The 70,137-nt window shown below is 43.0% G+C and overlaps 6 protein-coding genes across 7 annotated transcripts in view; 3 read left to right on the top strand and 3 right to left on the bottom strand.

The window, feature by feature from the left end:
* Positions 1–17,795: 17,795 nt before the first annotated feature.
* On the bottom strand, positions 17,796–20,794 carry LOC140544449 (large ribosomal subunit protein eL19). Its single transcript, XM_072667969.1, has 6 exons — positions 20,755–20,794; positions 19,584–19,690; positions 19,309–19,431; positions 18,909–19,029; positions 18,586–18,696; positions 17,796–17,968 (listed from the first exon to the last, which is right to left on the bottom strand). The coding sequence occupies exons 1-6, from the start codon at positions 20,757–20,759 to the stop codon at positions 17,845–17,847; spliced, it is 591 nt and encodes a 196-aa protein (XP_072524070.1). The 5' UTR covers positions 20,760–20,794; the 3' UTR covers positions 17,796–17,844.
* Positions 20,795–24,324: 3,530 nt separating this feature from the next.
* LOC140544019 (uncharacterized) lies at positions 24,325–27,137 on the bottom strand. Its single transcript, XM_072667368.1, has 3 exons — positions 26,862–27,137; positions 25,601–25,789; positions 24,325–25,499 (listed from the first exon to the last, which is right to left on the bottom strand). The coding sequence occupies exons 2-3, from the start codon at positions 25,785–25,787 to the stop codon at positions 24,559–24,561; spliced, it is 1,128 nt and encodes a 375-aa protein (XP_072523469.1). The 5' UTR covers positions 25,788–25,789; positions 26,862–27,137; the 3' UTR covers positions 24,325–24,558.
* Positions 27,138–28,667: 1,530 nt separating this feature from the next.
* On the bottom strand, positions 28,668–32,958 carry pkmyt1 (protein kinase, membrane associated tyrosine/threonine 1). The gene is made up of 8 exons (XM_072667502.1): positions 32,874–32,958; positions 32,009–32,411; positions 31,030–31,267; positions 30,616–30,922; positions 30,398–30,504; positions 30,079–30,251; positions 29,640–29,869; positions 28,668–29,112 (listed from the first exon to the last, which is right to left on the bottom strand). The coding sequence occupies exons 2-8, from the start codon at positions 32,402–32,404 to the stop codon at positions 28,761–28,763; spliced, it is 1,803 nt and encodes a 600-aa protein (XP_072523603.1). The 5' UTR covers positions 32,405–32,411; positions 32,874–32,958; the 3' UTR covers positions 28,668–28,760.
* Positions 32,959–34,930: 1,972 nt separating this feature from the next.
* LOC140544336 (elongin-B-like) lies at positions 34,931–39,926 on the top strand. The gene is made up of 4 exons (XM_072667840.1): positions 34,931–35,216; positions 37,433–37,567; positions 38,491–38,599; positions 39,025–39,926. The coding sequence occupies exons 1-4, from the start codon at positions 35,214–35,216 to the stop codon at positions 39,135–39,137; spliced, it is 360 nt and encodes a 119-aa protein (XP_072523941.1). The 5' UTR covers positions 34,931–35,213; the 3' UTR covers positions 39,138–39,926.
* A 5,475-nt stretch (positions 39,927–45,401) lies between these two features.
* LOC140544057 (transforming growth factor beta-1-induced transcript 1 protein-like) lies at positions 45,402–64,921 on the top strand. Of its 2 annotated transcripts, XM_072667417.1 has the most exons (13): positions 45,402–45,540; positions 51,048–51,098; positions 54,389–54,418; positions 54,526–54,683; positions 55,262–55,329; positions 55,831–55,964; positions 56,795–56,870; positions 57,755–57,839; positions 58,414–58,596; positions 59,798–59,971; positions 60,275–60,356; positions 61,186–61,334; positions 61,732–64,921. In XM_072667417.1, exons 1-13 carry the CDS (start codon positions 45,528–45,530, stop codon positions 61,996–61,998), a joined length of 1,470 nt encoding a protein of 489 aa, XP_072523518.1. In that variant the 5' UTR covers positions 45,402–45,527; the 3' UTR covers positions 61,999–64,921. The 2 variants fall into 2 exon arrangements, with proteins under 2 accessions (XP_072523518.1, XP_072523519.1); XM_072667418.1 differs by lacking the exons at positions 51,048–51,098; positions 54,389–54,418.
* A 1,176-nt stretch (positions 64,922–66,097) lies between these two features.
* The window catches only part of patl2 (PAT1 homolog 2), an 8,679-nt gene continuing 4,639 nt past the window's right edge, over positions 66,098–70,137 (top strand). The window contains exons 1-7 of the mRNA XM_072667699.1: positions 66,098–66,118; positions 66,517–66,676; positions 67,878–68,134; positions 68,265–68,330; positions 68,821–68,877; positions 69,012–69,122; positions 69,555–69,632. Of these exons, the coding sequence (XP_072523800.1) occupies positions 66,098–66,118; positions 66,517–66,676; positions 67,878–68,134; positions 68,265–68,330; positions 68,821–68,877; positions 69,012–69,122; positions 69,555–69,632 (750 nt within the window). The remainder of the gene's footprint in view (positions 66,119–66,516; positions 66,677–67,877; positions 68,135–68,264; positions 68,331–68,820; positions 68,878–69,011; positions 69,123–69,554; positions 69,633–70,137) is intronic.

Raw genomic sequence — 70,137 nt, 5'->3', positions numbered from 1 at the left:
CAACCATGAGATTGGTAACGTAGTGGAACCTTCACACCAGGTCTGCTGTGCTCTGAAAAGCAGGGCTAGAACCTCCATAGCTCTCAGATTTCCACTTTTCTTTCCATGTTTTTTTCTCTGCTCTCTTCCAACTTTTGCTCTCTTAAATTTCCCTTGTCCTCATGAGTGCTCATTAGCGAGGGACAGACGTGACAAGTAATGGTACTTTTCACTTTTTGCTACTTTTTTAGAACAGGCTCTGTACTAATATTTAATTTGACTTTTTTATCAAACAGTTTCTAATCAGGCAGCTAAACGCTCACTCTGCTGTTAGTGAATCTGCATCTGTGAAACTTAGCTGAGCTTTGGTTCTTTAATCTGAATTGAATCAGATTCCAATTCCACTTTAGCTTTCAACATATGTGAACGCAGCAGTTACTGAGGTGGAGGTGGAGGTGTAATACACAGTATTGAAACAATTCACCAGATTAAATGGTTAATCTCAGTATTTCAATTACGGTAGTTTTATGGACATAAAAAGCAGAGATTAAAATGGGGTGTATGATTTTGCATATGATGCTTCATTGAGTCATAAATCATTATTTATACGCAGTGTCAGGGTTGTGTTCATCTGTAACTCCAAAAAAACAGTTTAAGAAATGTTTCAAAATGTAGAATCTTTTTTTTTTTAAAGAAATACTTTGTACTGTAAGTAAATTCAGGACTGTGTACTTGAGCAAACGTAAGTGTGGGACTTTGTACTTCTGCCACCTCTGATTAGAATGCAGACCCCCAAGATCTTGATTACTTAAATGATCTTGTCAGAAATGACTGTGTGGGAAGTATGATCTTATGTAACTCAATTCTGGGAAAAATTGTAGCTAGAATACACATTTGTGTTTCTATGCTTTCTCTATACATCCAATAAATTGATATTGTTTTAATAAAACCCCCTCAAGAAATCACAGTATTAGTAGAGATGACTGCATGTGAGAATAACCATTTTTTCATTCAGCAATAAGGCCTTTTGGACTTTTGTTGCATCTTCAGAACTCCAGAGAGGTGAAAAATCTCGGGGTCATTTTATGCCTCACCCATTCATCTTTCCAATAGTTAGCAGTCAGAGAAACAGCCTAATGTGACGTTGTTTTGCAGCCTCCTCTGATGGATTGGGACGAGGAGTCAGGGCCTCATGTAGAATATAAAAATCCCTCTTTATTCCTCATCTCTCTGAAAGGCTTCTTCAGCTCTGGCTGGAATGCTGATAGTGCTAATATGCTTTCACTACCAGTCGTTAGCCTGTAGCAGCTGCAGAGGTCTGCCCTGGTTTAAAGGAGCGTTCCACGGCAAATCTTTTCATTTAATGAGCTACAGTGCCATGAATCCAGTTCAGAGGGATTAGGTCCACAATCCCCCGGCAAACTGGAAGCTGAACGAGAATGCAGTGAATTAATAATCACACCATCGCAAGCTGTTTTCATGGTTAACGATCACATATTAAATTAGCAGAGGTTGCATGATACGCTTCGCTAACTGACGAGATATCTCCCAGGAGTGTTGCGGCGGTCTTAGGCAGCCTGGCTCTCCTCAGAGGAAGGAACTTGAGGTTGTGCTGGTTTAATTAGTTCAGCCTTTCTTCCAATTAACCTTCGGATTAATCCCTATCACTGCGCCCCACAGAACCGAGCTAATTAAGTGAGACTGCTCTGGTTCCAAGGGCTCTTGACCTTTTCATCCCTTTTCCATTGCTGCGAATGCACTTTGAAGGCAATTTGCTGGTTCGGGTTATTCGTTGAACTGCTGTAGAAACAGATCCCGACTACAGGCTATTCTTCATGCCCCAGTTAGGACTTATCAGCACTGTATTAGCAATGCTTTCTGTTAGCACACTTCTGGCCTCATAAACGTTCATTAAAGTCATTAAAAGAGTCATCTTTCATCTGACAAAGGCCATGTACGCCAAACATCATGACCATTTGAATGTACACTATATATCCAAAAGTTTGTGGACACCTTTACTAAGATACTTTAAGTTGCACCCGTTGTTGACACAGATATGCAAATGCACACACAGATTGTCTAATCCTTGTGGAGAAGTCCTGCCAATAGAGTAGGACTCTCTGTCATACATAATCCTATTGTATTGGTACCATGCCTAATGCCAGGCATGGGCTAGAAGGGTTTAAAGCTCCCCTGCATTGAGCTGTGGAACAGTGGAAAAACTGTGTTCTCTAGAATGATGGTTGGTGCTCCATCCAATACTTTTTGGGATGAGTAGGGGATGATGTGGTGGGGTGGTGATCATCCAACATCCTGACCTCACTAACGCTCTTGTGGCTGAATGGAATCAAATCCTAACAGCTTTGCTGCTCCTCAATGTAGTAGAAAGCCTTTCCTGGACAGTAGAGACAGTTACTCCTTTGATTTTAGAAACAACAATGGAGCAGGTGTCCCTATACTTTGGTCCACATAGTACGTTTAGTGAATAAAAACCTTTTTGGCATTTTTTTGGCATCTGGCAGTGGGGACCAACATGAAGCCCATGCGTTGGCGTCCAGTGATGGTGTGAAAGCCATGCGTTGGCGTCTTGCAGAGTAAGAACTGTTTGTCCTTTTGAAAGAAGCCTAAAACGAAGAGCAGCAATTATGTTGCCTGGCTGAACTTGAGGAGGGGAAGCTTGTAACCAACGACTTGTACATCGCAACCAACCAGGTCAATGCTGAACAACTCTCACACCTTAGTCTTACACCCAGTTGTGGCCAAGGGTCACCCTGCTGTGATAAAGCCACATCTCCATCAGGATCACCCACAGAGATTATAGCATGCCCTGTTGCTAGCAGGAACTCTAGCAGATCTTTGTACATAAATAATAAATATAAGTAGGTTGATTCTGACCTTGAGCTCCACAGTTTTCTGACTGAGGCACATACAGGTGTCGCAGCCGGATGAGGAGATGAACTGAGGCATGTTAGAAATTCTCTGACAGTGGGTGGAGAATATTGGAGTAAAAACAGACCAGAGAAGAGATAGCATAGCCTATCCGAGGCTGGGAAAACGCTGGGAAACGTCTCCAGCTCCACTGCACCATCTCCCACCCAGAGACAGCATGGCCAATTGTGTCAGCCGCTGACTCTCGAGTCTTTCTAGTAAAACTAAAGTGTTCTGAGCTCTGAGTTGACGTGATTAGTAGCATGTGGAGAATGGAGGGGTGGGAAGTTTGCATGACTTTGGTAGATGATGCTAGATGCAGTTTAGGTGAGCTTAGGTGAGACCCCCAACTCAAGTTTTGCCGAGGGCCCCTCGAAGGCTAGGGCTAGCACTAGCGCAGATCATCACAGTTTGAAGAACCCATTTCAGTACTATATAGAACCCTTCTTGCTTGGATTGTACACCCAGGTCTCTAGTTAGGAAAGGGCTTTAACGGTTTGCTTTGTCCTCTTTGGTCTAACCAGTGGCTGGTAGTGTTTCTAGACCTGTATCAGCTGCACATTGCCACTTTTACTGAGTGCCTCTGCTAAGGACGTGATTGCTTCTTTCTTCGGGTTGACTGTTTTCCCCCCTCTCTGTGCTGCGCTCCAACCTCTCTTCCATAAATCCATTAGAATTCAGTGTGGCTATAAAAATCTTGCAAGCGGAGTTGGAATCCATTAGAGTGGCAGAGGGAAGGATCTTAAATCCACAGGACAAGTTCTTTTGGCTTTCTGCAGCTCATGTCACGCTAGATTTGAGCATCCCGGCATATTAATTTTTCAGCTGCCATCAGCGCTCCTTTCAGCTTTACCTCTCCAGCTTTACCCACACATCTCTCTCTCTCCCAATCCCTGCTTCTGTGACTTTATGTACAGTGTACTGATGTCAGTAATCTGTACTTTTTTTGTACTGTTCCTTACTGACAGGCAGTAAAAAGGGTGTTTGAGAAGACAGGACAGTGAAGGTCAAGGTTTCTACCCTTTAAAAGACTGTAAGCGTTGCCCATGTGGATTAGACGGAAGAGATTCCACTGTTCAGAGGCTGCACTGGCCTTCAGGTGAGACATACTTACAATATATGGACAAAAGTGTTGGGACACCTGCTCAATCATTGTTTCTTCTGAAACAAAGGTTATTAAAAAAATCTTACTTTGTTGAAGTAACCGTCTCTACTGTACAGAGAGAAAAGCTTTCTGCTAGATTATGAAGCATTGTTTGAGGGTTTAAAGGCATTCAGCAACAAGAACATTAGAACATCACCAGTCTACCTCATCCCCAACTCCTTTACTCATCCCAAACGTACTGGATGGAGCACCATCATTCCAGAGAGCATACAATTTCGCTGCTCCACAATACAAGGGGTCTTTGTACACCTCTAGCCCACACCTAGCATTAGGTATGCTGCCTATTCTATTGCCAATACTTCTCTACAGGGACAAGACAAGCTGTGTGTGTGGGCGCACTTGCATCTGTGTCAGCATCTTGACCTAGTTAAACTGCACCCCGTCCACAAACTTTTGAACATATAGTGCATGCTGCGTTCAAGTTGTGGCAAGAAAAATCGTACTTATGAGATATAAGTTGCAGATATGACCTTAATTGTAAGACAGGGGGAGCGGGCAGCTGTGATGTAAGTGTGGTATCAGACCACTGAACAGGTGACTCCAAATTGAGCAATCCCACTAGCACACTACTTCACCAGCTGTGCTTGGGTTGTAATTAACTCTAATGCTACACTAACTAAACTCCACTCCAGAGACGTCCCGTCCACCATTGCGTCCAAATCCAGCCCCTGCTTCTGAGCAATATTTGGAAATTACCATCTTACTCTGTTTAAAGGCTCACGAGAGAGAGAGAGAGAGAGAGAGAGAGAGAGAGAGAGAGAGACGTGCAACGGCTGGCAGTTGGAAATGTGCTGACCTTCAGGAAGCGTCAGTGAGGCAGTGCAATTTCAGAACTCTGTGTGCAAATGCCTTTTCCTCTGCCGTGGATTTTTTTTAACCATGAACAAGATCACTCGATATACAGGCAGAAAGGCTGGATGAGAGATGATCTTTCTCTGTTGTCTATTCTTTCTTTTCTGAGTCTGATGGCTTATAATTTTAAATCTTAATCTTTTAATAGAGCACTCAACATTATAAAAGCACAACATTTCAAACTAAGGGCGTAAAAGCTTTATAATGTCCTGAAATAATGCTCCACATCAAGGCTTTTTACCCCTCTTTCCCAGTCTCTTAGTGCTGGCTATCGGCCGAGTCCAGTCCGATCTTTGTATTTCTAACAAATACAGCCCCACAACTTGGCTAAGATGAGCTGAATTACAGTAAACCGCAGAACGCCAGTTTCTAAAGCCAGACTGAATTCTAAGCTGATTTACTTTGTTTGGACGACTGTTTTAAACTCTACAGTGTCTAATATCTTACAGTCCAGTCTGACTGACCTACCCGACCATTTAGCTCCCAGTTCCTTTAGCTACAACTCTGCAGTCAGATCACTTAGTGTGTGTGCATTAGCATTAGCCTCCTCTTCAGGTCTAAATGCGCCGTTTAGAGCTGGTTTAGAACCAAAGAAAGAAGTGTGGTTCTCTCTCTGGTAGGACAGAGCATTTCCACCATAGTTTGGTTTCTAAATCCAGAGTTAGATCTTCCCAAATGGAAATAAAGAAATAAAATATCTTTGTCGTTGTAAAGCTACAACCAAACTGGGTGGTTTTGGCAGCAGTATTCAGTGATTAAGATGATTGAGATGTGTCCCAATACGTTTGGACATATTGTACGTGACTTACATCTGGAGTTACGAGGCTGTGAAGACGGGTCAAGATACTCGTCTCTGCCTCTCGCCGTGTCTAACTGGTAGATATGTGTGTCAACTGCCTCTCACCTGTAATTGCTGGATTTGTGCATCTGTCCATGGTTTTGTGTGAAATGGACCAGTGGACACTCCCATGGAAACCCGTCTTCTGTCTCTCGCCGTTTATATACCATGTAATTCAAACATTGCACTGCTTTTATAAAGCTGAGACTCTGCTGAATCCATTTCAAGCACCAACACAGTCAGCCCACATGAGTAAAGCTACGTTTTTACAGAAAATGTGAAGAATTCCTGAAATCTGACTTCAGTTTTTCAGGTTTAGAGACAGAGCGTCTCTTCACACAGAGCTCTAGGTCACATAGGGTCTCATTATAGAGGGAGCTGAGCTGTTCTGAACATTGTGCCTTTAAAGGTGAATTTAAGAAGATATGAAAACTGATCAAATGCCCTTATAGGCTTTTATGCCCCCTCTGCTCTGTCCCTTTCTTCATTCATGAGTCATGAACACTGACCTTAGAAGTGACTTGAAAGACTTTAGAGAATGAGAGATCTATCCAACTCACCCAGAGAGAGCTTGATCAGTTATGCTGTCTGGGATTCCCTAACTACGGATGGCTGTGGCATCACTAGTGATCGAACCTGCGAGCTTCCAGTCACAGGGCCTTATGCTTACACGGCAGAGAGACAGGGCCTTGCTGTAGGATAAACAGAGCGTTGCAAACATGAAAAGAATTATACACTCTGGTACCTCTCTTTATCGCTCACTCGCTCGCTCGCTCTCTCTTTCACACTCTCTGTCTCTCCCTCATCCTTTGCAGTGCATTAAACCCGCAGCAACACCACCCTTCGTCTCCATTAGGAGCTTAGGGCTCGAAAATGAATTCTCTCCTCCTCATCATCATCTCTTTCTCCCGACACCAAGGAGACCCCTTGGTATGATCAGCGCTGTGTGAGCAAACTCCATTACGTTTTTAATAGATATTGATTCAGCCTGACTTCTCTGATCACCTACAGTACCTATCAGTCAGTGCTCATCTGGTTACAGTGATTAAAGGAGAACTTCAGTGGTTGTCAGCATACTCTGTATTTCTACAGTAATGCACTGTACGTGAGCCAGTCTGGCACCTCAGATGTGAGACCCCAGTGTTTTTTACAGCGTTGTACAGCCTTTTGTGCTGATTTCATTCGAATCTACTGTATCAGATAACCTGAAGGAAATACTGACGGGGGATTGTGCTGCATATGCAAATTCCCAGGTGGTTGTTAGGTGGCTGCTATGGAGTTCCAAGTGGTTGCTGCTACTCTGTTACTCCTCTGTTAAGTTGTTGTGGCATCTCCGGTGGTTGCTATTGAGTTGCTGTGCAGTTGCTAGGGTGCTGCTTTGCCGTTCCAAGTGGTTGCTATGCAATTGCTAATCCACTGCTATGCCGTCTCATAGTTGCCGTTGTGTTGCTAAGCAGTTTGCCATGCTGTCCCAGCTTCTTGCCAGTTGGATTTGCAGAGGGTTAGTAGACTAGTCAGTTTGCCATGTCTGACAGTTGCTAGGCCATTGCAAGGTGGTTGCTATGCTCTCCAATTTATAGGCTCAAAATCAGACAAACAGTTAATGTGTATTTAGGCAGCTTTGACCTATCGCATGGACAGGCATGGACTCCACAAGACCTCTGAAAGTGTCCTCTGGTATCTGGCACCAAGATGTTTGCAGCAGATCCTTAAACCAAGTCCTGAAAGTTGAGGTGAGGTGGGACCTTCATGAGCATCAGTGAGAGCCTTGGGCACCAAAGGCCCTGTCGCTGGTTCACCAGCTGTCCTTGGAGCACTTTTGATAAGTACTGACCACTGTATAGTGGTAGGTCACTAGAGTAAATCTAGGGGTTTTGCTAGATGGTTGCTGTTCTATCCTAAGTGGATGCTATAGCATTGCTAGGTGCTTGCTATGAAGTTGCTTGGTTGTTATGGTATCCCAGGTGGTTGCAATGGTTTTGCTAGGTGGTTGTTAGGTATGTGATATGGTGTTGCCATATCACAAGGGGCGCTAGACAGATGCTAAGCCCAAACAGTCAGGAGTTGGAACTTTTTGATTTTCTGAGCTGACATATAAATAAACTTGTAAACTTTGAAAGGTCAAACTGACCTCTATGGGAATTGAAGTACTTTCTAAACTCCGGCCTTTTAAGTGTTTAAAGCTTCAACAGAAGCAAGCAGTTGCCACTCTCCTTCATTCTCGGCCTGGGATGTAAGGCTTTTTCACTTTTGTAAGTGTACTCAAACCCTAAGAGCCGCGAGAAAATAGCTAATGGAAAAGATATGCCGTTACATAACGCCTAAGAGCCAGTCTGTGTAGATACAAGCCTTAAAATCTGATGCGACATTTGATATGATTGTTATTCAATCACTCTCCACTCCCAAAAAGACAGTAGCAGAGACAGATGGAGGACTAGATTACTCTTTTAAAGAGCAATATTGAGGACATTTGGAAAGCTATGGGACTTCAAGTAAGTTAGCACAAAGCGGGGCCAGGGGGGCTTTTAAACTCACCTCACTGCAGATAAACAAACAGAGCGAAGCAAAACAGCTGGAGGTAGATTACAAACAGAGGGGAACATGGTCAATGAAGCAGCAAGACTGAAGTCCTTTTATGTACTTATCTTGATCACTGAACTGCTGAATTCTTCTGTGTTACCGTTGCTGAGTCTGTTCCCCCTAAAATCTGTCTCTGGGTTGTTCAGTTCAATTCAGTCTGATCCAACTTTGTTCTCATAGCAGTACCGGGTTGTTGTTAGCCAGCACTGGTCAGAATTAAATAGCATGAGTTCATGGACCTAACCTGCCTTGTGTCAGCAGTCCAGGCTGGTGGAGGAGGTGGTGTAATGGTGCAGGGAATCTTTTCTTGGCACTCTTTGGGCCAATCGGTCATCGCTTGAACGCCACAGACTATTTGAGTATTGTTCCTGATCATGTCCATCCCTTCATGGCCACAATTTACCCATCTTTTAACGGCTACTACCAGCATGATGATGCAAAGTCACAAAGCAAAAATCATCTCAAGTTGGTTTCTTCTCGAACAAGCTCCTCAGTGACCTTCCCAGCCAGCGTATCTGAATCCAATCAAACACCTTCGAGATGTGGTAGAATGGGAGATTCGTAGCATCTGAAAGTGCACCTGAAAAATCCACAGGAATTCTGCATGACGCACACATGTCAACATGAACCAGACTCTGAAAGCAATGTTTCTGACATCTTGTGGAATCCATGCTAACACCTCTCAAAGAATGGCTGACCAGAAGAAGCGCCACTGCAGGTATCCATGTGAAGGCTGGGGGAGAGCTGTGGAGAAGAGAAAGCCAGGTCGGGAGGGCATGGCATTGCTTCGAGTGGAGGTCAAAGGTTAAATAGGATTACGGTAAAGATGCAAGCTTGACAAGCAAGAGTTCACACCCACACACTCGCGCCAGCCACACCAAACAGGTTGAGGGCGTACACCTTTCATCCTAAAGCAATCCTATTAGCGAAGGCTTACACCGCACAGAGCAAGTCAAAGGGCCAAGATTAGAGGGCTGTTTAATTAATTCCGTAACACAGCGAAGGCCCAGGGCCATCCTTGCTCCTTGCTGACGTCTTCCTGTGCTTGGTGAAGCATTCCCCGGCTTTGCTTTGCGCTGATGTTGGTTCATCTTCCAACCCACTCAAAGTCCCTGAGTCAAGACACTGAAGCTGATCGCCTTTTTGAACAAAACCAGAGAGTGTTTATGGGATGCTGCTCACAGCAATCAGCGAGTTGCCTAGGCATGCTTAGGGATATCCAATCACGTTTTTTTGCTCCCCTATCCAATCCGGGCACCTTAATGCTGTCTGTTGGCCAAAACCTCTCTTGATCTCGTCCGATCAACTTAGACCTGCTGTTAATTAACACTAGCAGACTAACACCATGTCATGCTTCCTGGTCTCCATCCTGCCTCCATCCTGAGTCCAACAACTACAACTCCCAGGATTCTCTTCCGCTTGAGGACTCACATGTCAGCTCTCATCCAATCATGAACAGTTTTTTCATTAATCGTCACCAGAATGCTAATGCCTTTCACCTGTGTTCTAGTTTAAACCTGGGTGTGTAGGCCTGCCTGTTCCAACCACCTGGCCTTGGCTTCTAGTTTCACGCGAGCCAAAGCTTTCACAGATTCAGACTCACTGACAAAATCTGCAAAGTGTGTGATTGTCTGATTTATAAACTGTGCGATTTAAAAAATGTTAAAGTAATAAGTCTGTTTGGAAAAAGTAGTGGGTAAAGAGTGCAGATTTGTCTTGTGAAATGTGGGGAGTAGCAGTAAAAAAAAAGAAGTCTTAAATGAGAGAAATACTCAAGTAAAGTACAGGTAGTTAAAAAATCTATGGAAGGTTAAGATCTTATAACCCAGTCTGACTGACCTACCTGACCATTCAGCGTCCAGTTCCTTTACCACTCTGCGCTTTAGTGTTATTTATTTATTGTAATCTTTATTTACCCAGAGCATCACGCTGAGATTTTACAGCGGTTTCAACAGCAGCAAACAATAAAAATGTTGGCCTTTGGAACCTGTCCACTGTTTCTACAAGGGGCATTAGACAAGTAGTGTGTAATGACTGTTCAAGTCAAGCACTGGGGGTAAGACAGTCAAGGACTTCTCTGCTACAGGTTAGAAACACAACAAAACAATAGAAGCAAAAGTCCCTGCTGACTAAAGTTGTTCAGTAAATTATCCTGTGAGTTAAAGCACAAAGCAGGTGTTTTTATTAAAGTGTCCGGTGAGCGGAGGTACAAGGTAGGGGTTTCTAATAAAGTGGCCAGTGAGTGGAAGCACAAGGTAGGGGGTTCTTGATTGTCTTATGTACAGTCTTAAACAGCCCCATGCTATCTACTGGGTTCTTCATAAGGTTGTAAGAGTTCCCAGTATAATTGACTCAGCGCCTCAGAATACCTCAATATAGCCCTTTCAATCCTGATGCATAAGACAATAGCGTGTCTATAAGCTAAAAGAGAGCTGGTACTGCTATGCATAAAAGATCCTGAGGTCTGCTGAAATGATCACGGCCTAATAAATCAGCGCTGTCCAACAGGCCTCCAGAGTTCTTCCATGAGACTGGAACAGAAGACAGGCATACATTGTGAAGCATGTCCGTAGTGCTGAGAGTGGAGCTGACAGGAGAATGATGCTTCTACAGGAGCTCTGTGGCTCCATGCAGCCGCCCGGACGTCAGAGCCTGCCTCATCCCATTAGAGAAACTACTGGAAAAATTAAGCTGAGGTGGCTTGAGCTGGACCAACATGGATCGTCATGACAACGGCATCCAAAATCAAAGGCTGTGGTGGTGAGAATTTCACAGTCATTTCAAAGCGGCCCACAAAAACATGGCTAATGTATGACAGGAGAATGTGCTTTCAATCCAGGTGGACCTGGACAGTATTTTGGACAATTTCCCTTTTCACTTTATTAGAAACACCTGCCACTCACTGGCCACTTTATTAGAAACCCCTCACCTTGTGCTTCCACTCACTGGCCACTTTATTAGAAACCCCTCACTTTGTGCTTCCACTCACTGGCCACTTTATTGGAACCCCCTGCCTTGAGCTTCCACTCACTGGCCACTTTATTGGAAACCCCTGCCTTGTGCTTCCACTTACTTGCCACTTTATTAGAAACACCAGCCTTGTGCTTCCACTCACTGGCCACTTTATTGGAAACCCCTGCCTTGAGTTTTTACTTACTGGTCGCTTTATTGGAAACCCCTGCCTTGTGCTTCCACTCACTGGCCACTTTATTGGAAACCCCTGTCATGTGCTTCCACTCACTGGCCACTTTATTAGAAACACCAGCCTTGTGCGTCCACTCACTGGCCACTTTATTAGAAACCCCTGCCTTGAGCTTTCACTCACTGGCCACTTTATTGGAAACCCCTGCTTTGAGCGTTCACTTACTGGCTGCTTTATTAGAAACACCTTCCTTGTGCTTCCACTCACTGGCCACTTTATTGGAAACACATACTTTGTACTACTTCAAGCAGCTTGAATCCTGTCAAACCAAAGATGTGGGGTGAGTAATTGTAGAAGGACAGCTCGGCTCTTTTGAATTCGACTCCTTTGTCAGGAAATATTTTCTCTCGTTTCCATCGAGCTGCTGCCATAAAACAAAGAGCTATGAATACATTTATATGATCGCTGCTCCGGCGATGACGCTGCTGGACACACCTGTGGCCACGCAGGCTGAATAGATTATGAGCTTGTGGCAACATGCCTTTTTCTTTCCCTTCAACACACATCAGAGGCAGATTAGAACTGTCAGCAGCTGGCAGACGACCGCTCAGCCAAAAGGCGAATGAATTGATTAGTCCTCAGCGAGGGACGGCCTGTACGTGCTCAAGTTCACCCGCGTGTTGTTGCCTTCGTACCAAATCATCCTGAAATGGTAAACATTCAAGACTGAAGAACTTAAAAAACCCTCTCCTACATTTAATATAGAACATTTAATGAGGTGGATTTCTATTGGTCATCAGTGTTCATGCATTAAGGGGAAGCTGGTTTTGACAGTGCAAAGGTTATGTAGAACGGATATGTCCACAGAAACCAAGAGAATGACTGCTATGATTACCGACAATTGTGCAAAAGTGTCAACACAGTAACTACCTTTTCCATACTGTCTTTCTGACAGAATGCAGTACGCTACAGGACAAGTAGGGGGCAGTATGGCTTATATTGTTTCACTGCATCAAACTAGAAGAAATTTAGTAGATTTCATTCACTGGCCACTTTATTAGAAACCCTCACTGTGTGCTTCCTTTCACTGGCCACTTTATTAGAAACCCCTAAATTGTGCGTCCACTCACTTGACACTTTATTAGAAACACCTACCTTATGCTTGCATTCACTGGCCACTTTATTAGAAACGCCTACCTTGTGGGTCCACTCACTGGCCACTTTATTAAAACCCCTACCTTATGCTTGCATTCACTGGCCACTTTATTAGAAACCTCTACTTTGTGCTTTTACTCTCTGGCCACTTTATTAGAAACCCTACCTTGTGCTTCCACTCACTGGCCACTTTATTAGAAACCCCTACCTTGTGCTTTCATTCACTGGCCACTTTATTAGAAATACCTACGCTGTCCATCCACTCATTTGCCACTTTATTAGAAACACCCACACTCAATCAAACTAGAAGAAATTTAGTAGATGTCATTCCCTGGCCACTTCATTAGAAACCCTCACTGTGTGCTTCCTTTCACTGGCCACTTCATTAGACACATCTACCTTGTGCTTCCACTAACTGGCCACTTTATTAGAAACCTTTACCTTGTGCTTTCTCTCACTGGCCACTTTATTAGAAACCCCTACCTTGTGCTTCCACTCATTTGCTACTTTATTAGAAACACCTACACTCTGTGTCCACTTACCGGACACTTTTTAAATACCACAGGGTAGCTGTTGACTGAACATGACTACTGACAAGGAAAATAACATTGAAGACACAACACAGCAAAGCCACTGCTTCATGATGAAGAGACTTCTGTCTGTTTCTGTTCACTTCGACACTGCTGTTGGTACGAGAGATCCCCAGGCGATGCACAGCAGTCCGAGCTCCCTGTTATGTCTCTGTTTATAAAACATGCCACATCGCAAAGTGTAATCCATGACCGTCCTTCAAAAATCCCACCTGCAGGCTACATGTGGCTGCTTCTTTTAAAAGAACAGCCAGCGGAAATCTCACCTAAACGGCCCTGAATCTAACTTTTGGACTTAACAACTCAGTGTTCCAGCCTAGCGGATGCAGAAGAGATTTTCTCCCTCTATTCTTCATGTGGTATTACGCAAGGAAGCTGACTCATGCCGGTGACTTCAGAGCCCGTTTCTGCTTTGCTTGAAAGTCAAGGTCACTGCGAGCAGTGGGTTTGTTACTTTGTGTCCCCGAGATGAATTCAGTGCTCTTCAAGCCTAGTTTTGGTTTCAAAAGTGGAGGTTGTGGAGCACTTTATAATAAAGTATGTAGCAATAATAATATGAAGAGGTTGAATTCATATAATGTCTCATACCCAAGATTTTTTCTCCACAATTTAGTCATTTCCGATTTTCACCAAGTAGCTAGGACTCCCCGTATTACACAGCGCTACCTGAAGATTAGCATGTGCTTCCTCAGAGTGACCTGAAGCTCAACGCAGTGTCACTGAACAGCTGAACACGCTTGGAGGAGAACACTAACTGCCACTTGTGTTACACTGAGTGATGGGAGAGGGAGGATCATCCACTCAGCAAGAGCCAGGCAAGTTCTGCGCTCTTGGACTCTCAATCACAGATGGTTGTGGCACCTCAGACCTACCTCAAAGCCGCCCTGAACTCCAGCCCAAAAGCCTTCAATTGGCCTTTCTGTTCCAGCTCCCCTGGGTGTGGTCCATACCAGCAAATTCTGTATTATGTTTTCCTGTGACCTGAACCTGAACCTGTAACCTGGCATAAACAAGAAAACGCATGAAGTGAAACCATGTAGTGTAGTGTAAGAATAGTAATGAATCTTGCGTAACCATGGAAATGGGTGTAGTGTAACAATGGCAACGGTGGAGAAGAGTGTAGTGTAACAATAGGAACTTATCTAGCGTAACCATGGAAATGGGTGTAGTGTAACAACGGGAATGAATCTAGCATAACCATGGGAATGGGTGTAGAGTAACAATGGCAACGGTGGAGAAGAGTGTAGTGTAACAATAGGAACTTATCTAGCGTAACCATGGAAATGGGTGTAGTGTAACAACGGGAATGAATCTAGCATAACCATGGGATTGGGTGTAGAGTAACAATAGCAATGGTGGAGAAGAGTGTAGTGTAACAAAAGGAATTGATCTAGCGTAGCCATAGAAATGGGTGTAGTGTAACAACAGAAATGAATCTAGCGTAACCATGGAAATGGGTGTAGTGTAACAACAAGAATGAATCTAGTGTAATCATGGAAACGGTTGTAGAGTAACAATGGCAATGGTGGGGAAGGGTGTAGTCTAACAATTGGAATTGATCTAGAGTAACCATGGAAATGGGTGTAGTGTAACAGTGGGAATTAATCTAGTGTAACCATGGGGATGGGTGTAGTGTAACAACAGGAATAAATCTAGCGTAACCTTGGAAACGGTTGTAGGGTAATAATGGGAATTGATTTAGTGTAACAACAGTAAAGAATCTAGCGTAACCATGGAAATGAGAAATATGGGTCTAATAGCTAGCACTCAGTATACTTCCCTCAGTTGTCCACCCATCATGTCTAACAGGAACATCCTGATCCATATCTGTCTGTGTCTTTTCTTTAATTGCCAATATTATCATTCACATGATCACAGATCTCAAATACAGCCTGTATATATATTTATATAGCATATGCATATGGACCCTAGGATTTCTAGCCAAATCTTGCTAGGTTAGTGCTGCTATTCCAAGGCTGTGCTTCATTTGATCTAAAAATTGAAGCGACTTTATTATTAGCAGCAAATGCGAAGTCATGCTGGAAGGCGGGTTGGAAGAGGAAGGCTTAGGCTTTTTTTTTTTTTTTGCAACGGCAGCAGAAACTCAGGCTGCTGCTGCAGAACCAAACCGGTGCAGCTTAAACGAAACCAGCTTCACAATTGGTGTAAAGATCGCATGAGCGTAAGGTTTAAGGTCAGGGCCTTTTATTGGAGAAGTGATGAGATGGTGGCCTCGGGAGCGAGGGAGCAGCCTTATCTTCAGCCCACAGGCCCTGCTTGACGGAGGACTGACCCGTAACACACACACACTCTACTACTGGCTTAGACATACTGATTTATTACACCTCACTTAAAGCCTCAATCAGCATGGTCTCGCTGCAGAAATTACTGACCGCTATCAGACCTCTCCGTTTGTTAAAGGCCGGTTAATAACAGCACAAATAAAATGAAGAAAGGAATCGACTTGAAAGGCTGTTCTACAGATTGGTTCAGGAAAAAAATGCTAATGCTGTTATTCCTTCCATGAATCACACTGGAGCCCTCATGCAGGCTCCTACTTCAGCAGTTCCTCCAACACCACACATATTGGATTGCTGTAATCCAGAACCTCACATGTAAATTATGCTAGTTGGAGGAGTGCCATACCTTGAAGGCCTAAGTTCCTGCTGAAACATACATCCAGCCCAAGACCAGCTTTTCCTGCTGTTCACAGGTGGTCTAAGCAGTGCTTGGATGGTCAGGGTGGTTAAAAGGTTCCTAGTGTGCTAGTGAACAATTTGTTGACCAGCAGGACCTGCTGCAAACATATGAAGTTGGAACCATAATATTCCACCAACCAGTCTGATGTATTGCCATTTACGCACATTTATACACTATATGGACATAAGTAAAAGGACACCTGCTCATTCATTGTTTCTCCATGAATCAAGGGTATTATAATACTTTATCTTGTCTTTGTTGGAGTAACTGATTATACCGTCCGGTGAAGACGGTGAAGATTTACTACTGGATTTTGAAGGATCATGGCTGTAGGGATTTGATTGCATTCCGCACCAAGAGCGTTTCTGAGTTCAGGATGGTGGATCATCACCACACCACCTCATCCCAAAGGTATCACTCCAGAGAACACATCTACACTGCTCTACAGCAAAATGCTGGGGGGGGACATATATATAAATGTGTGTGTGTATTAATATTTTCAAATTAGCTGGCAAATACGGTACATTTATTTTACAATTCCATATCTTCTAATAGTTTATATATTTGAGACATGTATGCCATATATGAGGCTGCCACCAGTTCTCACAGTGTACTTTTACACCATCTTTCTTTTACCATGTGAAAAATACTACAAAAAACACATGACAATACATAAAACTATTTTTAAGTGATGTATTTTAGGTGATGATGCAATTCCTGTGTGCAGTCACAGTCACACACGTATGAACCAATGACTGTAGGCTATATAATCGTAACTGGGCTGAATGTTTGTGATGTGGCACCATCTAGCGTTTACATCGTGTAACTGCAGAAAAGTTTGTCGTCGCCATACACTTTAAACATTTGCTCATTTTCTCAGGTTCAATCTCTTTCAGAGTGGTTTTGATAGGCCATGCTCTGTTCTGGTAAAACTCACTCCACCTCCATTAAGAAGGTAGTCTAGGACTAGGCTTAATCCCAGTTCAGGCAACCAACCAAGTCAGAGTTCTCAAATTTGAGTGTGATGTGTATAGCTCAATAAACCTGGTCATTATGAAGTTACACTGGGTCATCTTTTACTCCACATATTACTCAGTACAGCAGTGACAGTCAGCCAAATACAAAAGGTTCTACCAAACTAGGCAATGGAAATTAAGGTAACTCTGGTAATTAGGCTCTTAAAGAGGATAGCACACATTTGCCTGAAATGTAATTTATTCTACTGATAAATTAAATTTGTGGGAGTTAATGTATATATTTTTTTGTGTATCCAGGCTATATGAAGTTTGAGAATCCTTGGTTTAGGAGTATTGGAAAGCAATACTGTTTTATAGATAACTGAAGTTACATCAAAATAAGAAATAAGACATAATACACAAAATAGAGCATGTGACTCCTGGCCCCTCTCAGCAGTGCTAGTGTCTTTTTTTTATTTAAATAATTAAACCCTTGTGTGGTGCGTTCAACCCTTTAACACAGCCCAGCAACTCTGAAAGGGCTTGTTAATTAGTTGATTTATTTAATCAGGTGCGTTGGGAGCCAGAACACCAAAATATGCAGAGGTACCTCCAGGATCAGGGTTTAGAAACACTGCTTTCGGAGTAATGTATTGGAACCAGTTGTGGTTTACTATTAAGTTTTTCTAATATAATATAAATATACCAGGTTTTGGATTAATGCCCAAAGAGCGGTTTGGGAAGCTTTTAGAAATGCTGTGTTTATCAAGTGCCATTAAGGAAAGTTGGCTTTAGTTTCCATGTCCACTGTTAATCCTCCATTTCTGCTTTTGTTCAAATAAGAGGTAGTTTGTAGTTGTTGGTTTAGTAAAGTGATCAGTTATAAGTTAAACAAAACAAGACCAGAATGTTGCCTTTTGTCTGTTTTATTAGAACTGAAAGAGGGGCATGTTAAAGGCTCATTTTTTGGTCTCCTCCTCCTTCGACAGATTTTTGCTGATTTCTTCCTTCTTGGCCTGCAGACGCTCCTCGCGGCGCTTACGGGCCTCGCGGGTCTTGCAACGGCGAGCTTCAGCCTGGTCACTGCAGAGAAAGAGGAAATGGCTTTGAATTACTCCAATATCACTGTAGCACAAAATAGCACAACTACTAGTACAAAAGTAAGTGTAAGAACAGTGATTTTAACTGTCTAACTGTCTAATTGTCCGTCAAGAGTCCCTGGGGATTGGGCTAATGAGCTTACAATATTTAGGTGTTCTTAATTAGACAAGTTTGAAGCCAGGTGTACTTATTAAAATGAACCAGCCAAACAGAAGGGGGGCAGCTTCTGAAATTGCTTAAAATGTGTCCCAATGCATATAATGTACTTTAGATTTTTAGATGCTGCAAGCTGCAAAATCTCTCATTTTTGTTATTAAGGTCTACAATGGAACCAAGTCTGAGACATCAGCAGAGCATTGTTCAAGAGCGAAGAGCTGCTTTAAAACTCCACTCATTAATTACGAGGTCATTTCTAGATATACTTCTAGATCTACTACAGGAATGCTTCTCTGGGAGACTGTGCATGGATTCAGGTAACTCCTCATACAACTGAAAGCTAGATTCAAGTCTGAGCAGTTATAAATAACTAGCTTAGAATAACTATAGCTATAGATTCTAGCCATCTTCACATGTTAAGATATAACAGCTTTATGACTTACGAAAGGAGCTTCTTGCGAGCCCTGTCAGCCTTCAGCTTGTGGATGTGCTCAATGAGGATGCGCTTGTTCTTGAACATGTTACCCTTGGCCCTGAGGTACAGGCTGTGGTACCTGAGAGAACAAAATCCAATGTTAGCCACACCAAACTAATTACATGACCCTTATGTGGGCAAAACAAACATTTCCAGGATTACTGAAGTGGATAACTGGACATACTCATGCTAATACTTATTCCTAATCATGACAAAGTGCTTTATCAAAAAAGTTTTTCTGCCAATTCACACCATAAAAGCAAAACCCTTAAAGTGAAACTCTGTTCTTACATGTGCCTGTCGATCTTCTTGGCCTCCCTGTAACGCCGGAGCAGACGGCGCAGAATTCTCATGCGGCGCATCCAGCAAAGCTTTACTGGCATACGGGAGTTAGCCGTACCCTTCCTCTTACCTGCACAGGGACAGAAACAGAAAAGTTAGGAGACTCAAATCATAAATTGGTCAACAATCAAACATGCCTCCCGTGCCAGATGATGCTCGCCATTACTTTCAAGTCCCAAAATGAGTAAACAGCAATGGGCAGCAAACAGGTTACCTATTGGCTTGATTCCCACCACCGTCTTAAAAGTTTTACAATGGTAGCTGCAACACTTCCCATCTCTACGGGAACCTTAGTTAAAATGCATCACCTTCACCCTGCAACAAATTAAGCAATGTTTACATTACACACCAGTGCCCATGTGGCGACCCTTGCGGCGTGCCATCATGTTTTTGCGGCAGCGGGCGCGGGAGTGCACCGTGACGGGCTTCTTGATGATCAGACCATCCTTCACCAGTTTGCGGATCTGCTGGCCTGGAACACAAAAGTACACAAGACTGAACAACTCCACACAAACCCATTCTACAGCCAAAAAGCAGTTCTTTCACAAGGGCCAACTCCTCTGGTGACCCGTATGAGGGCCACACAGTTAAGAGGTGAATCAAACAGACAAGGAGGCATCTTACGGGAGTTGGCGTTGGCAATCTCATTGGTTTCATTGGGGTCCAGCCAGACCTTCTTCTTGCCACAGCGCAAGACGCTGGACGCCAAGCGCTTCTGGAGCCTGAGCATGCTGAACACAGAGAAGACCAGAGTTAATATGCATGTCATTACAAGAAGCAATTAGGTGAATAGGCATCTCATGCTTATAATACTGGTATGAACAGATCACTACTGTAGGCTGAGGTTCATTTCACTTAAAACTGAGACTGCCCAGATTCAGAAATATTCGCAGTGGCGAATCACCAGACATTGTAATTTACTCCTCCAGGAGTAACTTGGTCAGTTACACAGTACAACTAGCAGGGAAATACTTTGATCATATAAAATATTGTTAAAAAATGAAAAATACACATAAATAGAGCTTTAATGTGAGCAGATCTAGGTAGGACGTGTGGTAGGATGTTGAGTGAAGTGCGGCTGTGCGGTCAGTCCAGGGTGTTAGAGAGTCAGGACAGTGTTATTCCCATTGCTCTGAATAGGATTAATAATTTTACTCCCAATTCTGAAAGTTAGCCCAATACCCAGTGATGCTCTACAGAAAGTCCCCAACTGGCAACAGACCAGCTCTGGGACGACTCGGGACACCAGATTCAGGGAGTACAGGAGTTTTCCACCTCACCAACTACACAACTTAAAGGAAAGTTAATGTAAATTAGTAAGTCAGATGTTTATGATATTAAATCCTGATGTGTTGTAAACACGCGCGTTCACGCGAGGAGGTGGACGGACAGCCAGCCAGCTAACGCTACCATTAGCCAACGTGCTAGACAGCAGAGCAGCGAGGTGACGAGCCAAACTGAGAAGTACATTTCACAGACTTCACACGCAAAATATACATCATTATAAACCCTGGTGTAACACCCTGCGATTAAAGAAACCGGATTAAATCGGGTCGGCTCGTATTAAACCGGTTTATTCCGCCATTCTGTGACGCTCCAAACACGGCGTGTCCGCCTGAGGCCTCCGACACATTTCCTCAGATTTCCTCGGGTTTGAACTTTTTCAGACCCACGGAAGGACCGTTCTGGTCGAGTGTAATGTCACATAGCGAATATAAGCAGCAGAACTGCAGAATTTGTGCATTTTTGCCGTGTTTTTTCGGGGTTTATGTCCGTTACGGGCTCCAGCTCTTACCTCATGGCTGCGGGTCTTAGAGAGAAAAGAACGAGACGGGAGGAGCCTACCAATATATGGACATGCGCACTGGGCACCCGTCACAACTGCACGGCGGTGTTCCAATAAACGTGCTTGGAGCGAGCAGAGGTGTAATATGCGTTACAGTGTAGCTTCAGTGGCTTAATATCAAGTGTGTTTCTGCTTATATAGTAGATTAAACATTCAAAAGTATAAATATGCTTAAAACTAGACCCCCCCCCCGACGTAATTCTGATGGTACGGTCCGACAAGGACGGTAAATGTGTTATTTGCAGTCCGAGCCATTAGAGGGCGCAGTGTAACACACCGTCTGCCTTTGATCTGATCTGTAATTTACAGATTTACAACAGTCATCGTAATTTTACACAAAAAAAGATTTTGTTTCAGTGTTTAATTAGAAAAAAAAAACATCTGGATAAATATATATAATTGTTTTCCAATAATTCATTTTTGGAAATACTGTTTACTAGTTCTGTAATTCCAGACTGTATCCATCTGTTTCTCTGCATACTTTGTTAGTTAGCCTCCTTTCACCCTGTTCTTCAATGGTCAGGACCACCACAGGACTGACCGCCACAGAGCAGACTGTAGTATTTGGGTGGTGACTCATTCTCAGCACTGCAGTGACACTGACTGACATGGTGGTGGCGAGTGTGTTAGTAGTGTGTGTTGCGCTGATGGTACGAGTGGATCAGACACAGCAGTGCTGCTGCAGTGTTTAAACACCGTGTCCACTCACTGTCCACTCTATCAGACACGCCTACATAGTTGGTCCAGATTGTAGATGAAGGTAAAGTCGGACACAGAAGCTCTCTGATCTGTTGCTGCACAGTTTGTTTGTGTTGGTCATCCTCTAGTCCTTCATCAGTGCTCACAGGACACTACTGCTCACAGGACGCTGTTGGATTAATGTTTCTGGTTGGTGGGCTATTCTCAGTCCAGCAGCGACGCTGAGGTGTTTAAAAACTCCAGCAGCACTGCCGTGTCTGATCCACTCGTACCAGCGCAACACTCAGACATCACCCCACTTGAAAAGCAGCAGAAAAGTGTGACTGTGATTCTCAAATGAACCACTAGAGGCGTACTGGATAGTGCAGGTCTGACAGCGAGGGGCCTTCAGTTAGACACTGCTGGAAAGATACTGAGGCGCTTAATGTGACTGAGCACATGCTAGCCTTCACCCTCTCAGTGCTGGTAGCATTGGGTGATAAGAACTAGTGAGTGGGAACAGGAAATTGTGTGTGTCGGGGGGGGGGGGGGGGGGGATGGGGAAAGACAACGGGTGGTTGGTCCTTATGAGGTCAGTATAAAAAAAAAGCAATTAGAGGACACTTCAGCTTGGGTCACTTACTCGGTTGATAGTGAATTCCTGTCTTCACTGTCTTCTTTTTATACTTTTTTTGGAAACTCCTCACATTTCATTTGTCATCACATGCGAATTACGGGTCCTGCCCGATTTATGCCGAGCATGTGCGCCCATGCACCATTCGCCAATGCAAATTGGCTAAGGAACGTGGATGGGGGAGCGACAGTGTCGAGTCCTCGCCTGCTAACTCGACCTCCCCACAAGTGTGTGACTTTGGATGGACCGCGCTAAGACATCCTGAGCTTTATTATATATATTGTGTACAGCTATAACAGAGTTAGCGGAGCAGGTGTCTGGCTGGCTAATATGCTAGTGATAGGATGATAAACTCCATTGCTGTATAGTGGGCAGTGTATATGGGCAGTGGTGGCTCAGCGGTTAGAGCGATAACAGGGTTGTGGGTTCGATTCCTGGGCTCGGCAAGCTGCCACTGTTGGGCCCTTGAGCAAGGCCCTTTACCCTCTCTGCTCCCCGGGCGCTGGAGTTGGCTGCCCACCACTCTGGGTGTGTGTGTACTCACTGCCCCTAACACGTGTGTGTGTGAGTGTGTGTTCACTACCAGACGGGTTAAATGACAGGGAGTGACAGGGAGTCCAGCAGTTTTCTAATTTCCCAATTCTAAGAAACCAACTAAAGCTGGATAATAATGAAATTCAAAGCAGGAATAAAGGCAACAATTAAACAAAACTGAATTAAGAAAAAACATGTAGCATCAAGCCATACAAGATGAAAATGTGAGTGAGAATGATAACGTCCATGCAGGTAAACAGACAGAAGCCCCAGAGCAGGAGGGTGGTGCAGAGCCAGGTCAGGTGGAACCAGGATAGAACAGTTGGACAGTTGGATTCTCCTAAAGCGAGGAAATGTCAGCGTCCTGCGAACAAAGTGTACGCAGTGGATTGTATGGTTTAAGCAGTTCCCCAAGATACCGTGGGGCCAAACTGTTTAGTGACTTTTACGTCAGAAGTAGTATTTTATAATCAATGCGGAATTTAACTGGTAACCAGTGCAGGGCCACGAGAATGAGACCAATATGGTCAAATGTCCGAGCCCTAGTGAGCACTCTAGCAGCTGCATTTTGAACTAGTTGGAGCTTTTTTAATGATTTACATGATTTTCCAATCCATTCTTCTGTATCATGTAAGGAGAGTACATTACGCAGATGGGCAAGATTATGTAGGTGGAGGAAGGCCGTTTTAACTATGTAACAGATGTGTGCATCAAAAGAGAGGACAGAGTCAAAAACAACTCCTAGGTTGTTTACAGTGCTCCTGGGTATGACTGAGAATCCATCTAAATCTACAGCAATATTTGCAGTTTTGGATTCATCCATATTTGGATCAAGGAGTAAGACCTCTGTTTTTTCTGGATTTCGCAAAAGAAAGTTGAGAGTCATCCAGTTCTTTTTGTCTTTAAGAAAGTCTGTTGTTTTATTAAGACAAATGTCCTCATTTGGGTTGGCAGATAAGTAGAGCTGGGTGTCATCAGCATAGCAATGAAAATCTATGTCATGTTTACGGATTATTTTGCCCAGCAGCAGCAAATAAAGAGTAAACAGTAGCGGACCCAAGATTGATCCCTGATGAACAACATAGCTTACTGTTGAGTAGTAAGAATATTCATTATTTAAGTAAACACATTGGCGCCGATCCGTTAGATGCGATCTGTACCAAGTAAAGGCTTATCCTTTAATTCCTACACTATTTTTAAGCCTGTCCAAGCAGAATTGCAAGATCTATGGCGTCAAAGGTAGCACTAAGGTCAAGCAGCACAAGAATAGTAGTGCAGCCCCTATCAAATGAAATGAGTAAGTCATTTGTGACTCCTAGTAACGCTGTTTCAGTGCTATGGTTGGGTCTAAACCCAGACTGAAAGATCTCATATGTAGGAGAGTGGAATCAAGTGTGCTTGAACAGTAAAAGCACAAAACCATGCAGGAATTCACTCCTCCAGGACTGGAGTTCCCCGCCCTTGGCCTAGATGAATGGAAAAATTTGGCAGGCTTTCAGCCCTGTGGACTTCCTCTGTAACATAAGTCCATGGAAGGCTGGTGACTTAGATTAGGCATTAGTGTATTGTGTAGCCTTGCGCACTCTGTTTTTTTTCACCAAGCCATAAGTGTGAACTCCGGGACAGTAAGGGGCAAGATCTCTGCTAATGTCCAAAAAAGAAAACCACTGAGGTGAACAAAGTGTAAGCTTTATTAGATAAAACTGGGAGTGTTTTTCTTTCAGCGGCGGAATTGACAGTCAAGTGTCAAATTCCAACATACTGCAATGTCACATCACCACACTTCTTTAACTTGTTAAAAATCTCTATGGAATCATGTCCGATGAATCCTGCCGATCTGAGCCCGCAGGTCCATGAGGTACTTGACATCTAAAAAGCACCACAGCCTCCCGATTAGTTCACCAGTCCTAAACGTTCTGACCGATATGAGTCTGTTGATGCTTTCGGAAGTTGCTGGAGTGGCTGAAGCGCTTTCCGCAGAGGCCGCAGCCGTACGGCCTTTCCCCCGTGTGGTACCTCTGATGGATCTTCAGGTAGCCGGACTGGCTGAAGCGTTTGCCGCACACGGTACACAAATACGGCTTTTCTCCCGTGTGAACCCTCTTGTGCTTCTTGAAGTCTCCTGCGTGGCTGAAGCTCCGGCCGCAGAAGGGGCAGCAGAAGCGTTTTTCGTGGACGTTTCTGAACGAAAAGCCGTTGAGGAGTTCGTTGTGCCTCTGGTTCCTCGCGTCTAGAGTGGCGTTAATGTCATTCATGTCCTCAGCCGTCAGCCTGTCCAGAGGTCCGTTTAGGTCAAACTGGAGTCCAGAGGCGCCGGGCTGTTCGGCTTGTTCACCGTTTGTTCGAAACGCTATGGCCTCGTAAAACAATCCTTGAGGCGCGTACGCCGCATACTCGTCCGTTTCCTCTTCCGTTTTGATTTCGTGAACTGACAAAGTGGGCTGGCCGTCGGTTATGACATTATCAGCGTTTGTCCCTGTACTGAAACGTTGTCTGTCTGTCCTTTTGGGCGATGTGGCATTATGAGAAATGTAGTCTGATGCTTTGCAGAGCTCTGGCACCAAGACTTGACGCTCTGTTTCTGCTTTGACGTCGAACACTGATGTAGACGGTTGTGCATCCGTCTCCAAATCGTAAGAAAACACTGGTGGACTTTGATGAGAAGGCTCAGGATATGTAGGACTTGTGCCTTGTTCGCCGAGTCCATCTGCACATTCAGCGTTAAGGCGCTCTGCTGTCTGTTTAATCTTTCCGTTCTTCTGAGGGCTGCTCACGTAGATGATTGATGAAGAATCAATTTCCGTCCTTTTCACCAAATCGTGGCTTGGACTAACAGGATGGTCCCCTCCTGTGGAACACAATGAAACTGAGACTGGTTCTGAACGTGACTCAAGACAGCCCACGTGATTTTAATTTGGCTATAGGGTGGAATATAGTAGAATGCCTCACCATCGTTTTTGGTGGATTTGGCCTGGAGCTCCTGCAACTTCTTGCGCAGCCTCTCGTTCTCTCTCTGTGTCCTGGCAGTCTTCTCCTGATATTCAGAGACCGTCTCCCTCACTGCCTCCAGGACTTCCTGCACGGCGGCTGTGAGCAGCTTGGCAACGCGGTTATTCAGGCGTTCCACTTTCGACATGGCTAATAATGGAGATCAACATATTCAAGAGGTAGCATAGCCATATACACGTCATTAAAGATGGCGTGTAATAATTGTGGTTAGTAAATACACTCACTTCCAGCACTGTACACTCATTTCCGCCTTAGGCCACACCCATTTTTGGTCAGTAACTGACCTATTGCACCCTATGCTAAATGAAAAATCTGCTGTGTTTATGCCTTGTACAATCTGCTCCCAAATGACGAGGCTACTCATCTTAGCTCTTGCCCAGAACAGGGTATGTGTTTTGTTTGAGGTTGATGGTTTAGTTGGTCTACCTTAAACAGACCTTGATCAGGCTAGTCAACCAGTATAACCAAGCTTGCTGACCAGCCTGACCTCGCTGGGCAAACTGGTTAAGCCGACTGACCAGCATAGGGTATGTTTTCATTTCAGTTTGGCGGTTTAGCCTGTCTACCAGCTTGACTAAACTGCTCACCAGTAGTATGACCAGTCTGACAACCAGCTTGATTAAGTTGGTTTATGCTGACAGACCAGCCAGTCCTTCAGGTCAAAATGACAACTGGTGGTTTAGCCTGTGGTCAAGCAGCACGACCAGCTTGACTAAACAGGTCAGCCAGTAAGATCAAGCTGGTTATGCTGACAGACCAGCCAGTCCTTGAAATGAAAACATACCAGCTATGCTGGTCAAGATCTTAAGATGGTCCATCGGTTTCCGACCATCTAGGGTATGTTTCCCCTGGATGACCAGCATTTCAACCACCTTGACCATCAAAGACCAGCTTAGACCACCTACAACCAGAAAGCAGCAAAAGCTGGTCTTGGGCTGGATTTCTGAGCTGCTGAAGAAGATGTAGATCAGTTCTAGAAGAAAGTCTTGTCTTGTGAATTCAATGACCAGCTAATCTCTGCAGGACTGCAGGACTGCATCTTCTGGAGGGTCCGCACTCACCCACCAATAAAGCCTTCTCGGTATGAGGGAGTAACGCTTCGCTGGGACACTGGGAGCATGTTTGAGAGGAACCGATGTTTGTTAGAATAAAAGACATGTGTTTAGATGATTTTAGGAGCCGTAACTCGCCATAAACCCACCTACTAGTCCCGACTGTGCCTCGTCTCTCGATTCGCTGTGATTTCTGAAGCAGGGAGCAGAAGTAGCGGTTCAGCTAACGAGCCCGAGATTCCGCTACTGGACCAAATTCATAGTTTATCACTGAACTAAAACCCTTCAGCAAACATCACGGCTCACAATTAACGCTTAATTTGTTCACCTTACTTAATAATTCTGTTTCTGAACAGGCTAACGCAGACAGCATGCTAATCCCTCAGGCTAACGTCAACAAAGCTGGTGGACGCCAAGTATGGAGCTCCAGCTTGGGTTGCCAGACATGTGTTTCCTCGAATCCCCCCTTACTGGATTATCAAAAAGAGCAGGCCTGCTGCTCCTCACACTGTCGCCCTCTCTTTATTTCATTTATTTAATGAACAACCTTCTCAGTAGACATTCTTATATTTAGCTTATCTTTATTACATTTATATTTCTTAAATAATTGATAGGTATATTTATATTAACATTCAGTGCATGTGCATTCACCTCCTCTCCCCTATATGTCTTCTTTTTATTGCTTTTAACAATGAAATATTTAAATAATAAAAATGTGTTATTTTTTTTTACAAGAATTTACAAACACATCTTTAATTCCAGTGTAAAAAAAAATGGTCTGTGACCATTGATGAAGTAACCAATCGTCCAAGTTTGTTTTATAGGATTACTGACATTTTAGCATTTTCTAAATCATTAACAGCTACTTGCCTCTAAAGAGACCTTTGGCTTGTCTATGAGTGTCGTAGTACTTGCTGTTTGCTTTGGAAAGAGGTCTGGTGTACATCCATCCATGGTCAGGGGCGTGGTAGATCTGGGGCCTACCTGGCGCAAGGCAGGAATAGCCCCTGGCCAGGGCACCAGTCCATCACCAGCTACCACACGCAACTATTTATTCAAATACTCCCACTTAGAAAGCTATTCTGCATTTGTGGACCCACAAAATTAGTTTTGGGGTCATGGAGGAGTATTGGTATCCCTGATCACGCCTGCTTTACATGTTTACTCTTACGTTATTTAGAGAAGCCGAGAAATGCTTGTAAACATTTGAAGATGCAGTACCTGAGTTTAGGAAGAGGTCCACTACAGACTTACTGACCATGACCGTAAGACACATGCACAAAGTCATATTAAATACAAGGGTACTAAGAGGCTGAGTCTCTTGAAAATGGGGGATTTATACCCAATATGGCAACAGTGAAGCCAAGCTTAAAAGGAATAGAACCTTAACACTGCTACACTTAGTGATGGGGTTGAATGTCACTTCTAGAGGTAACACTAGAAAAGGGTGGCTTCTCTAAATAGAACAAGCTTAATTGTCCCATTTATCCCACATTTTACTGCCAAGAATGATGGAGCCAATTGGAAACTGGACAGAGAAGTACTGGTCCTGAAGGTTGTTTTCCCCCAGAAATATAATAACCTATGACTAATTTCATGCCGGCACCTTCAACCAAGAATAATATACAATTGAGCACAAAACAGCATAAATTTGATTTTTAGTCATTAACAGACAAATAGTACATTCAGAAATGATCAATACGTTCTGACGTATGTTCATATAAGCTCACATAAGAAAATAAAATCACAGCAAAACAGTTATTTCATTTTAACATGCACTGCAAAACAAACGTTAAATTGGAAAAATTAAAAAACAAAAAACAAACAAACCCAAAAACACACAAAATCTTATTCACAAAATTAAAGCGAGTGTAAAAGTCCTCAACAAGGAATCAAAGATTTACAACACACATTTCTGTTTAAAGTAACTAAGTACAGCACATTGCGGCCTTTTCTTTCCCCCCCCTTTCCCTCTTGTCCAGTATTTCCAGTCCAAGTCAAGTTTGTTCACTTTATAAAGTGATAAGCACGCGATCAGCCCTTGTCTCTCAGGGTTCGCTCTCCAAAGTGGTCTCATCAAAGAGGCTGAGCAGGTTTTTAGGCTCAAAGCCGCTCTTCTGCTCGTTTTCGGCCCAGCTGCGGAGCAAACGACTGGAAGCCGGGGAGTCCGAGAGGAGAGGCTGGAGGTCTGAAGATCGATTCAGTCTGGCTGGGGATCCTAACCGGATTGGGCTGAGGCTGGGCGTGCCCACGAGTGTGCGTCTGGAGCTGCTGGTGCGAATGCTGGAGGGAGTGTGTATGAGGCTGCGAGTCGGAGTGTGGGTGAGACTGTCATGAGCGAGGGCGCTTGAGTTTTGCAGTGGGGTGGAGGTGCTTCCAACAGATAACCTGGCCTGGACTCTGATGGGAAGACAGACAGACAGACAGACAGACATGAAATCGGTGTCATGTGAGAACTGCCGATTGCGTCTTTTAGCCTGTACGTATTCGCCTAATACTAACTAATTAATGAGGCTTGTAATGTAAACATAAAGCTAACAAGTATCTCTGCTGGTGAGAGGAGCTGTAATCTTAGGTTGGGTCTTCTGGCGGGAAATAGTATTGTAAAGGAAAGGTGTGCAAAGACATAATGTGGTATTAATGTGTGTGGCAAAGTCTGTTGCGGTAGAATGTCGACTCAGCATCACTAACACGGCATCAGGAGTGTTAGTGCAACCCTAAATCTTAATACACCTCTCTAATGGTGTTTCTAATAGTTTTTTTGTGTTTTCCGTCACTGCATATTAAAAATGGTGAACAAAATAGCATTAAACCACATAGGCAAGTGCAGTGCTGTGGGTCAACAGGAGAAGGTTTAAAGACAGCAGCTTATTCTACAGACAGGGTTAGTGCTGGCCTCAAAACCACTCCCAACATGTGTGACGTACCTGTGTGTAAATGTAGGAGAGTGTTGTAGGCCGTGTGTGTCTGGCAAAAACACAGGCTCATCTGTAGGCGTGTCAGAGTCTGAGAGAATTGCGCTGTGCTGTAGAGCACTAATGTCACCCTCCTTCTCCCAGCTCTCTCTGGGGGGTGTGCAGGGAGCAGGGGGAGGACAGCGAGGAACGAAGGGCAAATTCAAGGAGGACAAGAAACTCCAGCCTGCAGACAAGATGAACTGTGGAAAGAAATGGGAATAACTGTTTATAGTTGAATTTTTCCACAATGCTTCCAGCCCATGCTATTTCACCTATGTCCACTGGAAGCTGGGCTGGTGAACTGAAAGCTTCACAGTAAACCCTCATATTTATGATTTTCACACAACACAGGAAGCATCATTCTTGTAACTAGAAAAGGAACCCAGCAGAAATGCACTACTGCCTCTACCTGTGTGAGAGTGAGTACGGACAGCCAGCTCTCCCGGACCCGCAGTGAAAGCTGTCGTCTCCATCTGTGTTTCTGCACTGAGGGCAGAGCTAGGAGCTGCTGTACTGTAGCTCTGTCTCTGGGCTCTGGGGCCAGCATCAGCCTCAGAACATCCTGCAGCTCTGAAGACAGTGCTAAAACATGTACACAGGGAATTATACACAAGGATCTTTAAAATCAATTGAACTGATTACCAGCATCAGCAAAACTCACATTTTTAAGCTGCCAAAGATGTCCAGATAACGCATATTGTGAGACAATAAACATGACTGATTGTTACCATTAGTAAATTCTGAAGGTAAGCAACCCTTCCTGAGCTGCTGCCATCCTTCTCCTCCTTTAGGCACTTCAATATTACAGGACAACTCCAGGATGGACACTCCCAGACTACAGAAAAGCACAACACATCTGGTTACGTAACACAATCACAAAATACAGCACTTGGTGCATCACTAGTATTTGAGAAAGCTTGAAGGGAACGAAAGTGACAGTGCTAACCTGAAAACGTCCGCAGCAGCTCCGTACTCTCCCCTCAGCAGTTCAGGAGCCATGTATCGTGGGTCTCCCTCCTGTGCATCATCTTTCTCCCTCTTCTTTTTCTCTGTGCTGTTTTCTCCTGCAGTCTCTCCATCCTCGCTTTCCCTGGGCAGCTCCAGCAGAAGGCCAAAATCGCCCAGCTTGAGGCGTCCAGAGCGTGTGAGGAACACGTTGGCCGGTTTGAGGTCCATGTGAGCAAAGCCCTGAGAGTGCAAGTGAGCAAGAGCCGAGAGCAAATCACACAGGTAATCCCAGGCACACGCCTCACCTAGAAGAAGATTGATAACAAGGGTTGGATTTTCTCCTCAACTGTAATTTCAACAAACAAACCAACACATTTAAAAATAAAATTTAAGAAATTGCCCAAACACTCACCTGGGTTTGAAGGCTGGTCCTCAGCGTGGAGCAGCAGGCTGGTGCAGCAGAGTTCAGTCTGAATGTAGAGATGCCCTCCTTCCTCCCATGCGGCGCTGAAGCCCAGGATGTGTGGGTGCGGATGGAGGCGCTCGTGATTACGAGCCTCTTTGATGCTCCGGGAGCGTTCAACCTCGCCGCGGAAGCGCTGCACTGAACGTTTCACTGCATACTGCCGACCATCCAATAGACTCTTCACCTGACAGTGATAAAAAAAAACTACTTTTAGGGACTTTTTCTCATTTCTATTTAGGTACATTTCTCATTTTGAAGAAAGTAGTGGAGATCTCGTGAGCTAGTTTAAAGAACAAAGCTTGTTTCCAGGTTTCTCCTGGATGACCCCCAGCCAGTGTGTGGATGTGTTCAATTCCATCAGCAGCTCACCTGATTTAACATCATTAAGCACTGATTTTCCAAACCAGGTGTTGGATGAGCACTATATATATATAATATTAGACTCCCATGAGGAGAGCTTTGGCAATGATGGAATGAACACAGTGATGTAAAACCACAACTTGGAATAATATATATTAAAAGCTTTTTCATTATAAAACTAGACACAGTACTATTCTGAAATCAGCCCTAGTCCTGTGCTACTTTTGAAAGCTGCAACTAACAAATATTTCCATAATCGATACATCCATCAACCACTATTTAAATTAATTGACTGCCAATGTCGATTTCTTGGTTTACTGTGTAATAAACCAACAACAACAAAAAAAACGCACTGGCCCCTATACTGCTCGTAGGGCAAAATGACTGCACAATAAGAACATTAATGAGCACAGTGCAGCACAGGTGTGTTTGAGCAGGGAAACCCAGAAACTGGACTCTCCCAAGACCTAATCTTCTAATGTCTTCTAAAGGATCCTGCCAGCTGTGCTGTGCTCCTCCAGGACCAGAAGTGTTCTGTTCTAGTCAACACAGATAAAAAGCTCACCTTGTACACCTCCCCGAAGGAGCCTCTGCCGATCAGGCCCAGGTTGATGAAGCACTGGTTGAAGAAGGACTGCGGCCGGCCTGGGTCGTACAGGGAGCACGGTGGTGGGTTTTCAATCAGCGCACATGACAGGGGGGTCCAGGGGGAGCGACGCTGGGGAAATACCCTGCTGAGAGGGGGACATCCTTTAGAAGGAGGGCGTGGAGGCAGGGAGTGCGAGAGCAGCCGCTGAGGAGAGTGAGAGTCCGACGAGGCCGACGAGGAAAAGGGAAGGCGGCGCTTCTTCAGGGAGAACGATTGCTGGGCGTGGGAAAAGTGCACAGGCAGGGGCAGCGGAGTGCTGACCATTTCGCCGCTCTGGACAAGCGGACACGGCCCTCCTCGCTCAGAACGCATGAAGGACCTGAAATACATCACAGATATTACAGCTAATTCAGTCAGCTGAAAAGTTACAGAGGTTGTCTACAGCAGTTTAGCTTCGCCTGTTCATTAAAACGTGAGGAGTGTTGTTCCTGCAGACGGTCTTCTAAAGGATCCACACACAAGGTCTAAAATCAGTCTTAATACCACAGCCTGTCCTGAGATACACTCTTAAAAACAACAAGGTGCTACATAGGGTCACTCTATCTATATACATCTCTCTCTACCACATTAACCATTTTAAGCACCTCCATTTTTAAAATTAAGGAGCGCTGGGGTAAAGACAAGCTGTAAAACGGTCACATTCAACAGACTTACACTCTTTTCATGATGTAAACTCCCCTCCACAAACGACAAGTGTCTTTTGGAGGGCTGTGAGTGGCCTGAAATCCACGAACATCAAGATGTAAATATGGGTGTGGGGCAAATGCAATGACAACATTACCTGGGTCAAACAGGAGGACGACTGCTGGAAGTTTGTTCACACTTCAACGTCAGATCTACAGCACAGAAAGGAGCACCATTCTCACTGTGAACACACAAAGAGGTGTGACCGCTGTTAAAGTTAACCAGAACCGACAAATGGGGGGGGGGGGGGGGTCCTATGGTCACCCCAGTCTGCTCACAGTTCTTGCGTTTTCCTTACAACATACAGAGCACCTAAAATATCAAGGTACAAGACAATATTAAGACTTTAAGGGGCAGACTGTTTAATTGAGGGAACATTGAGGTTTATTAAACTGAAGAATCAGATTATAGCTATATCTAAAAATCATTTCCCTTAAATTGATTACTTTTCAATTTTTCAACTTGATCTTGTCCAATTAGCAGGTCTGTTTCTATTACCCAAGCAGACCTGACTGTGGGCTTAAGCTAGCTGGATAGATATCTGCCTAAACTGACAAATCCTGCTTTTGTGAATGTTGTAAGAAATAATCCGAGCAGAGAGCAACATGCAGTCTGCAGATCTGTGGGCTTTTCTGCTTGTAAACAAACAACTGGCTGCATCTGTCTGACCTCTCCCCTCATGCTGAGCTCAGATTAGCTAGCTAGCACTAGCCACCAGGCTAACCTGACAAGAACCGTCACCCCAACTGAAAATATTAAAAAATACAGTGTCAAATAATACAGCCAAGTATCCAGACTCTTTACCCCACAGAAAGACCGAGCGTTCCCCTGCTCCTCTGCCTGACCGGCCCCGGGTCTGTGCCCACAGGTCTGACAGAACCTGAAACTACAGACACACACAGCTGCTGTCAACGCCTGGACTGACCCCACTGACAGCCTCACGCCCCATTTCGAGCTCGTCTTTATCGACTCTCAGTCTCTTCACTGGGTTTCTGCAGCTGTTTCTCAGCTTTGCAGCGGCTCTATTAATATGATTTATTTCATATGGGAATCTCACCGCTTTTCCGCGCTTTCAAATTTCCTCCCCACGCGCCAAAACAGACGATGACGTACTGACACGTAAGTTACGCGCTTACGCGCTTACGCGCTTACGCGCTTACGCACTTACGCAGTTTGCGCAGCTACGGAGGATAAACTGCGCAACCTACGCTTCGTATGATCTCATCTCTGCGCCGTTTCAGCTTTTCGTTTGCAATTTATTTTAAGAAGTTTAAATGTAATAAAGTTATGAACTTAGAATAACAACGATTTATAAATTTATATGTAAAAAAAATACATTTAACAAAAAAATAATTATTGAAGTGTAGTTATTAGATTTTCTAAAATATTTATTTTTTTGTGGAAAATACATTTAGTCTTTAGTTTAGTTTTTAGGCGTGAGTGGTGAATTAGGTAGCCTGTTGTATTTTTTAGTAAAATTAGGTGTTCTTGTGTGTTGTTCTGAGTATTTTCGTAAATTTTAGTAATTTTCAAATTCCATAGTGAGAATATAATTTTACATGATTTTTTACTTGAAAGAATTACCACACGCTCAAAATTAAATTGTACTTAATGTAACTTAATGTAAAAAAAAAAATAATAATAATAATTTGTGATAGTGAGAACTCAAACATTAAACATTAAAATACAATTGTTAAAAAGCAATTTTGAACATACATTTTTGCCGTTTTTCCACTTTTTAACATAATTATATATATATATATTTGTGTCTGGCGGTTGTTCTTTATTTTATGATGAATAGGCTGACATAAATGCTCCATTTTTTTTTTTTACAGTAGCTGCCATTAAAATACTGGTGTTTTTTTACTTTTGGGAAAAGTTTAGAAGATGTAATGTACACCGCAGCTTTTTACTTTTTCAGTAGATCTTTTGTTTATTGCACTTCAGCGATTAGCTGAGCAATTTCCATTATTTTCCTCTGATGTTTTGAGACGTGCTAGACAGATTCTCAGTACAAAGTGAAGTTCGGTGAAGACTAGTGCACTTGGTAGTGCGGACTTGGCACAGTGATATTGGAACAGCGGCGTGGTGCGCGAGGCATTCTGGGATATTCGGCTGTACCTAGTGCACACACAAGTCACCTCCTGATGCATCCTCGATAACACACTCAGGAACACATCCGGGCACTTGGCCTGTACCTTTTCTATAGCTGTTAGCTGTGGGCTCGGTGACTATCTTTATGTAGCTAGCTAGCTACTAAATCTGTCCCCAAAGTTAATGTTATTTGTGAGGTGGGCCCTTTAAAGTTGCCTAAGACCCCCACCCCCCACCCACCCCCTTCCTTTTCAGTACTTGCGTGAGTTGCGGTCTCTGTACGTGAGTTACGCTGTTGGCGCAGCTCTGTGGGTGGAGAAGCGGAGCAGCATAAACTTCAGCTATGGTGAGAAACGACAGTCTCTAAACCCAGGATTAAGACTGCAAACGGAAAGACGAGTTTAACAGAAACCGGCGCTAGACGTCTATTAATGTTTGGGATAGATGTTGGTGTATGAGTGGTCGGTGCTTGTGGCGTGGGGAGAGCAGCTTGCTGATATGCTGAGCAGGATTAGCTTAGCTTAGCTTAGTTTAGCTTAGCTGGGCTGCTAATTAGCTTTAGCTTTGTTTCAGTGTGGGTAACTAACAGGAGTCGCGAATCCAGGTCCAGAAAAGGAGGAAATCCACGCCAGGTTTTTGCTCCAACTGCCTGGACAGCTCGGCTGCAGCCGAGCTGTCCAGGCAGTTGGAGCAAAAACCTGGCGTGGATTTCCTCCTTTTCTGGACCTGGATTCGCGACCATCGGTAACTAGCTAATAACGCCGCTGACAGCCTAATTCAGTGGACTGTCGACTTAACCCCACCGTAAACGGTCTAGTCAGACATTGGTCAGATATTTAGCTATGTGGTCATCATGTGGTCAGATATTTAGCTATGTGGTCATCATGTGGCGCTGTGCGTTTGGCTGTGAAGTAAGTTGCCTCCGTTTCAGTTTCTGAGGCAGTGTCTGTTTTAGTGATCGTCAAGGAAGGAGATGATCAAGCCAAGGCGTTAAACCACTATTTACCCTCATAAACTCATGTTCTGTCAAAGGTGACCATATCTATTATTTTCCAACCAGTGTAAACTGTATAATAAATACATAAAAGCTACATAAAATAAAGTCACTTGCTAAGAAAGCTCACAATATCACTGGCAGCTGTCCAATCCTACAGCTGTGTCCGATATGCTATACCTGTGTGATTTTGGTTGCATGTAGATGCAGGTACATATAGACCAGATAATCAACTTGCTTTAAAATCACTGCGATGCACCTCTGGCCTGTACCAGGGAGAGTAGTGTTGCTGTCCTTGCTGCTCCAGGCTTGGCATACTGCTAACTGCAGTATATAACTTTTTTGGGGAAAGCGTCAAATGGGAAAGCGTAATGTTGCCTAACCCGACTCATATGTGTGTAAAGTGTGGTAATGTTACTCTACCACCTTAGTCCACATTCTCCTTTCACTTTCTGTTACGGTTCTGTATGTCTCAGCTTGTCCAGAAAAAGGTATCTTTTAGTGGCGGCTCAGAGCGCAAATGACAACCCTCGTCTGTAGGGGGAGCCCAGGAGCGAGGAATCGTCCCAAAAAGACGAGACGAGACAAGACAAGACAAGAGGACACATGGCCACCCTAATTTATGTAGAACAGTGTAACCTAATGTGTTTGTGAGTAAATAAGAAAACAATCAACGTTTAGTTTCAGTTTGTGTCTATTTATGTTTTGAACGCGCAATGGCATGAAATACTGCCACTGAGTAAGGGTAAGATCATCCGGCAGTACAACAGAAATGTTGCCTCTGCAGCTAACACACACAGATCCATGGCAGTGAACATGTCGGCGATGTTGACTAGGGGCATTGAGCACACGCCCAGAGTGGGGCCTTATTCAGCCATGAATAAGGGAGGAGAAAGAGGAGGAGAAAAGCACTCCCTCACAGCTCACAGCTCCCAGTTCCTGCCAGTCCAGGGGATTATACCGGCAATGTTCTGGTCCCACTGAGCCCACTTAACTAACCAGTGCCAGTGTCTCGCACTGTAGCTAAACCTCAGATGTGTATTTCCAGTCACGCCACAGTTGTATATATATTTTTTTTGTTTAGTTTGTTTTTAGCAAGTTTAGCTGGTGTTTGGATGAAAGTCACAGATGCGTTGCTTGGAAGTTGATATCTCAGGTGGTTTCTGTGGTGTTCAGTAACCCCAGCAGCAGTTCAAATAAACAAGAACCATTACACTATGTAGGCAACAGAATGTGCAGATCAAATTTAGTAGTCGGTCATTGAAGATAATTTAGAGCCCCCCCCCCCTTTCTGTTTTGCTGTGTTCTGTGTATCAAGTCCCCTTGTTAGATTTGGTGCTATACAGGGTTCAGCGTTCAGTCCTGCTGTGTACCAGTACTTTTCTGTATGATGACCAGTAGGATTTTATTTTAAAACTGTACAGAGCGTCTGTTTTTAATAGTGTGTCCATAGAGTCGAGACAAGTCTAGGTTTCAGGAGCCTTGGGCAGTATAATGAACATTAAGTTGTATTATTAAGTCTTTTTTTTTTTCTTTTTTTTGTTTCCTCTCTCTATAATTCTCCCCAGGATGTGTTTTTAATGATTAGGCGTCACAAGACGACGATCTTCACGGACGCTAAGGAGTCCACCACCGTTTATGAGCTTAAGCGCATTGTCGAGGGAATCCTGAAGCGGCCGCCTGAAGATCAGAGGCTTTATAAGGTATGCACTGAAACTGCAGAGGCAAGATGTTGATGTAATTGGCCTATCCATGCTCAGTGTTGTTTTGTGCATGTTATTCCAAGAAGCGATAGCGCTTATGTAGGTTTGCGGCAGTGGTCATGGTTAAGGCTTATGTTTGTGCCCTGTGTTCTACGAATGCTCCCCTACAGTAAAGTGTAATCAAACACTAAGAGGCTGTACAGGCAGAGGCTGCTTAGTATTGGATAAGTATTGGATTTCAGTACCATGTTTGACAGCGATGGTCAACGAAGCTTCTGCCCACAAATTGAGGCATTTTTCCCCTTGTACCTAGATGAGCCAAAACTCAATGTCTTTTGGTTACCATTTACACGTCAACACATTCTAGGACAATGGGTGTAACTTCGTCATGCAGTAGATTTTCCTCAATTTTTGTGTATTTTCTTAAATTAGCTTTAAAGGCACTTTGCATGTAAGACAATACCCACACATTTTTATATCAGACTGTTCAGAACAGTGTCAGCTCCCTCTGTAAAAGTTAAAAGGACTCCTGTGGACGAACTGTTTTGGTGCTTATAATGGGGTTTACCAGAGTCTCAGATTCCCCAAAGCAATGGAATGTGACAATAAAATAGCATATCAACTCCAAGAGGCAAAAGACGAGTTTCTGTGCGTCCATTGGTCAGTTTCACACAAAACCATAGACGGATGCACGAGTCCTGCAATTACAGAAGAGAGGCAGATGACTTCCGATTCCACCAGTTCAACACAGCGAGAGGCAGAAGATGAATTTCTCGACCCATCTTCATAGCCGATAATGTCATCAGCCCCCCCCTCTTCCTCTTACCCCCTTAGTGTGTTATGTGAGATGCTATTAATAAGTAATAATATGTTTTTATACCAGTGAAGAAGCTTTGGCCTTTGGTTGTGTGTATGTGTTTCAGGATGAGCAGCTGCTAGAAGACAGTAAAACACTGGGGGACTCCGGCTTCACCAACCAAACAGCTAGACCACAGGCTCCAGCTACAGTAGGATTAGCCTTCCGCATCAGTGGTATGTCTCAGTTACTGCTGTGCTCTACTTTTGTTCCTCTGTCAAAGAAATCACATTACATTAACATATTGTGTATCACGCAGCAGAAAATCTGTCGCATTGCCGCAATATCAGATATGAATTAGATTTCATTACCAGACGCATGTTTGTGGAGGGGAAAAAAGGTGCAGAATTTCAAGAAAAGAACAGCTCTCCAACTGTTAAGCACGGGGATGAATGGATCATGCTTTGGGCTTGTGTTGCAGCCAGTGGCACAGGAAACACTTCACTGGTAGAGGAACGAATGGATTCTTCCTGCTTCCAACACATCACCTTCAAAACCTGACTGTTCATTAGCTGCCTGATATTTAAGTCCTACTTCATCATACTTTCAGATACTGGTTGCTTAGTTTGCTAAAATGTGGACCTTTTCCCTTTTTCTGTAGACGATGCATTTGAGCCCTTGCAGGTGGAGCCATTCTCCAACCCTCCAGAGCTCCCCGATGTCATGAAGCCTCAGGACTCGGGCAGCACAGCCAACGAGCAGTCGGTGCAGTAGGAGCGAATGGGAGAAGGGGATGAGGAGAGGACAAGAGGAGGGGAGGAACCAAGCGCTCTGTTACAAAGAAGGGTCCAACACACCCGGACTGAGTACTTAAAGGGGTTTAGGGGTTTAACAAACCAAATGGGGCATATTGTCACCTGCAGTCAAACTGAACTGAATCTACCACTCCTCAGTGCGTCCACACACAGACCTTCGTGCAAGAAACCCAATGTAATGATGTTATTATTATAGGCGTTATCATTTACTCAGTTTTTCAGGACTGACTCTCATTTCAATCTCACTGGCTTCCAGCGCACTGGCTCCACTGACTGACCTCGTTTTGATTTTTCCTCTTAAGCCGAACACTGGGCTTTGTTCGAGTGTAGCTCATGCATCTGAAAGGCTGCTCTTGCCATTTGTGTTATTCGTTTTTCTTAGAACAAGAAACAAAAAAGGGAGAGAAAAAGAGGTCTGAGAGTTGTGCGTTTCTGATGCTCTTCTTTTTTTTGGGCCAGAGTCATCTCCAAGTTGTAGATAAGCGGCGATACATGCGAAAGTATGATGTTTTAACTCACTGGAAACGTGTGTTTGGAGTCTTCTTTTGTTTCACTTCAGCTTTGCCCACTTCATGTCTCTCAACCTAGCCCCTAAACTGATCAATAGTGCATTATCTAATTTATCTGTTTTTTGTTTTGTTTGGGTTTCTTTTTGGTTTGTTTGTTTTTCCTTTTTCTTTAAATGTGATTTGAAACGTTTAGGAATCTACCCTCATAGGCAGATATATTAAATCATAATTTTACACAATTTACATTTTCTCCTTTATCTGTGCTGTTCACTCCAAACACAAAGAGAACCAAATTTCCCATTTTCTTCAACTAAAAGAATTCGTTATGCCGTTTAAAAGTATCGTTCCTGTCTATATATGGAAGCTAAATTGCAAATGTGGTCCATTTTGAGGTTGCTGTTTTTGTGAAGGCACAAAATACATTTTTGCGTTGCTACTCTTACTCCCAGCCAATCCGAGCAAAACTGGGCCCCATATGCAGTCAATATCTGAAATGTGCTTCTTTTAGTTTAGAAATAAAACTGTTAGGCTAATACTGCTAACGAACACTGGAATTAGACCAATTTCACTTTTCAAACTTATTAAACACACACCAAAATGGTCATTTATTTGCCTTAAAAGCTGTTGAACTTGTTTATGTAGCTTTTAACTGTTAAACAGCATCTAAAACTGAAACATTAACATTCACATAACATCCCGCTTTGTAGTACGATTATGTCCCAAATCAGTTTATTTTGCCCCCCTGTTCTGATCAGAGAATCTTGATGCTGAGCATCGGACGATTCCTATCTGATCTTTTTGTGTTTGTATAAGTAATACCATCACAGTTTAGATGAGATGAGCTCCTGATTAATCCGTTCAGTAAAATTCCTTTATCTTTAGTAGCAGTTTGTATCATGAGACGTTCTGGACTGGTCAGGTCACTGGTACACACTCTGGTCTGATATCTGTTGTTGGTCTACTGGTCTGAAATCAGTGGTTTGTAGTGGATGAATGTGCTCTTAAGTGCTCATTTGAAAACAAAGAAAGCGAGTATTTCAGTGATTGTTCTGGCATTTTCTCCTAGCTGTAGTAAGGTTAATTATCTGGGCAGTACACCAGGTTAACACCTGGCTACAGGGGCCTTTTAGCAGTGTAGACCGGATAGCTGGGTCAGATTCCATTTTGTTTGGGACCTGACAGAGACCACATCATCTTACAGGTCTCAGTATAGTTGTTTTTTGGTTCACAATTACTGTATTTACACCTGCCCAGATGAATCTCACCAAGAGTGAAAGCGAACAAGCACAAGTGAAGATCTGGATCTGTTTAGAGAGATGGGTTGAGACGTGCATTTGGGCCTCAGAGTAGTGTTTATTAGCAAACTTAGCCTAATATCTACTGGTGTAAATAAACAAATCGAAAAATAAGCACATAAGCAAATAAGCACCAGTCATCAGTGATCAGTCATGACCTCTATTGTTTTATGGATCATTTCATGTGACCCTGCCTGAGAAAGGAGTCAAGCCTTGCCCTCAGAGCCTTAATCTGTAGACCTCATATTAACTAGTCTTTAAATGTGAAGGGCCCAGGACCTTGTGAACATGGCTTGTGATTAATGCTGCAGTAGCATTGTTGAGTCGGTATGCTCTCGCTACGGACTTTCATATTCCGACCTCAGTTTACCTAAGATCACAGCTCCTCTCAGCAGCACAGAGATTTGTGATTTTAGCTTTGTGGCTAAATGTAGTCCTCAGACCGTCCGTCAGTACCAGAAAATGTCTTCTAGGTAAACAAGGGGCAGTTCTTGCGCATAGGAGTTTCAACAAGGTTCGCCAGTCAGTCAGTCAGTCAGTAAGCAAAATTGCCTCTTCTAGGCCAGCCCACTAGGCCGTCTGTCAATTGTGCCACTTCTACCGAACTCTACATTGTTTGAAAAGAGTGTGTAATGTTTTAGGCATTCCGTTTGCACAGTGATAATTGGTGTTGGCGATTTGTCAGCTTCATTAACCTTGCAGCCCTGGTAAGAAGCAAACTTCGGACACCAAACATGTGGGTACATCATTTTCGGGTAACAAGGGGGAAATGTGTACATTTGTAATTCCTATTCCTATTTTCTATCCCTTTAAAAGGCAATTCCACCATTTCTTATCTCCATATTTTTGCATGATCAAAACGTTAAGATGTAAACAAAGTCATTCAGGGTGGGTCTGCTGCAAAACCCGCCACGTCTCTATATCAACTTACGGCGTCAGAATTGGTCGCAGTGGGGGTGAATGGAACTAAACGTCTGCCTGATGTCTGAGACACTCTATTGGGCTTCAGCTTTTGGCCTAAAACATATATTTTAAGGAATCTATGATGGAGGGATAGCTGAAGAGTTTTGCCACTATTTTGCTCACTGGTGGATTTGTATTATAAAACAGCAATATTTGTGTTGTCATCACTTCCCCTGGTTGCTATCACCGCCACTGTAAATTTGTCCACAAATTTGAACCATTTCATCCCAAACCCACTCTGAATGACTGTTTACATCTCAACCACTGAATTTCTTCTGAAGTCATTTTAGGACACCAAACATGTTGAAAGGGTTAACTCTGAATCTGAAGCTGCATCTTGTGACAAAGGGGCACATCCTTTACTACAGTAGTTGTAGTTGTGTTCCTATTCTACTGGTGACATTTGGGCACCAAAGAGGTTGCAAGATGATGATGCTGGTTAAAAAACGAAATCAGTAACCAAATCTCCAAATCATCCTTAACAAGGGAATATCCTACAGACTGGGTTGGGACACACCGAAACCTACCAGGCCTTTATTGATTGAAATAAATTAAATAACACGTGAAAACTCATGCACCTTTAAATAATAAAGGCTCCCAAATGGTTCTTGCCCTGTCTATGCAGTCTTTATATACACTATATGGACAAAAATATTGGAACAATCATTGAATTCAGGTGTATAAAATCAAGCCCCTAGCCATGTAGTCTGCCTTTCCACACAGGAGTGATAGGATGGGTGTTTCTAAAGAGCTCTTTGAGTTTTACAGTGTTTACTGTAATTCCAGGAGCCACCGCTGCAACATCTAGTAGGTTGGTGAAATTTCTTCCCTCCTACTGTTAAAACGTTTTACACCAAGAAAGCAAAATACACTAAACAATAAATAGAATAAGAATAATAAGTTACAAAAATTACTAAAAGTAATAAAGAGCTGTACGAGTGCTGAGCTCAGAGCACAGGGCAGAAAAGTCTCCAACGCTCTGCTGCCTCAATAACAGCAGAGCTCCAGACCTGCTGTTAGAGCTGCAAAAGGGGGACCAACTTCATATTAATGCTAGTGGGTTTAGAATGTCATCAACGCTCCTGTATGTGTCCCAATACTTTTGTCCATGTAGTATATGTGGTTCTTTACCCTCACATTATATTTATAGAAATTGTCTCCTATTAAAGAAAGGAGTACAAACCCATGAATTCAGTGTTTTGTTTGAATCTTTACCAAAACAAACAGTAAAAAGGTCCAAATTAAAATGTGATAATGTCACATGGGGCTGATGCCCAATCAGCTACTTGCAGCGATGCACTTTAGGCAGTATGTACATAAGTATATGCGCATTCTCTGAGTTGTTCAGTGTTCTGGAAGTGCAATAACCTTCAAATTAAGGTGGCCATAAATAACTGGACGCTTTGTTTCTACATAATTACGTGCCCAAAAAGAAAAACACCTAGAGTTAGCATTAGACATGGTATTTGTCTTTAGAGCTCTGTTTGAATAATTGGAGACAAGTGTGAGGAAGTGCTGTTACTGTGGTATTCCAGGTGGTTGCAATGGTGTTACTATATCCTTGAGTCTTTGCTAGATAGTTGCTGAGCTGTGTTGCAAGTGTTGGCATGCAATTGCATTGTAACCCTAGTTTATCAGGCCAACTGTGGGCTGTCTGTGTTAGCGTGAGAAATGTAATCTTTCTGAGACGATATGATATGATATGATATGATATGATAGGTCCAATGGAGATTTTAGGAGGCCCAGTCCCTGCACCATGGACCCCAGTAGTTTCACCACTGACCATAGAATCACTTCAGTCATGAAGAAAAACAAGCAAGTAGCAGCATGACCTCAAAAAGGTCTACCACATGATCCACCCACTGGTAAGTCTCAAGAACAGAAAGACAAAAACACAGAGTATTCTGGGACAGATTCTGCAGGCAGATTAATATTATCTTCTTCAACTGTATCGTCATCATCTCCTTAAATAACTTGTCCAGCACTGAAGTGACTTTATGAGAAAAGGAAAGGGAAACTTGTGCCACCAGCTGAAGCAATGAAATTAATTTAGTCTACATGAAAGCCTTCTTTTCTCAGATACGATCAAATGCCTCAAACCATTGAGGATGGAGCTTTTGTTGGATCCAATACAGTGAGGTACAGCATTTCAGGCTATACTAAATATGTCTGCGGTGAATTCCTGGTAGAACATTACAGAAGAACATATGTCCTGATTCAGGAAATGAAACTAGACCTGCTTCACTGAACAGGTTTCTCTGACAATTATCTGACACTTATTTGGCTCTTGGTAGGACCTTTGTTTTCTTGTTCCCCTACCACAAAGCAGTTTAGTGGGACTGAACAAAAATAGAAAACTTCTTTTCTTTTTTTGTTTTTTTTTTTGTTTTACATTTTATAAAACATTTTGTGTGCCAAAAACACACACCAAGCCTTCTGCTGAGAGCTAAATATGTTACTTCCCCTTGTATAATGTTAGAATTCCTGCACTGGGGAGGTACTTCTTGTTTAATGATGGTTAACGGATTTTACTCTGGCTGTATCTCAAACGGCTCTCCACTCCCTAAGTAGTGCACCAAGTAGATCTTGAAATGACTTCTACACCGCAATCGTCCATTAAATACCAATCAAAAAGGGCGAAAAGTTGCCTGAAGGGCTCTCTGTTTAACATTAAGCTCACTATTTGGTTGCAGAAGCCATCATTTAATGGCCTACGTTGTGCCCTACGTAGGGAACAAGGAGCCATTCGGGATTGAGCCCAAGGCTCCTTAGAAGTAATAGCCGAATAATGGCGGCTGAGGTGATTTAACGGTTTTCCTCGTTCGTTGTTGGTGTGTAGGAGTTAATTCGGCACCGGAAGCGCCAGAAAGGTGTCAAAAACGAACGGACAAAAACTTTGACCGGCCTTCTCGTCAAACTTAAATCGACGCACTCGGTCATGTTGGTCAGTTTTCACCGATGCGGCCAAATATGGGCTAGGAATGTGCGGGATGACGTCGCTCGTTTGGGAACTGAGGGGCGTGGCTGTGGGATCAGCTCCCGCCTTTTTCCGTTGTGCTCCAACCTCCCGCGCTATTTCTACGGTCACGTTCACCCTCCTGTTGCGTTTGAACAGCAGCTATAGCCCTACAGCCACTATAGCCCTATAGCCATTTCCATTTTTCCTTCATTTAAATACGTCAGATTCCTTATTTAAATTTAACTCCGCCCCGGTTATCTGGCCACGCCCCTCGCCGCCCCGCCGAACTCCAGTTGTTTGGCCGTTAGTTAAAAAAATTAACGTTTGTTAGCCACGCCCCTCCGTCTCCGTTAGAACTGTACTTCTTTGGCCACGCCCCTCCCTAGCTGGTTTTGCAGCAGCAGTGGGCGGAACTGAGATGCAACCCCGCCCTTCTTTTCCTCCCTCTCTCTCTCTCCCTCTCTCTCTCTCTCTCTCTCTCTCTCTCACACTCACACACACAGCCCTGGACTAACGGAGCAGCTCTGGATAACGGAGTTTAAAAAGGCTGAGAATAAAAGCTACACATTTACCTCTACTGCCCTTCCCTTCAGCTGGACGCCAGATAAAGTTAAGAACTAGCCATGGAGGATCTGGGTATGTACTCGTTTTTTTTTTTTTTACCTTCTCCTGATCATGAAGAGCCCTTGGGCAGTTTCAGTGTCTGCTTCTCCATGACTCTGGTTGGCACAGAAAATGATGAGGAAGAAGGGAGGGAGGGAGGGAGGAAGGGAGAGAGGGGGCAGAGAGCTGAGAGAAAAGTGGATGTTTCCATACCAGTCCAGCAGCTTGTGAACCCTTTCTCCCCATAAGACTGTTGTAGATTATCACAGATCATAAGACCTTGACCATCTGACTGACCACAAACATCTGCTCTAACATGCATGGAGCCTCACCTTTGTGTTTTCCCGTCTGCAGAGTGACCAAATGTTTCTCAGATAACTATGATCTACAAAACATGGAGGTCTGTGAGACCCCAGAATAGAGCGAACGTCCTGCCCTGGCTAGAACATCTGGTAGCATTTGGGAGGCACCAGAAGAAGCCCAGCACATGCCAGGACTTCCAGGACTGACCACAGCTCTGCTCAGCTTCAGTCACAATCAGATTAGATTAAGAGATAGAGCCTGGCCTGTTAGGAGCTTCCATCGAGGGTCATGGTGAAGTGGCTTACATCAGACATTGACCATAAGCCTTTCTCTCCGTATGATCCCAGTGTTTCTGTTTTTAGTCTTCTGGTTAACCTGCGGAATGTGGCCAAAGGGGTTCTTCAGGGGTTCTTCAGGAAAGAAAACGTGGAACCATGACCATGGTTCTTGACAGTGGTTCTTTGCATGGTTGTCTATGCTGAACAACCTGTGGTAAATGGGTCTTCAAGGAACCTTTAAAAATTGCTCTATTTAGCAACTAAATGGTCTCATCACAGAACCTTATTCTGTATTATATGGAACCCTTGTAGCTAAAATGTGGTTCTTCTAGAGCATGGCTCACCTTTTGTTCAATCAGTTGTTCCCAGCCTACAAACAAATTATTGTCCTCCTGCTTGGCTGGGATGGAACCTGCGGCCATAATGTCCCATCACATATAAGATTGCTTACCCCTGTTCAAAAGCTTATCTCTCCAAAGAACCCTATTTGGCAGCACTTCATGCCAAGAGTGTACTCGTATACTGTCTATGCTATCTGTAGAGTCCCAGAAGGTGGTGGGTTCCTCTTCTTAAGAGAGGTTCTCCTTCTGAGTCGTGGTTCCTCTCAGTGGTTCCTCGTCATGCTTTTAGGAAGTGTCAACCTCTGTGGCTTGATTTCTCTCAATGGTTCTTCCTCATGCTTTTAAGGACCTTCTGCTTCGGAGTGGTGGTTCCTCTCAGTGGTTCCTCATCATGCTCTGAGGGAGTGCCACCTTCCGATGCTTGATTCCTTTCAGTGGTTCCTCATGCTCTCATGCCATTTCTCCTTTTAGGTCTCAGTTCCTCTCAGCGGTTCTACCTAAAAAACTCTTAGGATGGTTCTCCTTTTGGGTCGTGGTACCTCTCAGCAAGTCTACCTTATGCTCTTAGAGAGATTTTCCCTTTGAGTCTTGGTTTCTCTGAGTGGGTCTTCATGAGGCTCTAAGGGAGTGTCTCCTTCTGCAGTTCGGTTCCTCTCAGTGGTTCTCCATCATGTTCAAAGAGACTCGGTTCCACTTAGTAGTTCTTTCATGTGCTCTTATGGAGTTCCTTCTTTTGAGCGTTGGTTCCTCTCAGTGTTTCCTCATCGTGCTCTTAGGGAGTGTCTCCTTCTGAGGGTTGGTTCTCTCAGTGGTTCTTCCTCACTCTCTTAGCAAGGTTCTCCTTTTAAGTGTCAGCTGAAAAATCTTTAAATCCTTGCTGAAGTAGTCGCTGTGAAGCTGCATCCTACAAAAATAAAAAATATATAGGTGATATAACCCAACAACACATCGCTGCAAAGTGTGTTACAAGCGTTATATGCCTGTATTTAACAAATTCCTGTAGCCTCTATAGTACATAGGATAGCAACAACCAAGCTGACCGGTCGGCAACAAGATCTTTTAACAAGAATTAGCCTGTCCTTGTCTTCTTTTTGCCTTGTTTAACGATGCCTTATAGTATATTATAGTAGAGGACTGGCTATTGGTCTCGGTTAGTGACGTTCATTAGGCTACTAATGGCTATTGTAGAAAGCACTGTACTATGTATAAGGGTCTGATTTTCAACTAGAACTCAGCGAAACAGCCCATATTCCAAATCTGTGGCCTAAAGGGGAGTTAAATAAAACATGGAAAAACTGTGACTCATGTGTGAGCATGTCTGTGTGACATGTTTGAACGACCAGAAAGATGCTTACTAAGCATGACAGCACATCTGGATCAGATTGGGCATCTGCTGGAGCCGCACTCCATTTCTTTGCTGTGTGTGTGTGTGTGTGTGTGTTTTCTCTCTATATTTTGGTCCGTCCAGTCACACATGCTGGATGTAGGGCAATGGCCGTCAAGCCTGTTGAGTGTGTATGTGTGTTGCTTGGCTCGGCCACACCAAAAGAAGCGGGCAGCTATCTCTAAATATGGTCAGAAATGCTATTGAGAGGAATTTGAGCTCCTTATATGAGCACTGGTGTGTGTGTGTGTGTATGTCTGTGTGTGTGTGTGTGTGTATGGCAGTGTTTCACAGACACAGTATGAATCACTACAAGGCCGGCCGCCAGACGCTCTTAAAGTAAACAAATGAATGCAGCCTTCTTCATCAACGCTAGACGACCTGCTAAAGCTGCTTGGTCTCCAGAACCGCTAACAGACGTGACTCAGTGAACGTAACTGGACCTCTCGTCGGTCAGTGGGACAACCGGAACAGCGGGTTGACACTGCCAAATTAGGCTAGAACAAGGAGTTAGTGCACATTAGCATGTCTAACATAAACTGGGCTAATATTTGTGGTCAAGCTCAAGTTCAGATCAGTTCAGCATCACTGTTTTAATAGGCTCACAGAAATAACAGACATTTTCAAAGCTTTTTGCCCATATCGTGTATTGGCAGCTCATCATCTGTTAGCCTAATGCTAACATTTGCTTCTTAGCATTAATCTAATCTAATCTATTTTTTTAAAGGAAGACACTGAGGACACATGGGCGTCCACCATGGTTGAGGATGTTGTGGCCGGGGAGGTTTCAACCCTGCTAACATGTCCATGTGGGGCCTGTTTGGGTAGCCCAACTGGGAACCAGAAAATTTTGGCCCCACATATGGATGCCCACCAGGGTCAATGATGGGACCAGAAGGGGTTAAGCATGGGCCCCATTTGGGCTGAACACTGCACATGGGACCTAGATGGGACCTATGTAAGATTAAGGTGGGCTGTAACAATGGGGCCTATTTATAAAGCCCATCTGGGTCCCAGTAACAAAGTATGTACTTGCTCAGAACCCACCTATCCCACCCGTTTGAGGCCCACATGAGCATGTTGGCTTGGAAGTAGGCCTAAGTTGTAGGACCATAGCAAAGAAACTGGACACTGGTCAGAGCAACAGGCTACAACTGCATGTGACATTGAGTATTTGGTTCACTGAATTTCGTCGCTGTCTTAAAACCTTATATTGTTTTAGACTTTTTGACATTATTTAAATTTGAGAGATGTTCTTTATATTGTGGTAGAAGTTAATGATGAATAGACCAATAGAAATGCTCCAAAATGACTTAAATCATTGTACCTTGACTTCTATTGAAAAGGTTTTTCCTTCTATAAAATAGCAAATTTGGTGATAAAAGATTTCTGTGTGACTGGATCCATTTGCATTGAATTTTAGGCATTTTTTTAGGCTGCAGTCAATCGTCCTCTGCTGTGTGTCTTCCTCTCTATCTCGGGACATTTGACCAGTGGTTGTGTAGATGCAGGTATACCGAGCAAAAAAAAAAAAAAAAAAAAAAAAAAGGCAGTGGTGGCTCAGCTGTTAGAGCGCCGGGATATCGATAACAGGGTTGTGGGTTCGATTCCCGGGCTCGGCAAGCTGCCACTGTTGGGCCCTTGAGCAAGGCCCTTTACCCTCTCTGCTCCCCGGGCGCTGGAGTTGGCTGCCCACCGCTCTGGGTGTGTGTGTGTGTACTCACTGCCCCTAACACATGTGTGTGTGTGAGTGTGTGTTCACTACCAGATGGGTTAAATGCGGAGGACACATTTCGCTGTACAGTGTACACTGAACAGTGACAAATACGTGCACCTTTTCTTTGTGGAGGGATGGTATTTTACAAGAAAAGTTCAGGATAAATTGTTTAAAGCTGTAAAAAAATACAAAAATCAGTACACTGAATATGAGGCAATTTTAGAATCCAACACTGGTGTAAAATCAAAGAACATTCCCAGACATTTAACGCAAGAATTCCCAACTGGACATATTTTTAAGATCCCCAAATAAGGAAATGTCCAGGAAAAAGAGGACATCTAGTCAATCCTTCTTTAAATACAAACTGAAAATGGCATACAGATATTCAGCATGTACTTAATGAGTAGCCTAAACCAACTCACTCCCCTTCTTCCATGAAAGCAGCTCTGAACAAGACCCCACAATGGCCACTGTGCGTTAGCAAAAGGCTAACAATGACATGCTCTCTCTCATTTGTGTTAGCATACTATTCATTTACATTTAGTCTACATTGCCATAAATGTTCAACCACGGCTTTGACCATTTGACTGTATTTCTTATTTCATGGGCTGCTTCGCCCAATGGGCTTCATTTACACCAACAGTGGAATTTGAAGTTTGGAGTTTGTCATCAATATTAGCAATATTATCAAACATTCTCTATAACATTTAGAGAAATCTTTCTTTAACATTAATCTTAGCGTACTTCCCTTCAGACGTGGTGACCGTGCTCTAGTAGATTTTTACAGCATTTTATAAATGTAAATTTTGAATGTATTATTATAGTTAACACCATAAGGTTTTGGGAACGAGGCTAAAACACATCATTTCCACTAGGACTCTTACCTAGCATGCCAGCCTGTGGCTAGTTTGTTAGTCTGAGGCTAACATATTAGTTTGTGGATAGACTGTAAGATTGGGACACTGTAAAGCACATCGTTAGTATTAAATATGATATATGTTCAGTGCTTTAGTAAACTTGCATATTAGAAAAAGGCACACTTACAGCCACTCTTATTCTTGGAAGCCGCTAGTATTTTGTGTGTCAGTATGAATATTTCTTTAAATACATAAAAAAGGCAGGTTTGTATATGATGTATAGGAACGTACACACCCTTTAGCATCTGAGATGGTCATTATTTATTAGTGAAAGGCTAATAGGAAACAATTGCACACTTTCTTGCTATCAGCTAGCCGACACATTTCCTTTTCTGTATCCTTTTTTCGCTGACCCTTCTGTCAAAAAATTCTGCCACTTCCGTTGGGTGGCCTTAAGCCTCCGCCAGCACTCGCTCTGGCTCCCTGGTAACGTTCCAGGACCTCCTCCCTGTCTCTGGTGTATTTCGTGTTTCTCTCGCTCTGACTGGCCAGGCTCTGGTGGCCCCGTCCTGTTTCGTGCCTGAAACCGCTGCCCGATTGGTTGGAGTGTGCCTGACCTTCTCTCTATGTGTGTGGTCACTTCTGTGTGTCTCCTTGTAGGAATGTCTGACATGCCTAACTACCCCCTCAACCCTCGCATTGTTATGTTTGGTACGTAGCTGTCATGCTGGTCAGTCTGCCAGTCTGTTTGTTGCCTTCTTCTTGTCCTGTTGTGACGTACTACCCACTGGGCAGGCACTTATCTGCACCTTAATGGGACAAAAAAAACGAGCGATGCCACAGAAGAACCGTGTTTGTAGTAGTGATGTGTGAGTGTGAAGAACCTTTTCCAGTGAACACACATCAAGTGAAGCTTGTTTAGACCTTTAAAAGGTTCTTCACACTCACACTTTGTGAGATTTGTGAGTGCGTAGAACCTTTAGATTGGTAAAGGTTGTTTAGACCTTTAAAAGGTTCTTTAACCTAATACATAGAGATGTGTGAGTGTCAAGAACCTTTACATTGGTAAAGAACCTTTACATTAAGCACAGGTTGTGTAGACCTTTAAAAGGTTCTTTGCATTCATACATAGAGATCTGTGAGTCTGAAGAACCTTTACATTAGTAAATGACCTTTACATCAAGTGAAGGTTGTTTACACCTTTAAAATGTTCTTCAAACTAATACATAGAGATTTGGGAATGTGAAGAACCTTTAAATTGGTAAAGAACACTTGCATGAATTGAAGATTGTTTAGGTTCTTTATGTTTATTGAGATTTCAGACTTTGAAGAACCTTAACAGTAATAAAAAACCTTTAAACCAAGTGAAGGTTGTTTAGACCTTTAAAAGGTTCTTTAACCTAATACATAGAAATGTGTGAGTGTCAAGAACCTTTACATTGGTAAAGAACCTTTACATTAAGCACAGGTTGTGTAGACCTTTAAAAGGTTCTTTGCATTCATACATAGAGATCTGTGAGTCTGAAGAACCTTTACATTAGTAAATGACCTTTACATCGAGTGAAGGTCGTTTACACCTTTAAAAGGTTCTTTAAACAAATACATAGAGATCCGTGAGTGTGAAGAACCTTTACATTGGTAAGGAACACTTGCATGAAGTAAGGGTTGTTTTGGTTTTTCATGCTCATTGAGATTTTAGATTTTGGACTTTAAACCAAGTGAAGGTTCTTTAGATTTTTTAAAGGGTTCTTTACACTGCCACGTCTTTAATACAAACAGGGATTCTTTTATGGCATCATTCAAAGAACCATTGGTTCCAAACATAAAACACACATTTCTCTCGGATATGAACATACTATTCAGTGCTGTTTTAGAAGGTTCTCCCACAAGTAAAACAGCATTTTCCTGATAGTTACATGTCTAACCAGCTAAGAGCAAAGAGCAAAACATGGCGGGAGTGGGGAGTTTCCCTACATGGTAGGAAGTAGAAAATAGACAAACGTCTAAGCAGTCAAAGCACTAGAAGGCTGGGAATAATGCTAATGGAATCTAGGGAATACCAGAGGGCTACTGCTAAAAACACAGTAATAGCAGGAGTAGCTAGCTATGTACTTGTGTATCATGTTTGTAGCTATGCTGTGTATGTTTGTTCATATTTTTGTTCAGTTTTGTTCAATTCCTTTCCTATAATGTAAAATATTTGTCCTATATTTCTTCGTGCATCTTGAACTGCCTCGAAAACGACACAAAAGAAACAAGCTAACTTCATGTTAGTTTAGCTAATTAGGTGTAAATCCTGCCCAGTGGGTTTGTGTACAACTCTGCATCCCTGTATATAACTAATATTCTGTAGTTAGTCTCTGCATGTCTCTTTTTTATGCTATTTCTGCCTGTTTTTGCGTTGTTTTCATTAGCATGAATCTCATTTAACCTTCCATCACTCCATGCCTGCCACCATAATCCACTGTTATCTGTGATTGCTGTATTTTAGACTGTCCCCATCGTTTTGGAACAATTCTTGTCTCTCATTTGCGTCCATTCTGCTCTCAACAGGATATATTCCACAACAACTGGGTCCATCTAGCTTAGTTTTGCTATGGAGATGTATAATTGTAGACTGTAGCCCATCTGTTACTGAATTATTTATGAGCTCCATTCTACTCCATTGAACAATGGTCGGTTTCTGACCACAGGAACGCTGTTGACTAGATCATGGTGGAACGTTCTCAGCACAGCAGTTACACTGACATGATGGTAGAAGAGGTACAGCATATTACTCCAGTGTTGGGAGTGGGTCCACCACCCAAAAATAGCCAGCCAAGAGCCGCTCTGTGGTCAGAAACTGACCACTGATGAAGGACTTGAGGATGACTAACACAAATTGAACATTGTCAGATGGTGCTGTCGCTCAGAACTGGGATCCTGCTGGGATCCTGCTGGGATCCAGAGGCCTACACGTTTGGGGACATTTTCCTGCACAGTTTTTTACCATAATTAACTTTGTTTTCACCTCATTTATACGCCACATTTCCGTCCATCACCTTTCTACACTGGCAAACATGTTCTACTGTTCTACTGTCCAAAAGCAGCAGTAGTTATGAACATGTTCTGCCCTCTGCTAAATGCTAAACTAAAAATAGCCCCACTAATGGTCTGTCCCAAAGTCCACACCTCAGGTTTAATGTACTTGAGTGCATGTTCAGTGAGTTGGTGATATCAACTGCCCGTCCTATAAGATATGATCCAGGTCTGCACCGCCGCACTCTTAAAAGAGTAGTCAATCATCCAAGACAAGTTTGGCTTCTAAAGGAGATGCTAGGCTAATGTTGCTAACCGACTCTGAACTTGGACTGTCACCGATCACCTCTCCATTAATACACGCTCAAAACGCCTCTCGACAAACAGATCTTCTTTTGTTTGTTGCTGGCAAATCGGTTTAGTACATGATGAGACTTGCTTAGTCTATAAACACAAACATACACTCCGTCCCAGAGCTGAATGGGGGCAATTTGAGTAACCGTTTCAGTTTCTAGTGAATTCGAACAAGTTTAGGCAGTGTTTTACTAAATGGTCCGTATAAAAAAAACTTGATTACATAGTTTTTGATAGATTTTAAGGTAAATAATTGAAGATCTTAATTGAATATATTTAGAGATGAGATTGGTGACCGTGTAAATCCAGTGTCTGTTATCAATGTTAGCAAAGCGTCTCCTGTTGGTAACTGTAGAATCACACATCAGAAACCAAACATGTCTTGACCGATCGACTAGATCTGAGGTCAGTGATCAATCTGGTTTATTTAATTTTTTCACTAAATTATTCCTTTAATGAGTATTTGAATGCTTATGATCAATTCAGAAATACCTCACGTTAGTGTGCACTTAATCCACTCCACAGACTGTAAATGTGGACTTTGGGACAGGTTATATATATATGTTCTTAAAGATTCAAATAATTTACTTAATATTAAGACAGTAATTCAGTATTTTGAAGTCACACAGATGATACGACACGTGAAAAGGAAAATCTAGGTACAGTTTTTAAAAGGACATTATTTTACACATTATTTTGATGTGATTTTATATTAAAAACATTTAACACCTTCATCCTATCATCCTTGTCTCCTCCCACCTGGTAGATGCTCTCCTGGCCGATCTCGAGAGCTCCGCCTCTCCTCTGGCCCGCTGCCCCGTCCTCTTGACCTCTGAACCGCCGGTTAACTCCGAAGCCCCAGCCAACAGTGTTCAGGAAACTGCCCAGACCAGGCCTCCTCCACCAGCATACACACCCCAGCAGGTGAGTGATTGAACTCCCCCAAACACACACACACACATTAACACACTCTGCATAGAAACTAGGGGTGCAATGACATTACTGAGATTTTGTGAGTGTCCTGGATTACGTCAAAAAGTGGGAAATCCAGGTCCAGGTTTTACCCTCTTATTTCCACAAGCAATATAATACAAGTGTGCTCATGATCACGCAGCACATTGAGTTTTAGTATAAAACTGTAACTGTAACTGCTGTGATCAGGGCAGTGCATTATGTGTGGTAGCTCCTCTCAGCTTACATGCTAACTTAGCGATTAGCATGCTGGTTAACTCGCCTAGAATAAACAGCAAACTCTCTCTTATATTAGTTTATTTAGAGCCTGTGGAAGAAATGGTCGTGTTTAGACACAATTTTTGTCTAATGATTTTAGCATTTCCTCTGTTTTGGGTCTTAAGAGCTGGGCCACTAGGTCAGCGTAGCCACAGCAGCAGCACTGTTGGTTATAGATGTGATTCTTGTTCAGGTTGATCAAAGTTGAGCAAAATATATTCGCTGCATTGTTCATGATTTAACTCAATTTTATACTGTCTTATCTGCTGCAGACCGTTTCTGGCGCTATGAAGACGAACGGCTCTCAGAATGCGAACTCGAACCCGGACAGACTCTACAGGTATGTCTGAAAGGACTATTTTAATAAAACTTGCTCGATTGAGACACAACCCTGTTACCATTAGAAACAGGACCATTAGAACCAATCACATTTAAATCTTGCGGTTTTGCTTTCTAATAGAAATCTAATCAAATGGTCACTTTTAGATTCCATTAGAAAACCATCAGAGGGGTCACAGGTCACCTGTTAAACCATTACGGTCCTTTATATCATACTGCTGTTGATTTAGTTAGGTTAGAATAAGCAAGACAATGTTTCCATATCCCTTTCATGACCCTAATTCCCAGTTTTCACATCCAATGACTGTAATTGTATTTGCTAACTTAGTTAGTGTCTCAATTGTGGAAGTTTCTGCCGGGTGTGTCGGGCAGAGTTCCTGGAGTTCAACACCAACATTCATGTATGAGTAAATAAAACATGAATTTTGTTGATTCAGGACCTTTGAGCTTCCTCAATTTCTCTCTTTCTCTCTCTCTCTCTCTCTCTCTCTCTCTCTCTCAGTACGGTGTGCAAGCCTCGCTCGCCCCGCTCTCCGGAGCCTCCGGCCTTCTCCTCGTCCTCAGTGCTGGGAGGTGGTCTCAGTGAACTGGATCACTTATTGCAGGAGCTCAACGCCACACAATTCAACATCACAGGTCTGTGTGTGGTTTCTATCGAATGGTTGTGGACTCATACATTGTGCAACGAGTGGTTCAGCAATGATGGGCTCTGGACCAGGGAGGTGGTGGAAGCAGACGCCCACTGATTTTCTGTAATTTCTAGATAACTTGGTTGTCGAGATGCAAACAAAGTCATTCAGGGCTGGGTTTCCTGAAAGCATCTTAGCACAAGGATGATTCAGAAATGGTTGAGTAAACATCACACTAAACACTCCCTCTCTACCAGCTACAGTGATGTTTAGCACTGTGATGCTTTCTGGAAAAAATGGTTCAGATGTCAAATGGGTCATTGCGAAGAAATGTGCAGAGCCAGTGATAGAAAACAGGGGTTACCATGACTGCAACACAAACATAGTCATTTTATTTACCATATAAACCCACCAGTGAACCCTACTGCCACCATGTGTCTTCTGGGGTCACCAGATTATATCTGGTGAAATAGATCTAAAACTGAAAAGATCACAACATCCTACATGTGCCCTTCCAGCATGTACATGCTGTTTCATAAAGTAGTTCTTATTTCTTTAATATATTGTAAAACAATTCAATTATTATCAATTATTACACATTTTTTTAGCTATTTAAACCATTTTAGTTAGCATTTTACTGACTATCTGCCAGCTATGGTGTTAGCATTCTAGCTAGGTCTTCATGTGTTGCTATGTTTCGTTAAGCTGCTATGACATGAGGTGAAAAACTTCAGGTCCATCAGAAAAACAGCAACAAACAACAACAACAAGTATAATTAACTAGACTTGGTGTTCATGTGCATTTCCCATCTCTCACTCTATCTCTCTGTTTTCCAGATGAAATCCTGGCCCAGTTTCCCACCACTAAAAAGGACGAGCGGGACAAACCTCCAAAGCCTGCTTCCTCCTCCGGGTCAGTCTGCTGCCAATGTAAACATTCACATACCCATCTGTACACATTCACAGCTGTGTTACGATCACAGAGCTGAACAGCAGAGGGCGCACCCTCACCACGTCATCTGCCACGTGGGCACGCTTGGCAAATGACTCCATCCACTCATGTAGATGTTCCTTGAAGAACAGGATCATATTGCTTCTTACCATTTGGATACAGTGCTGACTGACCTACACGTCTTCTGTCCAGAAGCTTCGGAAGAGGGGGGCAAACGTTACATAATACTGACAATTTCAGAGTATTTTTTATTAATAACAGCGTAAACCCTGTTATCTACATTTCGGCGTCCCCATGCGCTCCCATATTCTTCATGAGATCTGAAGTAATAGCCATGTTGGGGTGGGGGTGGGTGGAGGTTACAACCAATCTAACCCATTTGTGTCTGATACACTGTATGTCCAAATGTTTGTGGACACCCATTCTAATGAATGGATTCAGCTACTTTAAGTTGCACCCATTGCTGAAAAATATGTGCAAATGCGCGACACACACACAACTTAGTCCTAGTCTCTCTAGCAGTTAAACCTAAACCTGTTGGCACTATGCCTAATACCAGGTGTGGGCTTGAGGGGTATGAACTAACTGTGTTCTCTGGAATGATAGATGGTGCTCAATACAAAAAAATGCCTTCCCTGGACAGTAGAGACAGTTACTTCAACAAAAGCTGGATAGCCAGAAACAATGAATTAGCATGTGTCCCAATACTTTTGTCCAAGTAGTCTATGTGTACACCAAATAATTTGTACACGACTGCTGAGAGCTCCTCTTTAAGAGATATATTTAGTATGAAATCCAAATAGGCTTTGTAACTGAGCCTCCTGTATTTGTATTTGCATCTGCAGTTCAGCGAAGCCCTCTGCCACGTCTGCTACTCTGGAACTGGACAAACTGATGGCATCTCTTTCGGACTTCAGGGTTCAGAGCACAGTGAGTACAGGTTCTGCACCATCTGCACCTGTCAGCTTTATCACCTACACTTTATGGTGTACAGGTAGAGATTGTAGCCCATATGTTGATGCACGGTCGTGTAAGACATCCTCTGTGCGGCAACAGATACACTGAGCCAGTGAGTGGAAGGACAAGGTAGGGGTTTCTAATAAAGTGGCCAGTGAGTGAAAGCACAAGGTAGCGGTTTCTAATAAAGTGGCCAGTGAGTGAAAGCACAAGGTAGGGGTTTCTAATAAAGTGACCAGTGAGTGGAAGCACAAGGTAGGCGTTTCTTAAAAAGTGGAATACAGGGTAAAGGTTTCCAATAAAGTGTCCAGTGAGTAGAAATGCAGGATAGGGGTTTCTAATAAAGTGGCCAGTGGGTGGGAATACAGGGTAAAGGTTTCCAATATAGTGACCAGTGAGTGGAAATGTAGGATAGGGGTTTCTAAAAAAAAGTGGCCAGTGAGTGGAGGCACAAGGTAGCCTAATGGCTAGTCTCAGTGTTCACGGTTAGCTTTGTTGCCAAATGTACTGCATATTTAACATAATTTTACACCCACCCTGCCCTTAGCCAGCGCCGCCGGTCCATCCAGTGGTCACTCCTGCACCGCAACCAGTGGCCCCTCCCCCTTCCTCTTCTGGCGGCTCACTGGACAGCATGCTGGGTCTCCTCCAGTCTGATTTGAGCAGGCAAGGAGTGCCCACTTCCTCCAAAGGAAACTGCTCTGCCTGTCAGAAACCTGTTGTAGGACAGGTGAGAACACTTAAAGATGAATTCCTCAGATTTTGAAACATTTCTGTATAATTACATGGTTAAAAAGAAGGTTGCAATCACCCCCTGCTGTAGATATGTGAGATTTTTTCTCTACAGTTATAACTATATACTACAAGTCCTATATACAGACGCTTAGGTCAGCGCTGCTTCCAAATACCTAATCATACATAAATAGCCATATATGATATATAAGCAAGGTATGTGTCCTTTGTGCAGGGTTATTAAAGCCATAGTGTTACTGATTAGGTAGAGGTTACTTCTATTTCTTTTTTATAGGCTTTTATTATATTCCAGTTTCATTCACTAGTATAAGTGAATACAGTCATTCATGTTTTATTCATTTCTTTGAAACCATTAAATCTCAAAATTAAGCCAGTTATCAAAGTATTTATCAAAAGAATTTAATATAATACATTGCTGATACATTATTATTAAATTATTAATAAAAAAAGCTTACTAAAACAAGAAATAACTACTAAATATTACTGATATAAATATACACCTATTAGTATATGAATAATAAAAGATTGTACATTTACATAAAAAAGACACTGTTAATAAATAGTACTAAAGAGATTTTTTGTTAAGCATTACATGACATAAATTGTTATAGGATAATTAATTTAATGTATTTTGTTATGTTACTCTTTCTGAGTCTTCTTTTTAACGCTACAATAAAATAATAATAATGGGGAAAAAAGCATTTCATATTTTGACCCAACTGATATGCAAAATAAATTGTTGATATTTTAGGGGATAAAAATTCAGATAACCAAATGTTGTGGGGTTTTTTCTGAATTACATTTATAAGTTATACTGCACTAGTATTAGCTAAATAGTGATTTACTGTGAGATTGTCTAAAATACCAAAACCTCACACTCTTAAATAACAAATTAAATAACATAAATTTTGTTGCCCAAGGCTGTCCAAAGTTTATATTGTGTACAGACTGTATATTAAAGGCATAATTAACATAAAATATAGAATAAAACACAATGAATGAGGAACTAATATGAAATCTAAATATAAAAACTAAATGAAATGATGAAGAATAAATAAGTAAGTCCATAATTCACATTTCTAACAGTAATTCTTGATGTGATATAGGATCTCTATACCACGACTATTGGGCAGTCGTGTATGTGTTCATTACCCACAACACCCTGTTGTTGTCTACAGGTTGTGACGGCCCTGGGCCGAGTCTGGCACCCGGAGCACTTTGTGTGTTCAGAGTGTGAGTGTGAACTGGGGAACCGAAACTTCTTTGAGAAAGACGGCCGGCCGTACTGCGAGCCGGACTACTTCAGCCTGTACTCGCCACACTGTGCGCAGTGCAACAAACCCATTCTTAACGTAAGTGTTTCTCCCCTAGGTATTACAAATCGCCACTGCCATTTTTGCCGTTTGTCACTTTTTGACATGATGTGAATCTGGCAGTTCTTTACATTGTGTGAAAAGATGACGATGAATGGACCAATAAAAATGCTCCAAAATGTTTAAGAATACAATGATAACTTGATTTCCACAGTAAAAAGATTGCTAACAGGGATTTTTCCGTCATATATAAATTTGCTGTTTTTTTTGCATGCAAGCGACAAAACACTTGCAATATGGAACAAAGGCTTTAAAGACTTAGTTTTTTGTTTTCCTTCATAGAAAATGGTCACCGCGTTGGATAAGAACTGGCATCCTGAGTGCTTCTGCTGTGTAAAGTGCAGCCGGACATTTGGAGACGAAGGTATATCGGATTTGAGCCGGTGATTTCCTGATCAAGTAAAGCGACACAGGTCACTCTAAGGCTGTCAAAATAGAAACTGTAGTTCTAATATTTGTTTTAGTTAATGGGTGAAAACAATTTACATTCAGGCCCCTAACATATTTCAGCCAGATTTGTCACATGCAATGGCCATAAAGGGACCCACTGCTGACTATAGATAAGAAAATAGCTTTAACTCATTTAAATAAATAATTAAGTAAGTAGACGTAAATGTATAAATTGCTCTGTGACAAATCAGTCTGCTTGTTTACTGTTTAGCTTAACATTGCTTACAATCACTGAACTTAGACTGTCGCCAGTCTCATCTTCGTAACTACACACTCTCAGGTCTCTCAAAACTTTTTCAAAACGTATTCAGATCTCCATGTGTTTGGTACAGACAAATGGATGTGGTTTAAAATAAGGAATGTCTCCCTTAGACCATAAACACAATCAGTGAGTCAGTTTTAGCTTTAGCGTTTTAATGAGGTCTATCCATGTCATTTCCCCGAATCTTGTTTTTTTTAACTTGTTCACATAGCTTGTTCACTTTATTAATTTTTAAGGCAAATAAATTAAACTTTTCTTTTTGTGTTTACAAAAATGAGTGGTAATGGCCTATGCCTAGTGTTTATTAGCAGTGTTAGCTATTGTAAACAAAAGCAGCCAACATCAGATATCAGACATGTCTTAGCTGATCTACTGAATCTGGGGGCAGTGACCAATCATGCAATCATGTTCATTTGATTTTTGCCCTCCACCTGACCTCCATCTTCTGATCTCCAGCTGTTCCTATTTTCTCCTGTTCCAGGGTTCCATGATCGCGATGGAAAGCAGTACTGCCAGCAGTGCTTTTTGGCCCTTTTTGCCTCCCGCTGTCAAGGCTGTTCTCAGCCCATCATGGAGAACTACATCTCGGCCCTCAATGCTCTGTGGCATCCGCAGTGCTTCGTCTGCAGGGTGAGATGGAACTAGGCTTAGCCTGGCGGCTTAATTTAGCGACTTAACACTTCTGGCTTGAGACTCTCGAGGGTGCCATAAGTTAAGGCAGTGGTTCCCAACTGTGGTCCTGGAGGGTCCTGCACATTCAAGTGGTTTCTGGCTTTAACACACCACCTTCTACTCAGGAAGAGCTTCCTAATTAGCGGATGATGGGCAACCACTAAAATGTGCAGGGTAGGAGGTCCTCCAGGACCAGGGTTAGGAACCACTGGCATAACCTATGTTGGATGGAAAGTGTTTGTTGGTTTTTAACATTTTTTTAATAAATTAAAAAACGTGAATATGTTAATTTCTGTAAAGTGTAATTCAATAAAACGGTTATTAAGTAAATCTTTCGTTTCGGCTTTCGTTTCAGGAGTGTTTCAGTCCGTTTGTGAACGGAAGCTTCTTTGAGCACGAGGGCCAGCCGCTGTGCGAGGCACACTACCACCAGTCCCGCGGCAGTGTGTGTCAGGCGTGCAGAGAGCCCATCCTGGGCCGCTGCGTCACTGCCATGGGGGCCAAGTTTCACCCCCACCACCTGGTATGCAACTTCTGCCTGAAGCCGCTCAGCAAGGGCTGCTTCAAAGAACAGGAGAACAAACCCTACTGCCACCCCTGCTTTCTCAAACTCTTCGGCTGAGGAGGCTGCGTACAAGAATGTGTGTGCGTTTGTATATGTGTGTGTGTTTGTGTGTGTGAGAGAGAGAATGAGAGAGAATGAGAGAGAAAGAGAGAGAGATACAGTAGAGGTGGAGATTAGAGGGATTTCATTCAGCTAAACGTTCAGGGCGTTCAGCTTAGGTGCACCAAATAGCAAACTTCTTACTGCAGCCCTAAGTCAATACACACTCGCCTCAGACTGTGTGAAGATGTTGGGTAATCTCTAATAGACTTGCTTATGTGATTTCTGCCACTGATTGACAGGCTGTGTAGTACGTATAAATATACACCACCCTTCATTTCTAATATTTCCAGTCATCCTATGTTAAGAACTCCACCTTTACCTTTATGACAGCTCCCATTCTTCTCAGGAGACTCACTTTCAGTGTTTTTGCGGATATCGCAGACTTCAGAGTTCATACTATGGCCCGGGGGTCGAGTTTGAATCCTAAGCCATGCTGCTTTGCCATCGGCAGCCTGAGCCCAAGAGAGCACAATTGGTTGCGCTTTCTTAGGGTGGGTAAATGGCGCTCTCCTCCCTCAGCACTCTTAAAAGTGACGTTGGCCGCCACTGGCATCTGTTGGCTGGTGTGGTGGAGCTGGGGAAAACAGGAGGTGTCCGAGTTCTAATGTTTCGGATGAGACAAAGTCCTTACTCTCCTAGTGTCTGAGCTCTGATGTAAATTGCAATGCTAATAAATTTAGCTGAGGTACAGTGTCAACTTATCTTATAAAAAACAATTTCTAAGCATTTTTTTACTAACCCAGAAAATGTGACTTATTAACAGCTGTTGTAGCTGATGGCAGTAGTTTGACAGTGATGTGAGAGAGTTTCAGAGCCCACATAAGCAAGTCTATTAGAGATTACTGAACACCTTCCCACGGTTTGGGATGATTAAAGTCTGCAGTTTGAACAGCGCTAATTGCTGAATATAAGCTTCCATTGTTGGCTACAGTTAGCCTTGTAGCAAAACTGAAGAAGCAAACATCAGACAAAACAACCCGGCCAAATATAGGATGACGGGTGAAGTTGTGAATTGCTTTAACAGACGAATTGTTGTTTAACAGGGCCAGTGCTCTTTTCTTGCTTCTTCTCACCCTTTTTTGATGCTTGTCCAAAAGAAACATTTTTATATCTGCGGTTACAAGGTAAACAGTACGTTCCTATTTTTACCATTTTAGAATAATAACGATGATCAAAACTATGGAAAAAAACACATATGGAATTACTGAAATGACACTTCTTCTAAATAGGGCTAATTTTGCTGTTTTCAGCCAGAAATAGAGGAAAACTCAAAGACAGCCCTTCCTCAACAAGGAAAACTCCTCCATGCTACTTTGCCATCAGCAGCCAGAGTCCGGGAGAGGTGGATTAGCCAGGTGGGTGGATGACACTGTCTCCCCTCATCCCTCTAAAAGCGATGTTGGCCGGCAGAGTCGTCTGTTAGCTGGTGTGGGGCTGGGGACCCAGTGCTTTCCTCAGAGTGGGTAGGCTGTCTGGTGATGCTGCATCAGCAGCAGTTGGAAAAGAGCTGGTGGCTGACATGTATCGGAGGAGATGTAGGAGGTCCTTACCCTCCTAGTGTCCTAGGGGGTTAATTGGGAGAAAATGGGGGGGGGGGCAAATTCCACATACAAATTATATATAGATATAGACCTTCCACTTCCAAGCCATATGTGAGTGTGCAGCACCACCTTAGAGCCACCCAACCGAAAACACACCTGTCTCAAACACATAAACGAAGACGCAGCTTAACTGAAAACTTCAGCAAACATCAAGTGAATTTGGCTCAAGTTGATATCTGGAATGCGCTTCTATGCTAGGCTAACATTGCTAACAAACACTGGACTTTAACTCTCTGTTAACACTCCCCTTAAAAACATGAAGAGCGGATTGGTGGAGCAGCCATGTGAAGTGACCAGAACCGCTTTTACCTCATCACAGCATGCGGTATCATTCCGTGCAGTACTGCCCACTTTTAAAGCAAAATAGTACTGCAAAGCGGGCGACGTTTTACCTAGTTGTTTCTTTTTGTAGCTTTTGGAAGTAAAATGTTACGATTTCTGCACATATTTACAGACGTAATGTGGTGACGGCCTAAGTCTGGTGTTTGTTAGCAACGTTAGCCTAATATTTCCCGTTCTGAAGTAAAGAAGCGCACTTCAGATATCCAACATGTCTTGGCTGATCGACTGCATCATGGTTCAGTGATCAATCGTGTTCATTTGATTAATTGCCAGACTTTTGCTTTAGAAGTGTTAAAGAGTAAGTTAATGATGCCGGCATTCAGCCAGGTGAGTTCAGTCCAGTGAGTTTAAACGTTGGCCTGGAGTTGGTACAGTGGACAGTGAATTTTTAATAGTTTAAAAAGCAACTTATCACGCACTATGCCTAAATGTAAGGCCTACACAAGCCTAACGAAAAGCCAAAGATAGTATTTTTCAAGCCTTAAAACTTTATATATTAAAGAAACTTTAAAACGCTAGCACCCATTACTATATCAGTTACTGTTTACCAAATATACAGACAATCATTTACTTTATTGGCTTATATTTGTACAAATGACATAAAGAAAAACTCAAAAATCACCAACATATCAGAGTCTTTTTATATGAATGTGAGTTTTATACGGAAGACTGAAATGAGAAATTGCTCTGTTTAATATATTTGCTTTATGCAGCGTATCACTGTCACTGCTGTTGCATACTTTTTATCCGCTCCTTTTTTTCCCAGTTCTGTGAATTTTTTTTTACATGCAATAAAATACAGGATCTAATGAGATCTCATGCCAAAGACTTTATACGCTTTATGCTATGCAATCGACACATTCACATAAGCTGTATCTGTATGCTGGCATTGTTACTGCATTGTTACGGAGGAAGACAATAAACCTTCTGCTTCATATTCGACTCGTTCTCCCTCTGTTTACTCTATTGTTTTGACGATAGCTCTTAGTGGTATTATCCCAGAGGTAATAAGAACATGCCAGACTCACGGGCCACTCTACTAGAAATCCCTTCAACTTCAAGCTCCAGTGTATTTCCGAAGTATTTGTGATTCTGAATGAACACCAGTGTTTTTTGAACATGTTCCTGGAATTCCAACATATTTTGGGAATTCTGAATTAACACTGATGTTTTTCAACATGATTCTGATTCTCATTTTTCACCATTTATATTGATTTTTATTGCCAATGAACAGTCTAATCTAGTCTTGATGGATTCCTGATCGACTGCTCCTTCTTCATTGTTCCATCCACTTTGTACAATGGCAGCAAATCAGCCCCAGAACATGATGCTTAACAGCTGGTAGAGTGTAGATGGAGCTGAATGCCTCACTGTTACTCATCTAAACATACCGCAATCTACCACAACAGCTGGTAGCTGGTTCAGCTGCAAACTTTAGTCCAGATTGAAGATGATCTTGATTTTGGGGCAGGGGCTTCTTTCTTGGACGGCAGCCCCTCAGTCCTTTCGAGTATTACATGGCAAATAAAGTGAAGGACACAAACTAATGTGTCCCTAATGTTTTTTTCTTTATCATACAGTTTTATTAGCAGTTTGTGATAATATTTTCTGGTATGGTATTTTCTAAATAATTAAATGGAAATGATAAATGTTATGAATGTTAACTTCATAAAAATGTATAAAGACAATTTTACCCTAAAATCTAAATAAAATTTTTATATCTCCACAATTTTTTTACATTTCCACCTCTTTACTTAGTTCCCTACCTACTAAGTACCTACTACCTAGGGCACTAATACGGGGTCCGTTTGAGACGCGTCCACTGAGAAGTGGCCCAGATGTAACACACGTTCACGCAAAACGCTTTTATTTCTAACCTTATTCTAGTTTTATTAGCCTCCCATCGCGAAAGAGGGAACAGTAGGTGAAGTCTGGTGTGTGTGAGGAGCAGCTGGCACCAGGCCTGTCCGGAGTGCGACCCTGAGACCCGCCCCTGCAGGTGTGTGCATTTAAGGCGATGAGGCGCGTCCCCACGTGTTATATGGAAAAGTTTGGCGGTCGGTGGGACTGGAAGCGTGACGATCCCACGGAGAACACAGTACCCAGGCTAGATGAGCGATTCCGAGCGTCCCGTAAGTAAACAGGGATTTTGGACGCTGATGGTGGAGAGTGGATTCTGCAGCGTTTCCAGATCAACACTCATTTCTAGAGTTTGGATTTTTTTTTATTATTATTATTTTTAATATACTAATATACCACAAGCTAGTAATCACTATTTTAAAAGTGTTTAAGTGATTAGTAATAATTCATTAAAATATTGCTGGGACGTGCATCATGGGAGTTGTAGTTTTTGAGGCGTCGTATTTCGAAACTGCAACTATGTGACTTGAATTCGTTAATATTTATTTTTTTATTTTATTCACGAATTACCAAACTTGGTTTGGTGTAATTTATAGTTTATGACTTTCATACGTCCAGTTTCGTCTGTTTTTTTTTCTTTTTTTTATTGTTTTGTTTTGTTTGTTTCCAGGAGGAAAAGGAGAATTCCGCTCCTGATGCCGCCTGGCCTGAAGATGGCGGTCAGTGGAGTGATGGAGAAGCGGTAGACCTGGAGGAATCCGGCCTCCTTCAGGAGGTGGTGGAAGAGGATGAGGAGATTGACCTCTACAATGAAGAAACCTTCGGTTTAGGTCTAGTAACCCCTGTTGCGCTGTTCTAGGGGTCGCCACACAGTCGGGCATCCACTGCTGCTTTACCGCTGGGTTTGGGTGACTCCATTAAAAAGCCCCCCCCCTGGTCGCCCCCTCCTCTGCTACTGGGATCACTTTTTTATTTATTTTGGGTTCAAAAAACTTTGACTAAACTTCAGCTACAACATTTTTATTTATTTATTTTTATTTTTAATTTTTATTTTAAGAGACTCTTAAAATAATTATTTAGATTAATTAAGATAAGAGTGGGGAAATTCCAGTGTAACAGCAGAAAGGGATAGCAAGACACTCAGTTACAAAAATGTAGATAAATAATTTACACTATTTACACAATATAAATAAGAATTTAAAAAGCAATAACAATATTATTTACAGCAAAAGACTTTTTTAATTGCATATGGGGGGGGGTGGTATTGCACATAGTATTCCCCGAACATGTGTGTGTAGTTAAGTGTGTGTGTATGTGGTCCGCTGGGAGCAGTGCAGGTTGCAGGTAAATTAATGAATTTAAAATGCTAATTTTGTGGAGTTTATTGTTGTGAAAATGTAAGAAAATGGGAACACATGTGCAGGTAATATATCAGCTTTTCCTTCTGGGACCTGGCTGGGTTCTCTAAGCTTTAGGCTATATAAATTTTGTTGTTTATTATTATTATTATTTTATTATTTATTTATGTATTTATGTTTTATTATTTTTTAGTTAGAAAATACTTTTACAGACAAATGGCAACACTTGTTTTGCCTTCAAACATTAACTTGCCCAGAGTCATGCCCTAAACATTAGGGATGGTGATGTAAAGTCTAGTATAAACTGAAGTTTAATTGGTTGGCCAAGTCAGTTGGTTGACCGTTCGACTCCTACGCTAATTATTGCGGTGTGTTACACACGGTCTACCTAGAAATTACTTCAGTTTTACCTTTAAGCTGACAGAGGTCATAAAATTGGGCGACAGTGATCAGTAATCTTTACAAATGCATGCTAACATCATACATGCAGTTTTTCTCTTACTGATCCGGGTGCTGTTAGTTGATGCTTATTTGCATGGGCGTTGCTGTGGTTCAGTTACTTGGTGGCTGGGATTCACAGTCTACTTAAACTGCTCTGAAAGTAACCGTACCAAACGTCCTAACGGGCTCAACCCAGCAACCCAGCGTTGATCGCATGCCCTTTATTTTACAGATCTGAGTGCAGAAGATCTACAAGCAGACCAGGTAGACCTTCTGTTTGTGACTGACAGCCAGCCCCCGGCGCCACCAGCCTCACCTCCGCCATCCCCGAGTGTGCCTTCCCCACCAAGGCCTAAACCACAAATCCAGCCCCGGACTCCAGCGAGCCCGGCTGATAAGGTCAGGATCCGAAGAGAAAGACCTGGTCACAGACAGCTGTTTGATGATCCAGCTGTGATGAGGACGGTGGAAGGTCGACCCAGTCTAAAGGTTTGGCCTGCTCTTCTTTATCTAATGTTCCGTACCAGGTTCCACTGGTGCTTGTATTGGTATGTTGTGCTGTATCTCCATGCTTTGCTGTGTAAATGACCATACAGTGTGTTCTTGGTGGCATTTTCAGAGTTTGGACAGTGCGATTGTGGACTGTGGCCGGAGCTCCTTCTGGGGGGATGTTAACGCAAATACGGTGAGCTGCTTCTTTGTCTGAGGTGTTTTGTTGGAAGGGTTCATGGTGAGGATTGTCCAGTGCCACAGAGTGCTGAAATAGTGTTGAATGAACACTAATTGGACACTAATATTTCATTGGAAAAATTCAGGGCCAAATATTTCTTCTCAGACAAAGGATCTCATTTGGAGTAGAATTGTGCATCATGGAGGAAGGCCAGACAGTCTTATGAAAGGCCAGCTTTTGGCTTGGGGACTAGCTTGCTGCTTTTGAAGTAGTGGAATCTGAGGGGAGGGGGTGCTAAACTAGGGTGACCAGATGCCTTCTCAACTTGGGTCAAGTAAAGCCCCCCAGCCACAACATCCTAACCATGATGGGTTCCCTTGCTTTTCCTGAGAAAACAAAATATGGGCAACCTCACTCAACCATGCCGTGGTTGAGTTGCCTCCAATGTGAAGGGCTGGGGCTTGGCTTCTTAAAGACTGAACTCATTTGTGTATACTCCCTGCAGTGGATGATGCAGCCGTATGGCACGCCAACCAGACGCACACCGACATCCATTTATCAGGTATGAATGCTAAGGTGTAAATTTGCCTGCTCTGTTGCCAGTCAACCAAGACCCCTTGAAATTTCTTTGGGCTAATTGTGTTGATAATAGAGCCATGTGCAGTCCTTTCTCACCTCCTTTCTTCTTTCTAACAGGACCAAGCGATTGTTGGAGTGATTGACAAGTCAGCTCGTGGTAGAATGCCATTCGGTTCCCCTACCTTGCGGTCCCCGCTGCATCCAGTGGGCCAGAGGATGCTTCCTAAGGTATTGCTGTTTCATTTTAGTATTTCATGAACTCTGTTGCATCCAACCCCATTTCTGCCAATTCTAGTCCATTCATCCGCAGCTTTTTTCCTACCCCTTCCTCTGCTACTGTCCCTTTATTAGAAACCCTAACCCTTCCCTTCAGAAGCACCTGATCTCTACTTTTTAGGACTGCCTTTAGTCACTGTTGATCTCTCCCTGCAGAGACAAGTCTGTCTCTGGTCCCCTTGTACCCTGTGATCTCTAAATTGTCCGTCCCAGTGCTTCTCAAGGACCTTCTTCCCTGTACAGTTTATGGTAATCTCTGCCAGTGATTACAAAATGGGTGTCCATAAGAAATAATCAATAAAAGCAGTCTCACCTTGTGTCTTGTGCTCTCATTGGCTGTGGTAGCTGCTGCACTTATGCTGTGTTCCATTTACCTTTTAACAGCAGATACCACTCTCTCCTTTGGTATCTAGTCCTTTGCGACCTCGTAGTCCGTTCACCATGAAACAGTGTTACAACCAGGTGAGTATGCGTATGCACAAGGTGTCTTTAGTTTTCTTAATTTTTATCCCATCTGTCCTTTGGCACGGAATTCTTCAAAGCTGGACCTTGAATCCAGATTCCAGTCCTGGACTTGGCAGCCCTGGCCATGTAGCGCCGTTCCTACAAATCGGTTACCTTAACTGGTCCCCTTACAATCTGATGGGAACCAAACCCAGGGCTGGGCACTGGATTTAGGGTCCAGATTTGAGGACCTTGGCTCTAGCACTTTGACCTTCCACCTAAGCATTCCAGCAACACTGATATACTTGACTAACTTGCTACATCCTTGTAACAACTAGGTCGGTGCTGAATATCCTAAGGTCAGAAACTGACCATTGTTGATGGATGGTTGCCTACCCTGTTTCTGGAGATATACCTTTTATACACAGTCTAGGGGTGCGTCCAGAAACCTAGCTGGACGCTACTGCTGTACTACTGTAGTCCCCAAAATGTATACAATGCACTGTATTCTTGCTGTCATCAA

Source organism: Salminus brasiliensis, chromosome 22 (genome assembly GCF_030463535.1).
Source record: "Salminus brasiliensis chromosome 22, fSalBra1.hap2, whole genome shotgun sequence".
Classification (NCBI taxonomy): domain Eukaryota; kingdom Metazoa; phylum Chordata; class Actinopteri; order Characiformes; family Bryconidae; genus Salminus; species Salminus brasiliensis.
This window is presented reverse-complemented; position numbering and strand designations above follow the sequence as displayed.

Coding starts and splice junctions, on each gene's coding strand:
- LOC140544336 (XM_072667840.1), top strand. Junction 37,568..38,490: donor AAGATCAGAGGCTTTATAAG/GTATGCACTGAA, acceptor TATGTGTTTCAG/GATGAGCAGCTGCTAGAAGA. Junction 38,600..39,024: donor ATTAGCCTTCCGCATCAGTG/GTATGTCTCAGT, acceptor CTTTTTCTGTAG/ACGATGCATTTGAGCCCTTG.
- LOC140544449 (XM_072667969.1), bottom strand. Junction 19,030..19,308: donor GGGTCGCCACATGGGCACTG/GTGTGTAATGTA, acceptor GTCCCTGTGCAG/GTAAGAGGAAGGGTACGGCT. Junction 17,969..18,585: donor GCTCGCAAGAAGCTCCTTTC/GTAAGTCATAAA, acceptor CTTTCTCTGCAG/TGACCAGGCTGAAGCTCGCC.
- LOC140544019 (XM_072667368.1), bottom strand. CDS start 25,787: ATGTCGAAAGTGGAACGCCTGAATAACCGCGTTGCCAAGCTGCTCACA. Junction 25,500..25,600: donor CAAATCCACCAAAAACGATG/GTGAGGCATTCT, acceptor TGTGTTCCACAG/GAGGGGACCATCCTGTTAGT.
- LOC140544057 (XM_072667417.1), top strand. Junction 54,684..55,261: donor CAGCATACACACCCCAGCAG/GTGAGTGATTGA, acceptor TATCTGCTGCAG/ACCGTTTCTGGCGCTATGAA. Junction 58,597..59,797: donor AGAAACCTGTTGTAGGACAG/GTGAGAACACTT, acceptor TGTTGTCTACAG/GTTGTGACGGCCCTGGGCCG.
- pkmyt1 (XM_072667502.1), bottom strand. CDS start 32,404: ATGCGTTCTGAGCGAGGAGGGCCGTGTCCGCTTGTCCAGAGCGGCGAA. Junction 30,505..30,615: donor GCTGCTGCGGACGTTTTCAG/GTTAGCACTGTC, acceptor GCTTTTCTGTAG/TCTGGGAGTGTCCATCCTGG. Junction 30,252..30,397: donor ACCTTCAGAATTTACTAATG/GTAACAATCAGT, acceptor TACATGTTTTAG/CACTGTCTTCAGAGCTGCAG.